A 57,413-nucleotide genomic window follows, 5' to 3' on the forward strand; every position below is an offset into this window, starting at 1 on the left:
ATCATACATTAAGCTTGGTTTACATAAACATGATTAAAATATTTCATTGAAAAGATCATGTACCTAAAAAAAAAAAAAGGGATTAACATACACTAGGGCCAAGCACAATTCTATCCTCAATACAATTCTTTACATTACATCACATTATAACATTTTACAATACATGTCCACATCTAACTATTACATAAAACATAACTTCTTTACTCTTGCTGACTTCCTGGTCTATCCCGTACCTGCAAACCTGGGGGTTAAGGGAATGGGATGAGCTACTAGAGCCCAGTGAGCAGAATAGTAAAACATTATATTTAAAATTCATGCTTTCATGAAATGCATCACATCACAAACAAATCACCTTAAGGATGAACTTGTCACCAATAGCCCTCTACATATCCAATAGTGCCAGAACGTAGAATGGGTCCTGGTCTTTCTCTTACATAACATATCATAATATTCCAATGTGCCAGGGACGTAGAATGGGTCTTCCTGGACTTCCGTACTATGTCATCATCATATCATATCATACCATACGAGGGCTAATGGATCACTTAATGTTCATCCACATCAACAACATAATATGCAATGCAACATATTCGTGAATTTTAATGCAAACAACCTAATATATCTCATGGAATTCATGATGCGTGAATCATGCTAAAACTTTCATTATTTGCTTTGAAACATAAAGAGTGATTCTACTCACCTCAGGCTAACTCTGAAAAGACACTGAAGCAGCTAACTCACTGCTGGGGTCCTCGGTTCTTTGGGTCTGAACCTACACAGGTGGACTCCAATGAGGGACCAAACATACATGAACATGACTCTAAACAACTCCCCAAAAACCCCCCTAAAGCACCTTAAAACAATCATAGAAAACATGCAAAGGAAGGCTGAACAGGGCACTTTCGGCGGCAGGTTCGGCGGCCGAAAGTACCTCCAGAGCCGAAACTCAGCCACTTTTGGCGGCACCTTCGACGGCCGAAAGTCCCTTCCAGAGACGAAACTCATGCATGTTCGGTGGCACCTTCGGCGGCCGAAACTCCTCTCCAGAGCCGAAAGTCCAACTTTCGGGGGCAGGGTTCGGCAGCCAAAGGCTTGCCTCCACAGGCAAGTTCGGCGGCCGAAAGTCCTTCGGTTGCCGAACCTGAGTTCTTCCAAAGTGGTAGAACTCAGCCTCCTCATGCACATTTTGCCTCCCAAACCATTCAAACATGCATTTAGCTATTCTATAACATGCATACACACATACATAAGCATATAGGGGTCTCAAACTAACCTAAACCCCAACACAAACACAAAGCATATACACATACAACATACATTATCCATAAACTCAACATTAACCCTAACAAAAATCAACTAACCTAAACATGCATTTCTACCCCATAACCTCTCATAAAACTTGCTCAAAACATGGAATAAGCTAAAGATCTACCCTTACCTCTTGAAGATCGAGAGGGGAGGCGACCTACACTTGGAGAAATGGAGAAAGAGAGCTTCGGGGCCTCCAAGCTTCAAATCTTGATCTTAGCTCCAAAAACTTCAAAAACCAAGTTAAAACTCGTTAAAACTTGAAAGATTTGAGAAAAATCATCAAAACCAACCATGGGAGGGCATGAACTCACCATTGACCGAAAATAGGGGAGAAAGCTCGCCCATTTTCGGCCGTGGGGCCTTTTATAGGTGGCTGGCCAGACCACCTTTGGAAGCCAAAGGTGACTCCAAAACTCTACCATGTTCGGCGGTCGAACCTGGATTTTCCTCAATGGTCATTTTCATTCAAAACTCAATTTCTTTCTTACTTAAAACTATAAAATACATGAAAACATTTTTGTAACGACCCGAAAATCGGACCGCTACCGGCGCTAGGATCCAGATCGGCATAAGGCTGCCGGGACCCGTAGCAAGCCAAACATTCATCCTGTGAACCTGTTTAATCCCATACATGATCAACAACATACATAAAAAATTTGAACTTTTCTTTCCATTCAATCACCAAACTCAACCTGTGCATGCACTATACATAGACATAACCATCAACCCACACTGGAGTCCTCAACAATGCTCCAATGGGGTAATATAACATACATTGAGTTTGGTTCAACATAAACATCTATTAAAAACATTACATTTAAAAGATCATGTAAACAAAGGGGATTAACATACAACTAGGGTCAAGCACATCTCTAATCCTTAATATCATCATTACATTACATAACTGTACTAAACATCATATATCAATATTTCTCATGTCCACACTAGCTATTACATGACCATAACTTCATTACTCTTGCTGACCTCCTGGTCTACCCTGTACCTGCAAATATGGGAGTTAAGGGAGAGGGGTGAGCTACTAGAGTCCAGTGAGCAGAATAATAAAACATTTATATTAAAGGTTCATGCTTTCATGGAATGCATCACATCACAACTAATCATATCAAGGATGAACTTGTCACCACTTAGCCCTCTACATATTCCAATCATGCCAGGGGCGTAGTGCAGGCCACACCTGGTCTTTCTCTTATACATAACATATCATACATGACCAACTGTGCCGGGGGCGTAGTGCAGGCCACACCTGGACTTCCATATCTTATCATCATGTCATAGCATATGAGGGCTAATAGATCATTCAACATTCATCCACATTAACAACATATTATGCAATGCAACATATTCGTGAATTCTAATGCAAACACCCTAATATATCTCATGGCATTCATGATGCGTGAATCATGCTAAACCTTCATTTAATTTCTCAATTTAAAACATTAAGTTTTAGTTCCACTCACCTCTAGCTGAAGCTCTACTGACTCTGAAGCAGCTATCTCACTGCTGAGGTCCTCGATTCCTCGGGTCCGAACCTACACAGGTGGACTCAAATGAGGGACCAAGCATCTATGATCATGACTCTAAAATACTCCCCAAAAGCCCCCTCAAACACCTTAAAACATCCATAGAAAACATGCAAAGGAGGGCTGGACAGGGCACTTTCGGCGGCAGGTTCGGCGGCCGAAAGGCCCTTCAGAGCCGAAAGTCATGCACCTTCGGCGGCACTTTCGGCGGCCGAAAGTTCCCTCCATAGACGAAACTCATGCATGTTCGGCGGCACCTTTGGCAGCCGAAAATCCCTTCCAGAGCCGAAAGTCATCTTTCGGGGTCAGGGTTCGGCAGCCGATTCATGCTACCACAGGCAGGTTCGGCGGCCGAAAGAACCTTCGGCTGCCGAACCTGGTTTCTCCCAGAAGGGCAGAAACTCAGCTCAACATGCATAAACGCCTCCCAACACATTCAATCATGCATTTTCCTATTCTACAACATGCATACTCAAGCATACAAGCTCCTAGGGGCTTCAAACTATCCTAAACCCCATCTACAACGCATCAAACAACCCACATTATTCATAAACATACATAAACCCAAAAACATCACAATAACCTATCATGCATTTCTACCCCATAGATCTTCATAAAACTAGTTTAAAACATGCAAGAAAGGTTGGATCTAAGCTTACCTCTTGAAAATCGAGAGGAAAGACGATCCTAGCTTGGAGGTAGGGAGAAACCCACTCTTTGGTCTCCAAGCTTCCAAACTTGCTCTTTTTGCTCAAATCTCTTCAAATCAACATAAAGCTTGTTAAAACATGAAAGATCGGAGGGAAAACATCAAAAACGAACCGTAGGAGAGCATGAACTCACCGTGGCCGAAAATGGGGAGAAAACTCGCCCATTTCGGTCATGGAGCTCTTATATAGGGCTGGCAGACCACCTTTCGGCAGCCGAACGTGCCTCCACATCTCATGCAAGTTCGGCGGCCGAACATGAGGTTCGGCGGCCGAACCTTTGAGACTTGCGAAAGCCTAACTTGCCCCCCTAAACCATCCAATGTTCGGCGGCCGAACTTGAGGTTCGGCGGCCGAACCTGGAAATGTCTCCTTGGTCTTTTTCATACAAAACTCAATTTCCTTTTTGCTTAAAATCATTAAATACGTTAAAACATTTTATAAAAACATGATTTTACCCTGCTAAAGGTTTCCGACATCCGAGATTCCACCGGACGGTAGGAATTCCGATACCGGAGTCTAGCCGGATATTACATTCTTCCCCCCTTAAGAACATTCGTCCCCGAATGTTCACCAAACAAATACATGGCATAGCATAAAACATAAATATTCATACAAAGAGCATAAAACTCACTTTAGAAGAGATGAGGATTGATAGGCGGTTGTCGAAGCCGTCAAAAATAAACCTATTAAACAATCAACAATAAACTTGTAGATAGTGGCAATAGGGTCGAACCACAGGGAATTGACACCAATGATTTTCCTAATAATGACTAGGTCAAGTAAATAACAAGTAATTAAAAGAGGGGGGTTTGATTTGATGAGTTAAAACTAAATAGCAAAAGAAAGCAATAATGTAAAGATGAGTAAATCAATAAGAGAGAAGCTTCTAGTTGAAGTATGGATCTATTTCAGATTGTTTAGAATTGATCATTGATTCTTTAACTCTCCTATTTATTCCAATAAATTAGTTTTGGATGTGGAAGACGCTTCTCACAATCCAAATTCCTCCTTAGTTCTAGTTTGATTAGGAAACGTTCGCTAATCAAACACTAATCAACAAGTTGCCAAGGAACGTCCTTGGGGCATTGTAGCATCGAACAACTGTTGACTGCATTAAGACTTAGAGAAACCCAATTCTATCCTTGCCAACCGCGTGGTCAAGTTTAGATTATGCAATTTGATTAAATGTGTATTTGAACAACCTAAGCAATTACGGACCTAAATCATTCAAACAATATTACTTAAGCAATTTAAAAGCAATGGGCCCTTATTGATTCTAAAAGCAAAGTAATATTTATGGAAAGCTCAAATTGCATAAATATTGAAATTAAATAGAAGTTTAACAATGGAGATTTAAATCTCCCAATTCATCACAAAATCTGAAATTTACCCACTTCAACTAGAAAAGAAGGAGTTTAGCCACTCATGGTGGACTAAATACACAAAAAGATGAAAAGAAAAGAAAAAGGAAAAATTGCAGAGCTTCTGGCGAAGGGGAGAGTATGCTGAATTGCTGTGCCGAAGGTGCCTTTGCTGGTTTTGAGGCTCTCCTTTTATAGCTGCAGAATTTCTCTCCATCTAGGGTTTTGAAATCCCTCTTTGATTTGGTGTTGGACTCCTCTTTTGATGTTGACTTTAATTGCAATTGGATTTCCTTGGATGAGAAGCTCTTTCGTGGCTCTTGGATAAGTGCTGGAAGTGATTGGATTGGATTTGGACTTCTGAAAATTCGGATTTCTGTTTGCTGTCCATTTTCCCGCTCTGCTGTAATTTTCTGCTGTCAAAGTGATTTGCCCGGCGATTTGACCAGTTTCTTGGGCAAATCACTGGGCAAATCGCTTCTCTGTGAGTCAGTCCTCTATGCCTCTGCGAGTGATTTGGCCAGTGATCCTCGATTGTCTTGGTCAAATCGCCTGCCCATGTCACTGCTGTCTGTTGCCTCTGGGTATCTGTTTTAGCTTGATCTGGGCAGCGATTGGAGCAGATTTTTGGGCAAATCACTGGGCAAATCATCCTTTTGCAAATTTTCTGCACTTTTTCTCCCATTTTCCAGATTCTTCCTTTTCTGTAAAAACAATATAAAAACTATAAATTAAGCTAGAAAATGTGTAAATAAGCAATAAAAGAGATAATAAAAATGTGGCTAAATTGTGCTTGATCAAGGATATTGTCAGAGCATAGACTCCCGTGTCTCCCAAGTACACTCTTCGATGTTGTGGTGATTCCAAAGGACTTTCACCATCGGGATTTCCTTGTTCCTTAGCTTTCTGATCTGGGTGTCTAGGATCCGTACCGGCTGCTCAACATAGGTGAGATTCTCTTGGATCTCCACATCATGCTCACTAAGAACCTTGCCCGGATCCGACACGAACTTCCTCAACATAGAAACATGGAAAACCGGATGGATTCTCTCCATCAAAGCAGGCAAGTCCAGCTTATACGATACATTCCCAATCTTTTGCAAGACTTCGAAGGGTCCGATGTACCGTGGAGCTAGCTTACATTTCTTCCCAAACCGACTCACCCCTTTCATTGGAGACACCTTGAGCAATACCAGATCCCCCTCCTGAAACTCTACTTGCCTTCTGCGGATGTCTGCATAACTCTTCTGTCTGCTTGCAGCAGTCTTGATCCTTTCTCTGATTATGGGCACCACCCTGCTGGTGATCTCTACTGGCTCAGGCCCTGCCAAGGCCTTTTCTCCCACTTCTTCCCAACAGACAGGCGACCTGCACTTCCTTCCATACAAAGCTTCATATGGAGCCATCCCTATGCTAGCATGATGGCTGTTATTGTAGGCAAACTCCACCAAGGGTAGATGCTGCCTCCAAGAACCGCCAAAATCTAGCACACACATTCTGAGCATATCCTCTATTGTTTGGATGGTCCTCTCTGACTGTCCATCCGTCTGTGGATGGAAAGCAGTGCTAAAATCCAACCTGGTACCCATAGCGTTCTGCAGACTCCCCCAAAACCTGGAGGTGAACTAGGGCCCTCTATCAGACACTATTGAAACAGGAACCCCATGCAACCTGACAACCTCATCAACATACACCTGCGCCAACTTGTCCACAGAATAGCCACTCCTGACAGGGATGAAGTGAGCAGATTTGGTGAGTCTGTCCACAATCACCCATATGGAGTCCAATCTGTTGGACGCTGCCGGTAACCCCACCACGAAGTCCATAGCTATATTCTCCCATTTCCACTCTAGAATAGGTAGTGGGTTAAGCATTCCAGCCGGCTTCTGATGTTCCAGCTTCACCCTCTGACACACTTCGCAGGCTGACACAAACTGTGCCACTTCTCTCTTCATAGCTGGCCACCAATAAACCTTCTTCAGATCTTGATACATCTTGGTGGCTCCAGGGTGAACACTGTATCTGGCATTATGAGCCTCTTTCATAATGTCTCCCTTTAGCCCTATGTCATCTGGTACACACAATCTGCTCCCATAGCGGAGGATCCCCTTGCTGTCGAATCTGAACTCACTATCCTTGCCTGACTGAACAGTCCTGGCAATCTTTACTAACTATGGGTCCTCATGCTGTTTCTGAGCCACCTGCTCCAGAAACACGGGTGTCACTCTCATCTGGGCAACTAAAGCACCTGTACCAGACAACTCCAACTGTAACCCTTCATTCATGAGTTCAAAGAACTCCCTTACTACTGGCCTCCTCTCTGCTGAAATATGGGACAAACTGCCAAGTGATTTCCGGCTTAAGGCGTCTGCCACGACATTCGCCTTACCCGGATGGTACTGAATCTTGCAATCATAGTCACTGAGCAGTTCTACCCATCTTCTCTGCCTCAAATTCAAATCTCTTTGACTCAGGATGTACTGCAGGCTTTTATGATCTGTGAAGATCTCACATTTAACCCCATAAAGGTAGTGCCTCCACATCTTGAGTGCAAAGATCACCGCTGCCATCTCTAGGTCATGTGTAGGGTAATTCAACTCGTGCTTCTTTAGCTGCCTAGAAGCATAAACAATCACCCTTTCATTCTGCATTAGCACACAACCCAGCCCCACACGGGACGCATCACAATAGACTGAGAAGTCTTCATTACTAGATGGCAGAGCTAACACTGGTGCTGAAGTCAACCTCTTCTTTAGCTCCTCAAAGCTCTCTTCACACTGGTCGGTCCACACAAACCTCTGGTTCTTCTTAGTCAGTCTGGTCATGGGAGCTGCAATCTTAGAGAAGTCCTGAACGAACCTCCTGTAGTAACCTGCTAAACCCAAAAAGCTCTTGATCTCTATCACTGTAGTGGGTCTAGGCCAGTTAGCTACAACTTCCACTTTCTTGGGGTCTACCTCGATTCCATTTTCTGACACCACATGCCCTAAGAATGAAATGCTCCTCAGCCAGAACTCACACTTGGAGAACTTGGCATACAAGCCATGTTCTCTCAAGGTCTGCAAAACCAACCTCAGATGATGGGCATGCTCCTCTGCATTTCTGGAATACACTAAGATATCATCTATGAAGACAATAACGAAGTGATCCAGGTATTGACTGAAAACTCTGTTCATGAGATCCATGAATGCTACAGGGGCATTGGTTAACCCGAACGGCATCACAAGGAACTCATAATGCCCATATCTGGTCCTGAATGCTATCTTCGGCACATCCTCTTCTCTTATCCTTAGCTGATGGTACCCCGATCTCAGATCTATTTTGGAGAAACAACCTGCTCCGGCTAGCTGGTCAAATAGATCGTCGATCCTTGGCAACGGGTACTTATTCTTGGTAGTGACTTTGTTCAACTGCCTGTAGTCGATACAAAGTCTGAGAGGTCCATCCTTCTTTTTCACAAATAGCACTGGAGCACCCCAAGGTGAGGTACTCGGTCGGATGAATCCTCTATCTACCAACTCTTGCAACTGATCCTTAAGCTCCTTCAATTCTGCTGGTGCCATCCTGTAGGGAGGGATAGAGATCGGTCTGGTTCCAGGCATCAACTCAATTTCGAACTCTATCTCCCTAGCAGGCGGTAAACCTGGCAGCTCATCTGGGAACACATCTAAGAACTCACTGACCACGGGCACTGAGGCGGGCTCTCTAACATGACTATCCAGCTCCCTCACATGAGCCAGAAAACCCTGACAACCCCTTCTGAGTAGCCTACGAGCCTGAAGGGATGAAATCAAACCTCTAGGTGTACTCCCCCTGTCTCCTCTGAAGACAACCTCTGACCCATCTTGACATCTGAACCTGACTACCTTGTCTCTGCAATCCAAGGTAGCACCATGGGTAGATAGCCAATCCATCCCTAGAATGACGTCAAAATCTGTCAAATCTAGAACCACAAGGTCGGCGGACAGGCATCTTCCCTCCACAAAAACTGGACTATACTGGCAGACTGACTCTGCCACTGATGGGTCACACTTGGGTCCACTGACCCATAGGGGACACTCTAACCCAGAGACCATCAATCCCAACCTCTCGACGGCCCTCGGAGCAATGAAAGAATGAGATGCACCAGGGTCCAATAATGCATACACATCAGAACAACCAATGATGAGATTACCTGACACCACGGTGTTGGATGTGTTTGCCTCCTGCTGAGTCATGGTGAAGATCCGTGCTGGAGCTGACGGACCCTCACCCCTGAATCCTGCTGAAGAAGAGGCTGCCCCTCTTCCTCTGCCTCTGCCACTAGCCTGAGTCGCGGCTAGAGCCACTGGCTGAGCCACACTGCCAGAAGCTGTCTCCTGAGACTGTGCCACAGAAGCTACTCTAGGACACTCCCGAGCCATGTGTCCCTCCTGCCCACATCTGAAGCAGGCTGTCGTCCCAATCAGACATACTCCCTTGTGCGGCCTCCCACATTTCCTGCATACTGCATTATCTGCACTTGAGCTCGAGCCACCTCCTAATCCCAGACCTGACTTGATCTTGCTCCAGAACTTGTTCTTCTTTGACTTCCGGGAGCCTCTGTCCCACTTCTTACTGCCTGAACTCAGAGAAGAAGGGTCTAACCTATCCCCTCCTAGGGTCTTGGAACCAGAAGGCTGTGCCACTGACTGCTTAACTTTCTCCTCGATGATAGCACTAGCCTCCATCCTCCGAGCCATATCCACTATGGCATGGAAACTCTCCCTCTCTACTGACTGAATCAAGGAGGAATACCTGGAATGGAGCCTCATGATATACCTCCTTGACTTCCTCTGATTTGTGTCCAGATTCTGCCCAGCAAACGGCAACAACTCCAAGAATCTGTCTGTATACTCATCCACGCTCATCTCATCTGTCTGCCTCAACTGCTCAAATTCAATCATTTTCAGCTCCCTGGAACTGTCAGGGAAAGCCTATTCTGCAAACTCATTGGCAAACTCCTCCCAGGATAGACTATCCAACCTCGGGTTCACATAGTTCTTAAACCACTCACGGGCCTTCTTGCATTTCAGTGTGAACCCAGCCATCTGAATGGCTCTACTGTCATCAGCTCCTATCTCATCTGTAATTGTCTTGACCCTCTCAAGGTACACAAACGGGTCATCACCGGTTTCAAACTGGGGAGCACCCAGCTTCATGTAATCGGTCATCTTGACCTTGCTCCCCCCAGATGAGCTAGGTTTGGGCATTTGGGTTTCTGGGACAGTAAGTGTTGCTGGTGGTGGAGGAGGTGCAGCATCCCCTGGGGTAGGGTTTGCTGTACCTGGATGGTAGGGTGGGGGTGGATACATAGGGTACTGTGGGTACGATGGGTAGAAAGGTGGGTATGGCATCTGAGAGTGATAAGGGTTGAAACTGGGGTAATCCGATGTACCTCCCATCGAATACCCGGGATTATGTGAAAAGGGTGGGTAATAAGGTGGCTGAACAAATCCCGAGGCCTAAGTGCCTCCTTGGGACTCTCCCATGCCCTCTTCCGACATACTCACTCCAAGACTGCCATCCCTCCTCTGGTCCACATCCATCTGATCCCCCACATCCTCTGACATATCCCCTTGCACTGTTCCCCTCACTGATCTGCTTCTACCCAGATCCAAAGACCTTCTAGGGTCTCTTACTGCTCTTTCTCTGCTGGACCTACTTGACATTGCTCTAGGCAATGCAGGAGGACGGGCATCAGTGCCCTCGTCCTGGGGTGGTACTCCAGTCAATTGTGCAGATCGACGAGTTCCTCTCATCCTGTTTACTGAAAAACAGTACACATCACATAAACATTAGCATCAAATGGTTCATGTGCAAACACATGAACCCGCATCACATACATCACATACATAGCATATCATTAATACACATGCATATAATCATGGCATTTCACATCATCATTCAAGACAGGACTCTACATCCTATCCTAGTGGACATGATCTTCCTATTGTGCTTGACCTTCTATAACCTCTATGAGCCCGACACTCTAGGTCCGACCATATGAACCTAGGGCTCTGATACCAATCTGTAACGACCCAAAAATCGGACCGCTACCGGCGCTAGGATCCAGATCGGCATAAGGCCGCCGGGACCCGTAGCAAACCAAACATTCATCCTGTGAACCTGTTTAATCCCATACATGATCAACAACATACATAAAAAATTTGAACTTTTCTTTCCATTCAATCACCAAACTCAACCTGTGCATGCACTATACATAGACATAACCATCAACCCACACTGGAGTCCTCAACAATGCTCCAATGGGGTAACATAACATACATTGAGTTTGGTTCAACATATACATCTATTAAAAACATTACATTTAAAAGATCATGTAAACAAAGGGGATTAACATACAACTAAGGTCAAGCACATCTCTAATCCTTAATATCATCATTACATTGTATAACTGTACTAAACATCATATATCAACATTTCTCATGTCCACACTAGCTATTACATGACCATAACTTCATTACTCTTGCTGACCTCCTGGTCTACCCTGTACCTGCAAACCTGGGGGTTAAGGGAGAGGGGTGAGCTACTAGAGCCCAGTGAGCAGAATAATAAAACATTTATATTAAAGGTTCATGCTTTCATGGAATGCATCACATCACAACTAATCATATCAAGGATGAACTTGTCACCACTTAGCCCTCTACATATTCCAATCATGCCAGGGGCGTAGTGCAGGCCACACCTGGTCTTTCTCTTATACATAACATATCATACATGACCAACTATGCCGGGGGCGTAGTGCAGGCCACACCCGGTCTTTCTCTTACATAGTGCCAGGGGCGTAGTGCAGGCCACACCTGGACTTCCATATCTTATCATCATGTCATAGCATATGAGGGCTAATGGATCATTCAACATTCATCCACATCAACAACATATTATGCAATGCAACATATTCATGAATTCTAATGCAAACACCCTAATATATCTCATGGCATTCATGATGCGTGAATCATGCTAAACTTTCATTTAATTTCTAAATTTAAAACATTAAGTTTTAGTTCCACTCACCTCTGGCTGAAGCTCTACTGACTCTGAAGCAGCTATCTCACTGCTGAGGTCCTCGATTCCTCGGGTCCGAACCTACACAGGTGGACTCAAATGAGGGACCAAGCATCTATGATCATGACTCTAAAATACTCCCCAAAAGCCCCCTCAAACACCTTAAAACATCCATAGAAAACATGCAAAGAAGGGCTGGACAGGGCACTTTCGGCGGCAGGTTCGGCGGCCGAAAGGCCCTTCAGAGCCGAAAGTCATGCACCTTCGGCGGCACTTTCGGCGGCCGAAGCTTCCCTCTAGAGACGAAACTCATGCATGTTCGGCGGCACCTTCGGCAGCTGAAAGTCCCTTCCAGAGCCGAAAGTCATCTTTCGGGGGCAGGGTTCGGCAGCCGATTCATGCTACCACAGGCAGGTTCGGCAGCCGAAAGAACCTTCGGCTGCCGAACCTGGTTTCTCCCAGAAGGGCAGAAACTCAGCTCAACATGCATAAACGCCTCCCAACACATTCAATCATGCATTTTCCTATTCTACAACATGCATACTCAAGCATACAAGCTCTTAGGGGCTTCAAACTATCCTAAACCCCATCTACAACACATCAAACAACCCACATTGTTCATAAACATACATAAACCCAAAAACATCACAATAACCTATCATGCATTTCTACCCCATAGATCTTCATAAAACTAGTTTAAAACATGCAAGAAAGGTTGGATCTAAGCTTACCTCTTGAAGATCGAGAGGAAAGACGATCCTAACTTGGAGGTAGGGAGAAATCCATTCTTTGGTCTTCAAGCTTCCAAACTTGCTCTTTTTGCTCAAATCTCTTCAAATCAACATAAAGCTTGTTAAAACATGAAAGATCGGAGGGAAAACATCAAAAACGAACCGTAGGAGAGCATGAACTCTTCGTGGCCGAAAATGGGGAGAAAACTCGCCCGTTTCGGCCATGGAGCTCTTATATAGGGCTGGCAGACCACCTTTCGGCAGCCGAACGTGCCCCCAAATCTCATGCAAGTTCGGCCAGCCGAACGTGCCCCCAAATCTCATGCAAGTTCGGCGGCCGAACATGAGGTTCGGCGGCCGAACCTTTGAGACTTGCGGAAGCCTAACTTGCCCTCCTAAACCATCCAATGTTCGGCGGCCGAACTTGAGGTTCGGCGGCCGAACCTGGAAATGTCTCATTGGTCTTTTTCATACAAAACTCAATTTTCTTTTTGCTTAAAATCATTAAATACATTAAAACATTTTATAAAAACATGATTTTACCCTGCTAGAGGTTTTCGACATCCGAGATTCCACCGGACGGTAGGAATTCTGATACCGGAGTCTAGCCGGGTATTACAATTTTATAAAAATATTATTCTACCCTTCTAAAGGTTTCCAACATCTGAGATTCCACCGGACGGTAGAAATTTCGATACCGGAGTCTAGCCGCGTATTACAAATTCGGCCTCCTCCAGCTTTTGTACTTCTTCCCTTGTGGCTTGTTGCTTTTTCTTTCCGAACACTCTTTTCTTTTGCCTTATTGGTTTAGCTCTGGGGAGGACATTCAACTTGTGCGTCATCACCTCAGGATCTATCCCCGGCATGTCTGAAGGCCTCTGGGCAAAGCTTGAGGCATGTCTTCTGATAAGAGCCATGGCTATCTCTTTTTGGTCTTTTTCAAGGCTCGCATTGATACTGAAGACTTTGTCCCTTTCTTCCTCAGATAGTGGGAATGTCTCTAGCTCATCAACTGGCTCCATCCTGGCTTCCTTCTTCTTATACCGGACCTCCACAACCTCCGTGTTTATTTCTTCTAGCATGGTGCTTGATTCTTCTATAGTGGCCAAATGTACAGCCCGAGCCTCCTCCTGCCTTCCTCGCACTATGCCCACCCCTGACTTCGTCAGGAACTTCATGGTCAAGTATCGGATGCTGGTCACTGCCTCGAAGTCGTACAGTATCGGCCTTTCCAAAATAGCATCATAATTCAGGGATAGCTTCATTACAAGGAATAATACATAGTGGGTGCAGGATAGGGGTGGTTCTCTCAACGTCAAGGCTACTTTTACCTTCCCTTCTACTACCACGGGGGTTCCGCCTATCCCCTTAACCAGGGTCTGATCCCTAACCAGTTACTCTTTGGGTATGTTCATCTATTGAAAGACCCGGTAAGGTAGTAGATTTACCTTGCTCCCATCATTTACCAGAACTTTGCCAATTCGAAAGTTGTGAATGATGGCCTCGATGACCAGGGCATCATCATGAGGCATTTGGACTCCATGGGTGTCTTCTAGAGAGAAAGAGATGGTCATAAGGAAGTGTTCTACTATCTGCATGATTTCGGTATTGCTCCCTTCTCCATTCCTGCTCTTCTTCTTCCCCCTCCTGCTCATTTGTCCCCCAGTTCCTCTTATGATCATATTGATCGTCCCGTTGGAGATGTCATTCATAGGTCCTCATGTCTGCCTGCGAGGTCTCTCTGCCACCACATTTTGCTGAGGTCTCTGCCCCTCCGATTTCTTCACAAAGTTTCTGAGATGCCCCCTTTTGATGAGCCTCTCTATCTCATTTATCAGTTAGTAGCAGTCATTAGTGTTGTGGCCATGCGTTCGGTGGTATCGACAGTCCTTGTCCGAATCTCTTTGGTTGGCCTCAGCTTTCATGGGTTTGGGCTATTGTATAAAGTCCTTATCTTGTACAGCCACAAGCACCTCGGCCCTAGACACATTCAGAGGAGTGATTACCTCAGGGACCCGGGGCTAGTACGGCCTCTGCTCTTTTCTCTCCCACGTGCCTATTCAGTGTCCCTGGCCCCCGATTTTGCCTCCTCTCCTGCCTTTCAGGTCGTCTGTCCTCCACTGCCTTCCCCCTATCTCCTATTTCCCTAGCGAACTTACTGGTGGTTAAGGCATCATCTTGCCTTATGTATTTTTCAGCCATTTTCATCAGTTCGGCCAGGGTGGTGGGTGCTTTCTACATAATGAGCTAAAAAATTCTGGGGATGTGGTCCCTTTCTATATGGCCTCTATCGCTCTGGCCTCATCGAGCTCAGGAATCTGCAGAGCCTTAGAGTTGAATCTGGCTATGTATTCCCTCAGAGACTCATTCCTCCTTTGTCGGACTGTCTCCGCAAAACCAAATCCAAAAAACAAGAGGCAAGAAGATTATATAATCCAATGAAAAAACTAACAACACAATGAATCTATAAACCATATAAACAGTAACGGAGTAACTAAAACCCAATAACAAGGGAACAAAAAAAAATAACACGAACTAACAACCTAACAATCAAATCAATCCTGCCAATAAAAAATAAACAGCTAGCCAAAAGTAGCACCACAAATTATAGCCACGCAATAGAGTCTTTTATTAAATTTGAAATAAACCTAACTCACTTTGAAAATTAGCTCAAGAGGAGGAGTGTTCAAAACTCTTAAAGATGTATATTACCTCTATTCCAAATTAATGTGTGATTCAACACACCCCTTCATGCTCCTGACTAAACTGGAGCTAGCGTGAAATATTTATGAGAGGCATAACATTGGATAGAGAAACTCTGATATCATATTAAATTTCAGTCAGTCCTAACTCACCCCAAAAGGTAGTTTAAGGGAAGGTTTAAGGGAGAGGAGTATCCAAAACCCTTATAAGAGGGACATTACCCTATCTCAAGCCAACGTGGGATTCAACATCACCCTAATTTATTATTTTCTACTATTGCTCCTAAAATCATCACTTCTTCTACCATCTTTGATCTATTGCTAATCTTGATTATGATGTATGATTTCCAAAATGCTAGATGTTCCTCTCATGGCTTCTTTCTCGTATTACTGAAGAAAATTTCCCTATATTATTGGACTATCTTACTCCTTCAAAGTCTAGCAAAGCCTTGGCTAATTCCATCACCGAAATTATGTGGCTCAGACCTCTTCTTCCAGAACTCTTAAAGGTGTATGATAACATATGTGTAACATATCTTCATGCACAAGTTGCTTGGGAGCTATTTGAAACTTGACTCAATAATAACTCATTTTGTCTTACCTTATTTGCTAAATATATTCAAGTTGAACTTATTAATATTTACCTCAAGTTCAAAATGAGAACTCAACGTTGAACTTGAAAAAATATTGATGAACAAATTAATCTCTTCAAATCTCAATTCAGCTCGGTTAGTTTGTAGCCAACAAAAAATGCATCAAACTTAACTATCACCATGTTAAAGAATAGGTGGCCAATCATTCCATTTATGTCTTGCAGATGTACTAACTAAACCCTTTGTCACTGACCCTGCCATCAACGGTGTTCTAAAACATTTGCTTTAAAAAAGATGGTATTTTTTTTCTTTTAATTGTAATTCTTTTGTATAAAATTGAAATTTGATAATGTATTTCCTTGTCTATCTTGTTACTCATTTCCGTTATTGTACAAGTCATATATCGTTAACATTCGAGGGGTTGATTCCCTCGTTGGTCGAGGAAGAGGTAATTATGTAATTTATCATAGTACAAAACTATTTGAGTTAATTATTTTAAATTTAATAAAAAATATTAAAAAATTATTTAAATAGTAAATTATTATAATTATAATAAAATTACTGTAAAATAAAAAATTATATTGAGTTAATGGATCTATAAAAAAATAATTATCTGTCTGTGATAAGATAAAATCGTTCTAAAAAATTAACAAACCACAATATTCATTGATGTGACTTGTTGGATACAACTATCGATAGATGCGCATCCAAATAAAGTAGATTTTAAAAAGCACCAACCAATAGCTAATAAACAAATTGATATAAAATCTATAAGTTACATTTGGATTAACTCTATCATTAGAATTTTTTTTTCTCATCAACTGGTATTTGTTTATTATGCAAATGATGAAAAATAATTATATTTTTAATTATACATGTATATTGAATGATAAATTAACATTATTATATTTATTTTATTAATATAATAAATTATATATATATATTTAATAATCACTTTACATACCAACTATAACAATTAAACAAAATTTATCAAATTCCTAAAATATTTCAAATGGAATTATTCTATAATTACAATCGATTATCAACATTTAATAACTAAACCAAATAAATACTAAAGAAATTATTGGATGCACTTATACTTCACTAAATTTTGATGGTCTTTGGGTGCTTTATTAAATTGCAAAAAGTGAGCCCCACATCTATATGAATGAAGGAAATTGTGCTTTTTAAGTATATTCTATTGCTTCATTCTCCGTTCTATAATTTTTATTTATTTATTTTTTATTATTTTAAAATCATTATTTATTTTTTTGATTATACATATAACTTGAATATTATAATTCTATTCAATTTTATCTTATTTAATAGAAAGACATGTTCAGATCTAATTGAATTTAAGAAAAAGTTCATAATTTTTCAAAAAGAAGTATAATGATTATATCAAACAATTTTATATAGTATGATAAATTAATAATTCTATAAATTAATAAATATATTCTAAAAATATAATACTTATAACTTAATCGGTTACAATTATCAGATTTTCGATATACTGAGTTTGCTAGAATTTTTAATAGTTTTATTTTCTTTCACCCAACAACGCGGTAGGTTTCGGTTTAAATTTGAAAGTGATAAATGACGAAACAGAGAATGAAATGAAACTGAGGAGAAAACCCTCATTTTCACATATTTACGCTGAGGATTCACACCAATGGTCTTTCATTGAGAGAAAGTTTGAACATGTCTTGAATTTTAATGAGTTATTCTGTTTTTAACGGCTCTTTTCTTTTTGTTTTTAGCTCCCCAAAATGACACCTAATGATTTCTCACCGTAAAACTCTTAAACACCGGAAGTGGAAGGGCATGCATGTTGTATCTTTAGTTACAGTTGTTGCTGCGCAGTAGGCCTGCACCCCTTAACTTTATTACAGCTTTAACAAATGCTTAAACTAGTAGTGGCCAGACAAAAAGATACACAATGTTAATGTTTAAGGGAAGTGGATGATGGCAGCTGCTTACATGAAGAGACAAATGCTAAAAGAAACCTTGTTTAAAGGTAATTAATGATAACAAAACCAGCAACTTTGATTTGTCTTTAATTAATGTTTTTGGTAACTAAAGCAGAAAACTTTTTGCATCTGGGGCTTCGGAATTGGAAGCATATCTTCAACAGAAATCATAGCAACCTAAGGAAGCAAGGACAAGCCATGGATTTTGTTACTATTGGATTCAAGCTTTAACCCCACTTTTTTTTCTCTCTTTTCTTGAGCTGTTTGCTTTGATCTGGCCGTCAAACAAATGTTGATTCATTCATCTCATTTGAAATTTGACTTTGTTGTGAGGACTACTCATTCAAGTCTGTGTCTCAGATTCTCAGTCTTATTTCCCTTTCAACTTGTTAAATGCGAATGGTTCGAAATTTGAATAGGGGGTTGGATGGATGGTCCGCAAAAGGCCAACAAACTTTGCAAACTTTCTACTGATTACAATATCACTATTTAATGTATTTGCATACGAGTTACACAGGACCCATTCTCATTGGTTAGCCAACGATAAACACACTAACCTTTACTTCACTTTTTGGGGAAGTGCAGCCCCACTGGCTTCAATGAGTATGGATGGTGATGCTTCCTTAAAGAAACAAAATGAAGAGAGAAAGAGAGAGATATAGAGACAAGTGACAACTATCTTTTCCTACCAAAGTTAGAGTATAGATTTGCGAAATTTGCAATGAAAACCCTAGAAGATGAAAACGGTGGTAAAAGATTCTAACCAAATCAGCAAAGGTAAACCCAAAAAGAAAAAAAAGAAAAAAAATTATAGGAAAGGACAAAGGTGGTAAGACAGGGAAGCGCAAGTCTCTGGCACTGTGATTGTTTTACTGACTTAAATACGTATGTATATAAGTGTAATAGTGTAAGACAAAAAAGAATGAGTCGTCAAATCAGCAAAAGTAATCACTCAATTATTCAAATAATTAATAAATTGTGATGATTATGGCATGATATGTGTAATCCAAGCTCGTCACGGGCTGAAGTTGTTTGGTGTATGATTGTGTTTGAATGAATACATATTATAATATTAGCCCTAACGAGGCGGAGAATGTGAGTGTCGTGAACCTTATTGTCCGGGAGATACAAGGAGGTTATTAGGGTTTGGGTTCGGAAATTGAGGCCAAGAAAAAAGAGCTTTTGGGTTTTGAACCACACCACAAAAAGACATCAAACAACACACCCTCTTAACTTCTGAAAACAACAGGTGAGCAAGTGAAAGCTATGTCACTCCATGCACACGTCCCTTTCTAGCTCCTCTCCCCCACATCTGCCGCCTCTCTCTCTCTCTCTCTCTCTCTCTCTCTCTCTCGCATTGGGAATGCCAACCACACATGTAATTGTCCTATGCTTAACATCTCACTGTTCTCTACCTTATGTTGTATTATCATGCCATGGACATGTCTCGATGACTATGTACATACATCCATACATCCATAGGCATGTGACCTATAAACAAGACCCAATAAACAGAGGCAAGAGAAGGGTTTCCTGTCTTCCATCTACTAGACTAATTGATCCCCCTTTCTTTCACAATTCTTCATACCCCAAAGAAAAGGCAGATCCAAGGTGGTGGTTAAGCTGTCAATCTTATCAATCAATCATCAATCAATCAACCAGTAAAGCAATCATCAATCAATTTTAAAAGAGTTGAAAAGGCAATCAATATAACACCATGTCCTCCTCTTCTACGTTGTCTTTGGACCACCTTCCTCCCTCCGAGCAGCTCTGTTATGTTCAATGCAACATTTGTAACACTGTTCTCGCGGTATTAATATAACTAATCCCATCTTCTCTTCATCTTTTATGGATTTCTTGCTTCCATGCTTGTCCTTACATCACACAGTTAGGTATCTTATTTTGTTTCACTTTCTTCGATTCGTGCTAGGTGAGCGTTCCTTGCACAAGTCTATTCAAGACTGTTACTGTTCGATGTGGTCACTGCACCAACCTCCTCCCAGTCAACATGCGTGGGTTGATTTTGCCATCTGCTAATCAGTTTCACTTGGGTCACAGTTTTTACTCTCCTTCACATAATCTTCTGGTATGCCATGAAAATTAAGCCAGATAATTTAATTTAAAAGAAAATTATCATTTTACTATGTTAAAATTCTTAACTCACTCAAAAGTTAGCTTAACTCAAGGGTACATAAAATCAGGACACAATATCCTGTCCCAAATTTACGTGTGATTCAACACACTACTTGTAAATGACCTTGATTTTGTATAATTTCATGTAATATTATGGTATATTGTGATATTGTGCAGGATGAGATCCCAAACCCATCTCCAAATTTCTTGATCAATCAAACCAATGCCAACGATTTCAGTGTTCCAGCTCGAGGAGTGACTAACGATGAGCTTCCAAGGCCACCAGTTATCAACAGACGTGAGATTCATCAACACATCTTATTGACTTATTTAGTTTCTCATTTCATTTTAGATTATTTTCTAATTGCTTTCACTTTGCTGTGCTCATATATTCTCCTGTAGAATAATCAAGTCCTCCAGTTACTATCAGATGACATATTCATTGCGTTTTCCTTTCTTTTTTCTCTCAAGAATCTCCCTCGTATTGCTTTAGATAGAAACAATTTCTACTGTTGGACTTTGGAGTTGTCACTATGCAGATTTCTTAACGATCCAAGGAAAAATAGTGGGAAAAGAATCAAACCATTTGCCTTTTTTTGTGCAGCGGAAAGAACCTTAGTCATCTTAATTTATTAGAAGCATACCCTCTTGTGGCTGCCATATTTCATCCTCCAGTTTTAAGAGCGAAGCCCAGATTTAGTAATCACTTTTCACATGTCTATTCACATTTAATAGGCAAATCTTTAACAGCAGCCCTAGTATCTAGAAATGAGTACTACAGCCAAGGATTTATAACTTGATAAAAACGGATCATTCTTTTTTGAACAAAAAAAATACAATAAACCCTTAATTACTAGGTAATAACACAAATAAATCATCTTCCTTTTTATCTTATTAAAGCTGATGATAACCCTAATAGTATAAAGCTTAATCTGCCCTTTTGTTTTTAGGCATATTAATATGTGTAGAGAGTATGCACTCCCCCGCAACTGTAGATGATAGAGAATGATTGTACATTTCCTTCTAAACGTAGTTAATGAAGAATCTTGAAGGATGGGTAGGGAGAGAGAGATAGAAATGATAAAGAGAAGTGACAGAAGAAAAAAGAAAAAGATTTCACAAATGCATTAAAAGCTACCTAAGGGATACTAATGTGTCTGTGTATGTTGTGTCTGTGTTTCTGTTCATGTCCAGCCCCGGAGAAGAGACAGAGAGTCCCCTCAGCGTACAATCGCTTCATCAAGTGAGTAATGATTATTTCAAAGCATTCATATTTTACTTTCTCTGTGAACCTCTGGATACTTAGATTTTTTACAGCATGTATCTTCATTATCCTGTACAAAAAACTTTGCTAAATTTGAAGCCCCAAAAAAAAAAAAATTAATGGAGGAACAACAATCTGCAGGGACGAGATCCAACGCATCAAGGCTGGAAATCCTGATATAAGCCACAGAGAAGCCTTTAGTGCAGCTGCTAAGAATGTGAGATCCAAGAAAATTATTTAGGGTGTCTTGTTACTTTACCAAATTAGGGTTTCTATATTTCATTTCTTCTTGCTTTTTGAATTTTGTTATTATTATATGCTTCATGTCTGTGTTGTGGGGTCTTTTCTCTTCTCTTATCCTATTTTGTTTTATTATGTCAGTGGGCCCACTTTCCCCACATTCACTTTGGTCTCATGCCAGATCAGACTGTGAAAAAGACTAACGTGCGCCAGCAGGTAAACTAATCCTTCTTATCTTCCTCTTCCCTTAAGTGGAAAGCCAAAGCAGACATTAGAGGTTGTGTTTTGGTGATGTACAGGAAGGAGAAGATGTTCTGATGAAGGATGGATTCTTTGCTTCAGCTAACGTTGGTGTCTCTCCATACTAATTAATAGTTAAGCAGTGGAGCTGTTAGTTTTCTTTAATTAATCAGTGATCTCTCTCAAACTCTAGTGTTGTACTTCAATTCTGCTGTTGGTAGGAGGCAGACAGAATGATTTGAAGCTGAATTAATTAACAACTCTAATCAACTTTCATAACCCATGTCTACCACTACTAATGTCTTTTAATGTGGAAATTTTATCTTATTATGTATTTCCATTTCTTCCTATCTACTTAGAAGACTTATATATTCTCTCTTCGGATACCCGATATAATTTTTAAACAGTGTACGTAGTTATTAGCTAATTAGCCATGCAACCAGTTTGTATCATATCACTGTTTATACTCCTGCATTCTTTTTTTTTTCTAAATCTAAATTCAAAACTTTTTAATTCTAAAATCTACTCTACTAATAAATATGAAAAAACAGAATTATATATAATAATCAGTACGAAATTACTAAATAATTTGATTTAACTAATTATTTAACTATTTTAAATTAAGTGTAAAATAAATTCAAAAATTATTTAAACCCGTTTATATCATGTTGTTGCAAAAATTCTTTTAATAATGAAATATTTATAATAACTAAAGTTAGATAATGAGTAATGTAATATTCACTATGAGCATTTTACTTTTTAATACATTCATTCGGTGCAAATAAAATAATAGTTGGTGTGATATAAAATAAAAATAAATAATATTATTGTATACTCTTTTATCATCAACTATAAAATTATATAGAAACATAAAAACAGAAGTATAATTATGCCAAAATTAATTAAGGTATAACATTTAAAACTAACGACGATATAAGGGAATTAAAAATTTAAGTGTAATTAGATTAGTATAGCTTATTTTTTTATATATTTCATTTACTAATTCGAATACAAAATTAAAAATATTCAATATGTTAAATAATAAATTAAATACATATTCTTATTAAAATTAATGATATTTCTTTTATCAATAACACTGTAGATTTAAGCAATGTATAGAATGACACACAAGCTTTAGTTGTTTGTTCTGCTTTAACCTATTACAAGTTCCTTTATGGCAGGAGTACTCTTGCTAGATGGATGGGACATTAACTGAAACATGCAAAAATATTTTGCTCAAATTTAAGCAAACCTGCTCAGCTTTTAGGATGAAATGTAGATATTGCTTTTGTGTGCTAGAAATGGTTAATATATAGAGATGCCCTTAAAGTTGGATCATAAAATCAATGTATTTATATAGCAAAAACAAGCTTGGAAACGGCACCATGAACTGGGTCCAACATTACCTTCTCAATCATGAAATCTCACAGAGACTTAATTTGCAGCTCAAAGTTCAGCTATCAGTCCATGCACACCTTTCAACGACTTTCATAAAAGGCGAAAATGGTGGAAATTACAGGGCTTTTTCCGTCCCTCTGTGTGCATAAATCCAAAGATTTTTGAAAAAATGAAAGTTTTTGTAGGAGATTTTAGAGTGACTTGTTAGAAAAATGAGACCTCGATGCATAAAATCTTTTGTCAATAGAAATTATTGGATAATTAATGAGTATTAAAATGATTGGTTCGACACTATTTTTACTTAAATTAAAATTAGATTGAAGAGTTCAATACTTGCAGTATATGAGATTTAATGATTTTGTATGAAGTCTAACATAATTTTATGGCTTAAATTCATAAAGAATAATTTTTTTTTTTTGGCATGAAAAGGTTATTTAAAGCACTCCAAGCACTGTAGTTATGGAGGAAAAAGAGTGGAATAGAAACCCCCACTTATTATAAACTGGTTGGATCTCTGTAAAAGGAATTTGTTTGTCCCTTCCATTTCACCACCAAAACCGAAAGTGTGCATTGTTGAAACCATATGCATTATGCAGCCTTTTACAAAGTTTACCTGTAACTTGTGAAAAGAAGTGTCGACCATGCTATATATTTTACTTTTTTCCCTCACTTTTTTTTTTTTAAAAAAAAAAAAACAGCCTCTATTATCTAAATGGGAATTTGATAAAAAAAAGATAATAAATGTTTGAAATTCATATTGTTTTTTTAGAAAGAAATTTACGAATACTGTTGATATTTATGATAGAAGAAAATATTATATACAAGTTATAAAAATAATTCCGTATGGTATTAAAATTTACCAACTCTGATCTTCCCTGTAAATGTTAAGCTAATATAATTAAGGAGAGGCATAAAGGGCTCATCCTCGTTCTTTATTTTCTAAAGGGTTAAATTTTAGGCTTCATTATATTTTTTTTTTTACAAATTAAAGGCTTATATTGAAACACTTAGACAAATAGTTATTTTTCGAACAAAAGAGATTTTATCTACATTTGAAGTACATGCCAAACACGCCCTTAAGAACTTACAAGACAAGCAAAATTGGAAGACAAAACACAACGCCTTAAAGCTAATTAAACAGAGCATGCTCTGGACAAGAGCTGCAAAGCAACTCTAGGGTTCCTGTTGCTGCATAACTAAAAACAAAATGCAGTGTTACTTTTGCTCTGCAATAAATGCAATAAATGAATGGATGTGAGCTGAGTTTTAAATAACTCAAATTTGATTTGTTAAATTTTTTTTAAATTTTAGTTAACCTCAAATTTTATTTATTTGAAATTTAAAATATTAATAAATTTAAATTTAATTTATTTAACAAATAAATTAATTTAAACTGAATTTTTATCGAGAAACTACCGCATGTATGTAAACTTGGTAAGTGAATATCACCCCTTACCTTTATATCTTTTTCTTTTATCTGCTAGTTACGTGTAACCGACTTCGTGTTATAGGTTATCTGTCTATCTGTCATCCAAACCGTACGTGTAGACGAATAAAAGCACCTCTTCACGTCAGGCGGAGATTTAATTCCTCCCAGCGTGCATGCTGACAAGACTGCGAGGTAACTGAACTTGCTTCCCTTATCTTCTGTCACGTCACTGGACTAAACTTTCCTTAAGTAGACCCGCATACATGGTCAGTCTGGTCCACTTCACATCACAAGGCTGGATCGTGCGATGTTGTGCCGACCTACTTGTGTACGTCCTGATAGATTTTGAGTTTGTGTCCTTCTCCAATAATTTAATTTATTTACAATTATAGCACATTTTAGTTCATAATTAATAAGTTTAAAACTAAATAATTTTAATTATATAAATATATATAATAATTAATTTGTAAATCAATAAAAAAATAAAATTTTAAATCTTAACAATTTGAATATTTACAAATTTTAAAAGTGTAATCAAACTATTCAGAGCTAATTTTTTGGAGAATTAAACTTTAGCTCATAAAAATCTATCCATGCTTTGAGTTCAGTTCACTCGTTACATTGAACTTAGCATGTGAGCATATTTACGATTTTGCTCATAAATTTGAAGACGAACCGAACACACGAGTCGAATACTATGTAGTTTAAACTTGACTCGTTTATTAAACGAGACCAAAATTAAAATCAAGTTTGACTCGTTTAGAAGTTAAATCAAACCCGATCAAATTTGTATCAAACTAAATCTCGAATAGCTCATAAGCACATTTATACCCTATGCAAGCCAAAGCCAAATTGATAAGCAGGCAATTAGAGAAATCATTTTTCTTTATCTACCCATCTTTATTAAACAAAAATCCAGCTGTTAATGATCTTCTAAAACCCATTAATCAACTTGCAAAATTAGTAATATAACACAAAGAACTATTTGATACAGCTCCATTAGGAAGAACATTAAAAATGATTATAACAAATTAATAAAATGGGAAAAAGAATATGAAAACATCTAATGAATTAAATGGGTAGACATGAATCCTAATGTCTTTTTAGACCATATCAGAATCATGTTCAGATGTGGTGGATGTTTGGATTTCCAAAGAGATTCATAATACGGTTAATGCAGCCATAAATGCAAACAAAAGTAATTAAGACAGCTTCCCCCTCCAAAAGTCCAAAGGGGCCAAATGGACATGATCCAGCTCAGCTGGAGGTAGATGCATCTTATCAGGTGTTTGAAGGGACCACATGCAATCTAAAAGAGCCATTGCTAAGTACCAAACACAGGTTGCTTGAACATTGTGGGCCTTCAGCATCTTGCATTTTCTCCAGGTTCATGTCACTTTCCATCCTGCTTATTCACCAGATATCCCATGGCTGTAGTTTTACAGCAAAAAAATCACCATGTTGTTGTATGAAAGATCCTAAGCAGTTGAAAGCAAATGAGCTCAACTAGTTTCAAATGAAAGACAAAAACTACATAGGCAAGAACATAATTGTATTGAAAATTTGATGAATCGTCATCAGGACATAAATTACAGGTATTAAAAGAATGATGATCCCAATAAATTAAACAAGGAACTCAGAGAGAAGATTTAAGAATACATGTCAAAATCACCAAGAACTCCTATCAACAGGACTAGAATTACACACCTAAGCACTCACAAGTCACAACCACAAACCGCATTAAGAATGAAGGCTTAAACCTTCAGGATGTCTCAAGAAATTATCAACCAGAAAAAACAATCAGCTGAAAATGCCCATCACAGCACAGACAATCATCAGCAACGTGAAAAACAGCTTTGAGCTATCACCCATGATTGATGCTGCAAAAGAAGAGATATCTTGTGGCCTGACAAAAGAAAACAGGAATCAGACATCACACCAACAAGAGAACTTGGAAAAGAAAAACAAATAGCAAAAGAGGATAAGAGTATACTTCTGCATGCGGCTTAGAGCACCACAAAAGAGGGCGTTGTCTGGCATGGGCAACTCAGTTTTGTTAGTAGCTTCAGGATTGACAACTCTGACATATGTTTCTTGGCCAAGGTACCATGAGTCAAGGTTTTCTGTTCGGAGGTTCCAGACTCCAACGTTGTCAAGTGACACCAGAATTGCTGTCCACGCTCCAGGATAAACCTAAAAACAAAATGAGAATAGAGATTATCCTCCTGACAATATTTGAGGACCAATACTTAGTATATGAGGTAAGCCATAGGGAATTTTACATCGCGCATGAGATGCAAAAGTACCATAGGGAATTTTACACTAGTTAATAACTTGCTTTAACTGTTGCTGTTCCTACATCACATTAATAGAGGCAAGAGACAGCATGCAGACAAAAATAAATAAATAAAATGTAATTGGATAGCAACAATTTGCAACTGGAAATATGATCATACAGCTAGCTATGAGGTAAGCCATTGAAATTTTCAGTTTACTAGTTTCTTAACTCCCCATCCCCAGAGATATAACAATCTACGAACAACTCAACTCCGGTACAGCTAAAAGGAAAACAGTGGAAATCTCACCAGCAAACAATGACTTTGCTAACAACATGCATGCCCAGACTGTTTTGTTTACATATCACTCAAATATCTTAGCCAATCCCTTCAGAACAGTGTGTACGAATATTTGCTAGAAAAGCCAGCATGATGGCAATGTTGACAAAAGCCAATAAATGGCCAAAGCTATTTAAGGGATTCAAATGATGGAGCATGGAAATCTGTTCATAACATACCTGTATCGTGGAGCGCGCAATGCCATCCCACTTATTATATGTGCCTCTGCTGTTTTCTGTCCATTCACCATAATCCATCCTGAAATATATTAATTGTGTTTCAGGTTATTAACAGTTTTAAACACAGATGAAGGACAAACCACAGAAATGAACTCCTACCCAACAACAAAAAATGCATATCCACTCATGTGATAGCTCTGCATCTTTGTATCATTATTCTGCAGAATGACTTCCATAAAACCTCTATATGTTCCATTAATTACAGAAGTTTCCATTTTAGGTGGTCCTTCAAGTGGATTAGTAGGGAAATCAAGCTTATATACTCCCTTCACTTTGAATCGATCTGCAAGCCTGATTGGAGTGGAAGGATTGACAAATGATATTCCACTCAGAGTCGTCCGCCTTTTCCCATTAATCATCACTGGTGGCTTATTCTTCAACACATAAATTTCAGTCACATTGATTGACCCATATCTAAATGAACCTTGAGGGTTAGGACGTGCACCACTCGCAGAAACATTCCATCTGCACAGTTTGACCACAAAACCAAAATAGTTAAGTCAAATTAAATCCAAAAAAGAAAAATCTCTAGTGCTTACAAAGTCCTCAATCCACTTTCATAATTGAAAATGAGGGAAACAAACCTGATAGATCTTGCCTGGTTCATTGAAAAGGTTTTGTCAAACTCATCATTTGGTGCATCTGGGAGGGGACCCTTTGCCTTTCCTTTGGAATTTGTATAGTGCAAGACAGCAACACCAGTAACCCTTTTCCATTGTGATTCATTCACAAACCTAGCGCTAGCTACAATATAATAATCAGAACTTGCATTCTGATCCATGGTTACCAAGAAAGAATATGATTGTCCTACATGAATATCTAAGCTAGTATAATTCTGTTGTACTGTATATGATCCTTCTGACTCTGCTAAAAGCAGATTATGGTTCTGGATCCTGAAATTCAAACTAGTTGATGTTCCAACATTGTGTACACGAAGGCGATAAGTTTTCCCTGTCAAATGTAGTGTAGCAACGTCATCATTCAAAATTTCAACTTGAGCAATAAGAAATACTTCATAAGAAAGATAATGACATAATAATAAAGGAAGCTTCAGGAAGACATGAAATTGGCCAGCAGAACACAAATTTCATAGGTCCATAGGCATTTAATACAGTTATTTTCCAATAAAAAGAGGAAGGCTGCGCACATTCATCACTTGAGATTAGCCTTTTCCATGAACAGGTAAAGCTTTGTTTTATGCTATAACTTTGAAGTAATTGACAAGCAACAAAAATGCATCTTCAATTTTCAAACCATATTGACAAACTAGGAAGAAGATGCAAAATAGATCCACAAGGGACACCCATGAGCCCCAGTATGCTCTCGTTCACTCAATTTGCACTCTTTACCACATGTTTTTTTCTTCTTCTTTTTAAGGGACACTTTCCCTCATCCTTTCTATTTTTGCTTTTTTTAAAGGACTCTTTCCCACATCTTTTTTTCGTTTTTCTTGAGGGACTCTTTTCCACAGTTATTTTAAGACTCTGACAATTAGTATATAAGAAAGCCAATACACAAAGATGCTTACAGATAACTGAAAATTATGCACATTCAAGGGAGATTTGTTTTAGGGGAAAAATTTTCCAACCGTATTAAAATTAATTTCAAGATACACTACAGTACAGAACAATCAAAATGATAGTGAGCTACTAGTAGGGCATGCATGGCCTGATTTGGAATGTCAAAAAGTGACCAGCATTGAAAGGTTCTGGAAGCATTCGAGCTATTTTTCATTCAAAACGTGATAAACAAATTCTATATTAGCAATCAAACAGAACAATTGACAAATACTTCATCACAAATGTCTTATGTACAGTAATCACCTGGATGGACTTCAATAGTTTCATAGTCAATGCCATCAGGAACAAGTGTGGTGTTATACTGATAGGGACCTTTGCCATTAATAAGCACTCCATCTGGCATTCCAAGATCTTTCCCTTCATCAAGGGCCTTTCTCAAAGCCTAAATTCCAAAAACAAACTAGCATCAAACACCTTACTATCCAACTACCCAGCAATCTAAGTACTGAACAAAGCCAACTTTATAACAGATACTAACCGTATGGTTCCTTTTGTACCAATCGCCAATCAAAATGACAATGTCGTCATACGGAGTATCAAAAGGAATTGGAATAATAGGCCTATTATTTATAATGAAGCTACCATATCCACCAGAGGCTCTCTGCATATGAAGAGAAGGGAAGTAAAAGAAACTCCCAATCTGATCCTTAACCTGAAACTGGTAGGTCCAGTTCCACTTTGGAGGAATTGGACAGTTAGTCCCCATAAGTCCGTCTTGCCATGAACTTCTTCTCTGTTGAACTCCAGACCTATCAGACCCATTAAGTTCAAATCTTGGAAATCAGTATATATTGACAGTAAATCTCTAATAATATTCACACTTGAAGTAAAAATTGGCAGCAAAATTGAAATGGAGAAAATAAAGTGCTAGTCCTACCAATGCATGAGAAGACTCTCGTCCAATTTGTTTCTAACGTTGACGACGACATTGTTGTTAGTGGTGACATTTATAGTAGGACCAGGAAACTTTCCATTTATGGCAATAACCTGCAAAGCAAATGTAGAAGCAATTACTCGAACCTTTGTAACATTTGAACATCAGCTACAATGTCATTATGCTTTACAGATGAAACTAAATCTACAACATTAACCTCGAAGTAGTCAAGGCATAGCAATAAGCAGATCTGAAGTTACTGTAAGTTTTGAGATAATCTAAAGCAAACCCATTTATCAAAAATCAAAATTAAGCATCCAAAAAAAGAGTGAACATCCATTAACTAAGTGGTGAGAAGCAAGAAGCGAGTGAAAAACAGAAAAACAGAGCAAAAGATAGAGAGATCTAGTGAACAGACCTGCTGGGGCACGCCAAGAGGAGAAGCAGTGATATAAGAGACCTCAAAATTATAAGTAACAAAAGGATCTTCAGCGAAAGACAAGGTGAGAAGCAAGCAAAGGTGGATAAGAAAGAAAGCAGAGAACTTGCTAGTACTACTACAGAAAGCCATTTCTTTTAAAAACTCCTTTCAGGTGTTTCAGCAGCAAAAAATAAATATTCAGAACCGAATTCTTCGCCGAGCTTTTTTCAGTAGTATCTTACATGATCAGAAAGAGAATAGGAAGAAGAACCAGAGAGGTGGTGTAGAGAGAGAGAAAGAATGAAAGCGGCTGTATTTGAATGCAGGAAGTCCAAGGTGTGAAAGAAAGTGTTCAAGTGAAAAAGAGAAGCAAATGAGTGACTGATCCACAAATCTTTTTTTGTCGGTCACCAGTCATCATTCATTAGAGTTTTGTGCGTCGGAGAGATAGGGTTACAGCCAGTTGCCAGTTCATAAATAAGAAAAATAAAAAATAAATAAAGAAAGAAAATGTTCTAACACGCGCATGGGCTGGAGCCATGGGAGGTGTAATTTTTTACTACTGTCGTCTCAACATGAACAGAAATCACCAACGGCAACGGTCGGATCCTCTGGAAGATGCCAAAAAAAAAATTAATTAAATAAGCAATATTTAAATTAAAATTAAAATTAATTTCCAGCCCATCAGTGGACCCCACTCCATAAATTGGGTTTTCCGGTTTTTGCTCTTTTTTGGGGTTCGTGGATGGGAGGCATCAGCTGGGTGAGTGGAGGCATCGGCAATGCTCTGTTTCCAGAAAAGGGGATCAGAAAGATCCACTTTACCTAATAACCGTTTGATTGGAATTCATTTTTTTCTTAATTATAATTTTTAAATTTATTTGTTTCACTATCCTCTCTTTAAAATTAAAAATTTTATAAAAATTTAATTTAATTCTCTTATTTAAAATGAAATTAATTAAATAATTAATTTAAGATTCTGTTGATTTAAAAAACTTGAGGACATAAGCTAGTGAAATGAATAATCCATCATATTTTAAATTACTTATGAATTATAATGTTAAATTTCTTTTTTTTGTTTTAAAAAAAAAAAGAAAAAACGAAAAGTTAGGAAATGGCCAAGTGACCGAAAGGTCTGGAATTTTGTTGTCCAGAAGCAGACAGCCTATGGCCCTATACGCGTCGAAACCATTTTACCTCGAGATGGCAACAGACGACAGTAATTTCGTTAATTAGTTTTTTTTATCCTTTTCTTAACGGTAATTTCGTTAATTTGTAACTGCCACAACCCACAACTATATTCATAAAACATGCTTATTTTTTCATTTAAATTTTTTATAAAATATATTAATTATTAAAATAAATAAAACGTTTGGATAATTATAATAATTAGTCTTTTTAATTTCAGATAATAGTATACTAATTGCACTTTTTTATTTTTATTATTAATTAATATATTTTTCATTAATAAAATAGAATGCGAAACAATCACTTAAAAAATCACCACATTCCTCTCGTCCCAAATTAGATTTGGACCAAATCCAGAAGGTATGATTGTGTTATATAGATGGGACCATTTGGTGATATTCCACATCATTCCCTGATTTTGGTGGGTTTTGGGAATACATCTAAATCCATTAATTGCATGCTTCTGTATGCATTTCTTGTGAAATTCAAGAATAATCCATTCATCAATTGTATTTTCAAAAATAAAAAAATAAAAAGGAAATAGGATCTGCTAGAGATTGGATCCTATGTTACTTTTACATAGTACATGTACATCATATTATAAATTTATTATAAACCAATTCTTTTAAAATTTGATTTTCTCATATCTTGTTTATTCAATAAAAACAATTTAAATACTATTTTTGTCCCATAATTATTATATTTAAAAACGTTATTTCATATTATATATCACTTTGAAAATTTTAAAATAATACTAATTTTTATTTTTTATATTTACATTTATTAGTTTTAAGGCATTTAATAGTAATATGTGAAAAATATGATTATTTAAAAAAATTTTCATACAAATTTTTATAAACTTTCTAAAATTAAAGATTATCCATTAACTTATTGTTTTGATTAATAAATTTTAAATGATAAATATTATGTTACAAGATAAGTATAAATTTAATTAGAGAATAAGGGTTTAGTAAATTTGACGTCGAAAAATCATGTCTTTCTCCTTTTATCTCTATGTATAACCGTCATTCAGCGTATTCATTTCTATCATGCGATCCTCTATTATTTATGTCATCTAGGGATGCATATTTATCATTTTATTACATTGCCATTCATTCCTGTCACACAGATCTCGTACGTCAAAACGTATCAGCGTATTTATTTCTATAAGGCGATTCCCCTTTATCTCTATTCTCTATTGATGCATAATCGCTATCCTACTACATGGTTACTTATTTCTATCACACAGATATTATATGTACGAACGTACCAGCATATTCATTTCTATCAGATGGCCTACCACCTGTTCTTGTCACACAGACCTCGTACGTATGAACGTACTAGCATATCCATTTCTATCAAGCGGTTATTTAATTTCCTTCCGGCATGCGTGCTGAGCCGCAGGTTAGACTACAAATAACTTTTAGACTCACTTTTCAATTAGAATAATATGGTTAATTTAAATTATTTAATAGTTTCGTAATAGTTATTATATATAATTTTAATTTTTTTATACTTTGCTGACGTGGAATTCTTCTCACGAGCAAGCAATTAAATCCCATAGCTTTCCTTTGATGGGTCAGTCCGGTCTGTTTTAGTTACGGATTGAATGACGTGTTGATGGATTGACTTATTTAATAGATTTTAAGCTTTCTTTTTCAATATTCGATTTCAGTCCGAATATAAAAAGTTAGAGCGTTGATTACTATTTATTTATTATTTATCAAGCATCGTTGAACTAAATCAATAAAGATTTATTATCATTTATAAATAAGTAAATTATGAAACAGGTGAGAATGATAATATTTTAATCAATTAATTTAAAAATATGGATGAAGGAGTGAATTTGCGAAAATCCAAGAATGTTTCTTCTGTTTTTCCATTTATTTTAAATTTGTAGAAGAGTATGGGAAGTTAAAATATAATCGGTAAGAAAAGAATGGCATCCCAACAAAAGAACAAACTCTCGAACTCGAACGAAGCAAATCAAACGACACAAGACAGCTAGGCAGATGCTTGGGGAGCAAGGGAGGGATGATATTTATAAAGGTCCCTTTATAGGCTTCATTTATTAGAGCATGTGAAAATTAATACCTTCAAAATCATTGCTACAATTTGTAGCCGTGGGATTCCTCATTTCACGCAATCATTGATGATTATAATAGTGGGAATTTAAATTATGGGTAACTTTTCTCTAAATTCAGTCTGTTTTAAATTTAAAATATAAAAATTATATAAAATTAATATAATTATCATTTGAGCTTTTAATAAATCAAGTTTAGATCAATTAAGAGAAAAAAAAAAGGGAGAAATCTAGATAGGGTTCATTAAATTAAATATTGAATTTCTGTTGGTTTAGGTTGTAATATTGTCGTTTTGTGGATTCCTTGGTCTTAATTAATGCCACCAACAACATAAGTGGTTATGAATTCATGGTGTCACTCCTAATCACAACACCATTAGCTCCAAAAATCCAGCAGCAATTCACTCCAATTTTCTCACCATTTTCATTTTCCATTTCCCCTTTTTGTTTTTTTTCTTTTATGTATATAAAAGAAAAAATTACTTCTTAATTCCTCAGATTTAACGTAATTAACACTTCTATCCCTCTATTTTGACGATCCAACACTTAAGTCTCTCACTTTTTCTTCCGTCCAAATTTATAGTCCTTCCGTCCATTTAAACTATTTGGTCAAAGAGTTAAAAGTGAGAGATGATAATTTTTTTCAAAAATACTATTCTCTCAATGTGAAATTCTTTTTTTTTTTTTCTTTCATGTTTTCTCCGGTTGCATAAGAAGAAAAAGAAGAAGTTGTAGAAAGGGTAGAAAGAAGAAGAAGAAAGAAGAAGAAGAAAAAGAAGAAGTTGCAAAAAGAGTAGGAAGAAGAAGAAGAAGCAGTTGCAGAAAGGGTAAGAAGAAGAAAAAGAAGAAGAAGAGGCATTTGGGTTTGGGTTTAGTGAAGGTTAATTTTGTCAATTCACGTGTCCCAAACGGCTATTTTGGATGGAAGGACTACGAATTTGGACAGAAAATAAAGTGAGGGACTTAAGTGTTGGGTCGCCAAAATAGAGGAACAAAAATGTTAATTACATTAAACCTCAGAGACTAAAAAGTAATTTTTCCTATATAAAAACAAATCTCTTACGTTAGCTCAACCACCTCAACCAATTCTCTAATTAGATCAGTGAATTGAATAGTTAAGTAGCAACAGATGGGGAATCAGAGGACCAGTAATCAGAGACCTCCCCCCAAATTCTCCCAAAAATATTGTAAAGAAATTATTATTTAATTTTTATAATATGAAAAACTAAATTTGGTACTGAGCTTAAATTTTTTATGTCAGTTTAATTTTATAATGCTATTTTTTTTTTAATTTTATACTATTATATCATATAATATATTTATTTTGGATTTATAACTATTTTTTCAACTTTTAAATATTTAAATTTTATATAAATTTAATTTTATAGAAAAGTATGCAAGAAATATTTATCACTTTATGCTTAATTTGGTATTGAGCCCAAATAAGTTATTTTCTGAGGAATGTAATCTTTTTTTTTTTTAATTTAAATTTAGAATTCTGAAGTATTAAATTATGAAATACTAGGACGACTTTTCATATGCTTTCTCAAAATTACATAAATATTACATGAAATCACCATAATAATGAATAAAATGTGCAAATTAAAATTGATGAAAAATCAAAATTTCAAAAAAATCCCTAAATTAGATTATTTTTTTCTTTTCGAAAAAAAAAAAAAAAACACTGTCCCACCTATCCTATACATCATTGATCACATGAACGTAGTGTGCCCATCAGCAGCAGCATCAAGAAGAGGAAAATTGGTGTGTTTATTTTTATAAATACTTTCTGTTATACGAAGAAGAATTTCTAATAAATTGTTAGAAAATTTATTTACCATTTGGAAAATTTAAAATATAGTTTTTAGAAATACATTAAAAAATTATATTTAATCATTTTTTTTTCTATTTGATTTCAAACTTAGAAAACAAAGTTCTCCAAATTTAACTGAGAGAAAATCTACAAAATTTTGTTTGCTTACTTTATTTTTTTAAAAAAGAATCTCACTAACACATGTACTTTTAGTAAATATACATTCTTATTTTTTTTTTCAGTGAAAAAAATTGAAATAAAAATAGAGATATTTATAAAAGAGAAAACTATATTTTTTCTAAAAAAAAAAGAGATTTTTTTTTCTAAAAAAAAAGAGATTTTTCTTTTCTAAAAAAAAAGAGATTTTTTTTTTCTAAAAAAAAAAGATATTTTTGTTTTTTAAAAAAAGAAAGGATGTTTGCTATAATCAGGCCATCCATATCAAATACCAGAAGTCGGATCTCATTAACATGAGCATTGAAACGCCGAAATGAATCATCATAGTTAACCTGAATCCACAAATACCAATCATAAGAAAGCATCAGAAAAATTCCATTTTTACAACTATATAAAATATGCATATATTATAAATCCATCCACAAAATCATGGCAGATTCTAATAAAAATTCCATCTACATCAAACTCTAAAAAATAAATACACGAATTTTTTAAAAAATAAGCTTCATTTAATTTTCATACGGATCTTATCATATATTTGTATTTAGAAATTAGAATGCACCATGTATTGGGTTTAATTAAATTTTTTCCCAATGCAGAATGAAGAAAAGAGAATCCACGATGAAAAGTCGAAAAATAAATACTAACACAATATTTCAAAGGATTTTTTAGAGATATGGTATGTTTTTTAAAAATAGGTATTTTATTTGGGAGGAAGATTATTTAAAGTGGGTATTATTTTTAGCGGATTTTTACTGTTTCAATCCACTAAATTGATGGATCGAGAAGGTTTTTAAAGCTCCAACTCCTTTTACTTTCCCTTATTTTTAAAAAACATTTCTTCATCCTTCCAAACACAAGAATGTTAATGGAGTCGGGTGCTTTGGAGTCTTTCTATTGATGGGCTGGACCTTGCAATCTCGGTGTAGATACTCTTTTTTTTAAGGCTGAAAGGATTTTGCAGATGCTTCATTTATGGTGAAATTAATGCTTAGCAACTCATAGCAATCCCAATTAATTGGCTGCTGTCCACTAAGATCAACCCCATTACAGATGCCCTTTGCAAAGCCAGATAATCAAAATCATGTTTCAGCTACTCTTGATGTATATGCTCTTTTCCTTTTTTTTTTTTTTTTTTCCTTTAACCCCATCAATGGTGGAAAGAGCCGGCAGAGAGGGCCACTGCTCTTCAATCTTTTAAAGCTTAAAATCCTGGCTCCACCCAGCAAAAGCTACTGTTGGTGGACGCTCCAAAGAGTCTTCATTTTTAGCATATGGTCACCTTTGGTTTTGGAGGAAACACAAAGTTAGTGGTGTAAATTTATACCATTTCCATTATCTTCAGACATCAACTCCAACTGTTTCATCATCATTGTTTTAGAATCGATCATTTGGCCCTTTCTAATCCAGTTCTGCAAGGTATAGATCCATTATCAACTTGTTTTAACTTATTAGGATATGAAATTCCACATCAATGAAGATCATCCAATATGAGATCTGATCCATTATTCTTTTTTCTGATCAAGAGTCCTTTGAGCCATTCTTGCCCAGTTGCATTACCAGCTTGCATGGTTAGCTGCACTTAAAATCCAACATTCACCAACCAGTCATCAATCACATGGTTGCTTCTTGTGGTTTTAAATTTGAAACACTCAAAGAGTGATATAATCTGACGACTCCATTTCAGGGGCTCAAAGCAAATCACAAGTTGGAATGGAGCAAGAAGAAGTTGAGTTCTTTGATCAATTCAAATCATAATCTCTATAACATGTAGCTGTCCTCGCTATTCTCAGTAAATGGTCATTCATTCTTTGTTAGTCGGCAAGAAATCCAAGAAAATTGCTGGATTAGAGATGATGGCACTGTTAGATTATTCCAGCCACCATTGAAGAACTCAATCAATACCCCCAAAAAAAGAAATATAGTTAGAGAGCTTGTCAGAAAGTTAAGTTAGAAGTTAGAGGACTTGATCAGAAAGTAAAGTTAGATGACTTGTTATGCAGTTAACCATTGAAAAGTGAAAGATAAGAAAATTTTCAGAATCAATCGCTATATAATCACACTATGCTCTGTTTGAGCATACACGCTTACATATTCTAGTCGACCTATCTCTTAAACTTTAACAGGAAAAAAAAATGAAGAAACAGGGGAAACAAATAATGGCAAAGGAGACAAAAATTATTGTACAAGTTGCAAGAAATGAGGTAGACTTGGAAAGGTAAGTTTCAAGGTCTACCGAGTATTTGGATAAGGACGAATGAATGCGGAATTCATTTGCCATATCTTCAGTGAAGCAGTCACATCGGCTTCAATGGCATTGTTGAACAAAAATAGCTTGGCACTCCCGTAGATTGCCCTTGTCGGATAAACCCGAGAGCTGATGGTTGTTCTTCCCCCTTGGGCAAAGCTTTCAATTATTGAATGATCCACCTGGTTTACACACACACAGAGAAAATTATGTTAAATCATTCACCACATGACAGGTTTCTGTTCATGTTTGAGGAATAATTGATTATGCTCAACTTACCAATACCCTTAGAGTGAACTTTTCACCCTCCAGGACTGGAACGAAGTTACCATAAATTTGTTTGTTAACATCATTTGCTGCAGAAGACCTGCAAATGGCAATTTTGAATGTTCATTACAGATTGTAAGGATCAGGAATTTTTCATTTTAATTAAGACAACAATTGTAGCGTTAACAGTTAGCTACCTTGATTGGTCTGTGCAGAAGAAAGTTTTGAGGGTGCCATTGCTTTTTTGAACGTAGAAGTATACAGGGGTCTGCTCAACAAGGCTGTCATCAGCAAGAACCAGAAGACCAAATGGTCCTAACGCATTGCGGTGACGAGCACCATGACTGGTAGTGCAGCTGAACTCCTCGTTGGATTCAGCTGTCTTCTCCAAAGCCTTCTTGTCTAACTCAAACTCCGCAACAATATCTAGCTGTATCAATTAATTGCCATGTTAGCTTTGTATACTAAATGTGTTTTTTTCTTGATATTAGGGGATAAACGTAAATAAACCTGTGTGGCTGCGTCAAGATCAAGGGGCACAACGGACCCTGGCTTGACCTCCACCTTGTTAAATTCATTGCTTCTCAGTCTCAAACTTTCCACCTCTTCCACTGGCCATTGAAGTAGATTGCTGCCAGTCTTTGTGTCCAAAGTAACTGTCCTTGGAATGCCCTAAACAGCGTTTGACAAATTCCATTTGTTAAGTTTTTGAAATTGTTAAACCTGTGAACGTTCAAATCCATATTTGAAAAGCAAATATACCTGAAGAGATGCCCATCCTTTCTTAACGTCAGCAACTTCACTATCAGACTCGCCAATCCAGCCCCACAACACCCTTCTCCCCTTATTCTGATCATAAAATGTCTTGGATGCGTAGAATATACCATAATCATATCTAAGACCAATACCAACATCAATCTCTGGATTATCAGGAGTCCATGTACTGGTGACTTCGTTGTAAGTTCCAAGCGCATAGTAATCATGCCTATCATCATCAAGGCTTGCCTTAACCACATGCTTCACTTCAGGCCCAGTGGCAGATGTATCCACTCCATTTTGACTCGTCCTTGAAACAGGGTAAAAGTCCACACACTCCCACATGCCAGTGCCGGGGACACCATGAAGTGCCTGAGGCTGCAACTTATAATTTATGAAGTCCTCAGTGTCATAAATCAAAGCAATGCCAGTTTTGCCAATTTTAGATCCTATGCTGATGCGCCATTTCCCCTCAGAAGTGTACCAAGCTGTGGTTGGGTCACGGAAGTCCTTGGTGCCAATGCCTGGTGGTGGGACTAAAACTGGATTGCCAGAGTATTTGACCCAGTCTAGGAGAAGAGGATCATTGGGGTCTGCTGGATAAGCAAGATTCTGCACCTGAACAGATTCATTGGTGGATCCAGTGTATAGCATGACAATTTTACCATCTGGGAGGATGGTGGCGGAGCCAGTCCATACACCATTTTGGTCGTACCATTGATCAGCAACCATTGCCAATGGGAGGTGAAGCCAGTGAATCAAGTCCCTTGATACAGCATGGCCCCAGACAATGTCACCCCATACTGCAGCATTTGGATTGTACTGGTAGAAGAAATGGTACCACCCCTTGTAAAACAATGGACCTACAAGTTTATGCAGGCTAAGGTCAACTAGTTTGATGGCCAAATCATCACGAAAGCTTTAAATTATTAATTTAATATTGATTTTGTTGTTGAACAAGGAAGCACAGAAGTTTCACAAGCAAGAAACAAGGTCTTACCATTCGGATCTGAAGCAGAACAAACCAGATTCCCCAATCAGAGCAGTCCACGTAATTAACCATTAGAAAAACAAAAGAAAAATAGCATTAGCAATATGGAAACTGCTTATTTCAACTTCAAAAGAAAAGTAAGACAATTCCCTTCAAAAAAAAAATATTAAAATTAAACTACAATTTACTCCCTTTAAAAATAATAATAATAAAAAATTAATTCCTATATTACTTTCACATTTAATCTCCATAGTTTCATTTAAATAAATACAATAAATTTGTCTTAAAAAAACAATATAAGATTACGTGTTTGACAATATTTTTCGCAATAAATAGTAATATATATATTGAAATTCATCTTTTGATGCATATTATTTCATTAAAATATTTTTTATTTCATAAAATCAAGCTCTAAGAAAATTGATAATCAACTTGGGAATTAAAAAGACGACGACTACAACTATCATAATTAAACAGTTTAAATAATTAAAAATACATAATACTAAAACCGGTTGACCAATAGACAACTGAAAAAACTATAAATGTTTGATTTTCCATAACATTAAAAAATAACAATTTAATAATAATTCTGATAAAAAAATTATCAAACTTTAATAATAATTTATTATAATAATAATAATAATTTCTCTAAAAAATAATATAATAATAAGTTGACACCGGGGTCCGGCAAATCTAGGAAAAACACAAGTTGTTCACGAGAAGGAATTTGTCTGCGACACGTCAGTAAATCAATAGTTTAAAGAGACATGTGGGTCCTACGTATCATGCTAACTGTTAATCATCAACGTTAAACGTGATTACTGTTGAGAATCCCCTTTTCACGCCATTCAAAGAGGGGTTTCCTTTTTTTTTTCTTTTAAAAAAAATTCTTAATTAAAATAAAAACAAAAATAGTAGGCAAACAGCTCCATTCAAACCCTTTTTGTCCACAAGGGCAATCGCTCGGAGATCGCCGCTAAAAATTAAAAATAATTAAAAAAAAAAGCATGCTAATGAACGTACCATTCATCCAGTTCTTCTCAGGCTGGAAGTGGAAAGCAGTTCTTTGCCATGATAACATGCTATTGTTCCATGGATACTGATCCGTCGACGATTCCGATACGCCAGAAATAAGGTTAGCCTTCTCAGACACACCGGCAGATTTACCGCGGGAGATAGGCCTCAAAGTCTCCGGTTTCGCCGTCTCTGTCGGCGAAGCCAATGACACCACATTTTCATCTTGTTGTGGATAAATGTTTAGCTGTGATCCATTCCGATTACCAATTAAAGCTACAAATAAGAAAACCATGACTAACCCAGAAAAGATCCCGAGGAGCAGTTTCTTGGAGGGGATGCAGTGGGTGGGTGGAGATCCGGAGGGGTGGGTGCCATCTGGGAGAGAAGTGTAGGTGGGTTGAAGAGGCTGAGAGACAGGAAGGAATGGATTAGGGTCAGCCATTGTTATGGGGAGAGAAAGAAGAGAAGAAGGACGGAAGAAGGGTGGCTACACAGATGGTATGTTTGTGTAAGAGGTTGTGGTTGCCATATATATAGGTGGTTTCCAAATGGACAGGGGAGAGGATGAGGTCAATGAGTGAAAGAGAGATTTAATTGCCTGAAAAAAATAAGGGTAAAATTCTTGGTGCGAGCTGATTTTAGAAAAGTTCTCTTTCTCTTGTTTTTTTTTTTTAAAAAACGGGCGGGGGAGTAGAATATTTGACTTGACAAGACTATAAGAATGCACTTTCCACCAGACTAAGTTTCGGAGTACAGTTTTCTTTCTCTTCTCTTCGCTTTTTTTTACACTTTATTTTTAAATATTTTAAGCTACTTATTATTAGCAAATATATAAATATTTATTATTAATACAACTATATAATAAGCATTAAAAAGTGGAATTTATTAATTCTAGAAATTATTTAGTATAATACATTATTTAATTTTAAATGAAACAATTTATATAAATATATTAGGAAAGGGAAAAAAATAAAATTAATTATATTTTTTTAATTCATTGTTAAAAAGAAAATATTAGTAAAATATATTAATTTGAAGGAAAAAAGTGTTAGGTGAAAAATAATTGGGCGGGGTTCCTTGGTAATGAGTGATAATAATGTTGCCAGGTCATTCATAAGCATCCAATGGGATTGCACAACTCATTCTTTGGAAACATGTGGACTCATTTGATCAATCCTTTGTTTCCAAGTGGATAACGCAGCCAACACTCTTTCAACAACGGGGGAGCTCCAACCCAAAGCATCCACATAATAATAATAATAATAATAAATATTTGTATAAAATTAAGTACAAAATATAGAAATACATGAATCAAGATCAAAATTTGATTGAATAATGTGAATTTTCAAACAATAATTCTTGAAATTTCAATGGTCAAGAAATGAAAATACATAACAATAAAAACCGCAGGCATGATTGGTAAAATTAAATACGTGTCAAATTAGGGAATATTAATATTTAAACACATGAATTAGGACATTCTCGACAAAACAAATGACACGCAAAAAGCGCAGTGCTGAGAAAGAAAGAAATAGAATAGAAAAGAAAAGAGCAGAATATTCAACCACATCGATTGGGCCCACAATCCTCATGAAAAATGTTCAATTATTTCCCTCAAATAATAGATAAGAATTTAAAGAAAGTTATGAATCAGCTTCAGAAAACGACTGATGCCTTCTCCTTCGCCACCAAATTTTATTTTTCTCAATTGAAACAAAACAATGTTTAACTTAATTTGTCCAAGTTATTGACCACAGAACATGACTCAGCTCGGTACAGTAGATGGTGATTTTTGAATCTCTCCAAGGGCCAAGGACCATTATTGAGGACAAAACAAAAACATCGAATAACAACTATTAATTTACATAAAAATCCCTACAGAATTGTTCTTGTTAATTTCAGAAACTAATTAAAATATTCTTAATTAAAATAAAATACCCTTGTTGGAAAAAAATGAATAAAAACATTAAAAAAATCTCAACATTTTAAGTAGTAAAAAAGTAATCTATTTGAAGTAAATGATGAAGTTATTAATAATGAGAATATTTAGGTATGTTTTTGTAAATTATTCCGCAGGAAATGAAATCTGAATCTTTATTGGTTTGGGCTTGTCGTTTTATGGGATCTCGTGCATCTTCCCACATGCTAAATTTTCTATATCCATATGGGTTCACAGTTTCGCACATGCTTTTGCCTCCGACAATATGGAAATTGAAATTGAAATTTGAGAGATTTTGTAAATTTATCATTTTACTTATTTATTACTAGTATTATAATAAAAATATGTGGATCCACGTAGACAGATCTTGGAGTTGTTTGTGATTGGACCGGCCGCATCAAATGAATTTAAATACTTTGGCATCAATGAGATGATTGGAATAAATTAATAATGTGGCTTGTCGAGGTGGACATAATTAGAAAATTGCCACGTAAGGAGTAGCCTTACGTGGCCATAAATAATTATACAAATTAGGTCAGCATACAATTAATTCTTGACTTTTATTTAAAGTGTATGATGACATATGTAATCTTTCATTTTGATTTCATCTCATATTTCAATTTCAATTTCTTATGGAGGCTAAATATATATTTGTATTTCTTAATTTTATAAAAATAAAATTAAAATAATGAAAATAATTTAATAATAATAAATATATATAAATATAAAAATTTTAAAATTAAAACTTATGTTTTCTATATTTAGAAGGATTTTTTTTCTTTAAATTTAAATTACTTTAAAAATATTGTAAAAAAATTTCCACTAACGTGCAGAAGTTGCCACATGGTGCCTGTTTGTTGGCTCTCACTTTCACTAACCAGAAGGTGCCACGTGCTCGGTCAACATGAGCACCGGTAACATTAGGCTTCAGTGCTTCTGCTTCAAATATTTTGATGCAATTTTTCTAATTCTTTCTATGCTGTTCCTTCCATTTTTTTAAAAATTGTTTTTTTTTGGTTAAAAAAAAAAGATTTTAAACGCCTTATATCATAAGAAAACTTATATTTATCTCCATGACATGCATTTATATAATTTTTCAAATTATTATTATAATTTAAATATTTAAATTTAATTTTTTACAAAGAAAAAAAATTGAATGATACGAATGAATTGTTTTTCTTTAGAAAGAGAATCTCTTTATTTGCTCTTTTTTCTTTTTGTGACTCGTTCGGTTTCTCCAACCACTTTTCGTGTGACCATCCCCAGCCGCATTTTGAGCAGAGACACCTATCGCTTTCTGTCCAAATTAGATTTTCCTCTCTACTATTTAGGTAGATTAGTGTGAATAAATAAAATTTTCCTTTGATTTTGGGTAGATCTGAGCTATAAAGAAGAATTTTTATTCTTGATCTACTTTATTTTTTGTTGTTATTATTCTTCTTAGTTCCTTTTTGTTGTTTGCGTGCAGGTGGATTTTAAAGTTTTCTTGAAGACATGTTTTCTGCATGCACTGGGAGAGGGTGGATGTTTCGGTTTGGATGTCCTCCCTTTCAACTGGCTTCACCCTTGACGCTGTTGGAGCTTGGTAACAACTTGGTGGAAAAGTCTAAACCTTTTTATTCTGTGGAGAATCTCCAGGTTCTATAGTTGTCTCCCTGTGATGAGCTGCTGAATCTCAAGGCACTTTGTTTTGCCAACAAGCTCTGCTCCACAGCTCTTCCTCTACTCGAGTGTTTCTTTTGGTGTTGCTATTGAATCTCTTAATTTATGAGATTGAAGACCATATGTCTAAATATGCATATTTTTAAAACAAAAAACAGACAAAGTAATTATATTTCCTTTTAAAAGTAAACTCCTATGATTAAAGAAGGAAAAAAGTTGAAAAATAAATTACAATTAATTAATATATTAACATGCTCCATTAGGTCAACTAGGGTTTCAAAATCTCTAATGCAGGTTGAAACCCTCATTACAAAATAATTATTACTATTATTTGACCTTATTCCATATTTAATTTTAATAAAATTATTTTTCTAAAGTAATAAATTTCATAGAATCGATTATTACTCATTAAAAACACGTAGAACTTGTTATTAAAAAAAAAAAAAAAGGAAAATGGCCATTTTAAATAGGAATGAAAATGTTCATCGGCTTTAATGGAATAGTAGCTAAAGCTTTTACTGATAATGTTTTGCCTTTGTTCTTGAGTGGCTCCCTTGTGCTTTTGATGCCCATGAGACTTGTTAGTTAATGCAATTAACAGAAAAAAGGGGTGCCAATGATGATGAAGGCTTTTGCTCCCTTAAAGTAAAAAGCCATGGCTTTATCATGATTTGATTTCCTTGTTCAATGTTCATATAATAGAACCGGGTTTGATTGAGTTTTAAATTAAGAACCTCATTATCTTTAGAATATTTGGGAATGACAGAGTGGAATTAGTATGATTTTGTAAAATGTTAGTTCATTTTTGTTTTAAGAATTTTTTTTTTCTCTTGGATAACAAATTATATGAGTGGATGAGAAAAACGCACCGTCTAATTAAAAAAAGCATTCAATTACTTTTTCTTTTGTCATAAACCTCGTGAACCAGAATGCCATACACTACATAACGATTTATGCATCCTTTTACAACGTAGAAGATTTGCCTTTTTAACTTTTTTTTGTTCTCTCTCTTTAGTTGACAATAGGTGTTTATAAAAAAAAGAAGTAAGGCAACACATGTACAACTTGAATTGAACAGCCAAAAAAAAAGCAAAGTATTTTAAAAAATATTTATGAAAGCTAGGTAAAATTCTTAAATTCGTGTATGCTGTTTGTAAATCGAAAGATTTAACCTTCGATGCTCGCCATTCTCATATAAATAATTTCACGTAGTTTAAAAAATTATAATTAACATAATCAATGTAATAATTCATATTTAATTTTTTAAACATTCTAGTAAAAAGTAAATTACATTATTCTTAAAATTAAGGAAAATTCAGTTCAGCTTAATAAAAAATTTTAAAAAATCTTATAGGTAACTAAATGTAATTAAATTAAAATGATAAATCAAATTGATTTAATTCGTTAACTCTAATATAAGATTTAATAGTAATAAGTAAAAAGAATAAATTATATAATTAATTTTATTCAATTAATTTTTTTAAAAAATAAAATTGAATGAAATAAATTAAAATAAAAGTTCGATCTAATTTATATATAAAAAAAAAACACTTAATTTCCAAATTGTATGGATTCAATCTTTGTTTTGTCCGTTTGAACCAACTATGGCGCACCCACAATTGAAAACTAATGGATTTTATTTTTTTTCTTCTATACATATAGATAAAAAGCATGTTAGAAAATTTATAAACAACCAAGATAGAGAAAAATTATATATTTTAGGATATATATAAAAAGGTCATATTTATAAAATTGAAAGAATATTTAGTTATATTAAAACTTTGTTTTGTTTGTTTATGAAAAATAATTAATATTTAGAAAATATTTTTTATTAAAAATATTATTTAATAAAATAATTTATTTTTTATTATTTAATTTTAATTTAAAAAATAAAAAATATTAATAAATTTATATATAAAAATTTTGATAAAAATTTCAAACGGTAGAAAATAACATTTTATTTTTTTTAAAACAATTTCTTTTAATCAAAAAATTATTCTCTGTTGATTAAATTTTTTGATACTTCAAACATTAAAAAAATACAAAAATATTTAATAAAAAATCAATAAATATTTTCTAATTATTTAATAATTTCATCTAAAATCAATTTAAGTTCAATCAAACTACAAAAAAAAAAAAAAAAAAAAAAAAAAAAAAAAGCCAGAAAAACCCAGTTGTTGCCAATTTTGACCGTCTACAACCACAATGCAAGGCACCATTTTGTGCAGATTTTAAAATACTACCATTGTATACAATAACATGCAGAATAAAAAATAAATTAACATGAAAACTAAACTAAAATAAAAACCTTCTCACTTTTTTCCACCGTATTATAAGATTTCTTGTTGAAATAGCTTGGAATAAAGGTTAATAGTTGTCTTAAAATGTGATGATCTCAAATATTCCGACAGTTAAAGATTTAATCCCAATATAAAGAATTTTCCACTGCCAAAAAAAAAAATCAAAATAATCCTTGGACCATGTACGAGAACATAAAAACACCGCAAGAAGCAAATACATGCATGATCATGAACTGTCGGCTCATGTTCGTATGATCTAACCAAAAACTTCGCACGAACACTGAGTTCAGGTAGAGATAGAACATTCATTATCGAAACGAAAGTTCTGCTAACCATAAACTTTAAACTACCATGTTAAAAAGGATGGGGATAGAATGAACACAGCTGAAAATATTCTTCCTTTTATTGTGGATACCCAGATCTCTCAGAAATCCCCTCAGAATGAACCATAAAGTTTTACACATTTGGTGGTGGCCAAATCTTTGTAAATAGTTCCTCAACTCGCCTTGCTTGATCGGCATAACCATCCAGACCAGCAGCCAGAAGTTCAACAGCAGCAGGGCCCATAGCTGATGCAAGGCTTAACTGGTCCCATTTTGCCACCTGAACATAAAAAGATCAATTAGAAAGCCACATAACTACTAAAAAGAATCAACTTCAGAAGGCTCGGCAAAAGGAAAGCACCCAAGAGAGCAAGTAGCTGTGCATTTGGCCGAATACGAAAACCAACGTAACAGTGATGGATCAGTTAGGAACTTGAGTAATAATAAGAAGAAATGAAAGAATAGAGTAATGAAGTTTAAATTTTCCTTATTTCTTTGAATCAGTCACAAGAATGTATCCATACATTCTCTTCAGTAACTGCTATTAACAACTTGCCAACAACCTTAATCTATTATAACTGCATTCAATTTTGTTATAACTACTAACTGCATTCCATTTCTAACAACCTTAACAATCTAACCAACACTTAACAACACTCCGCCCTCTCTCTACCTCAGTCTTGTCCTCAAGGCTAGAACAATGGAAATTGTTGGAATCATAGTGGCATGTCCTCTCACGTGGCATTCTCAGGAGCTAAATTTCCCCAGTGAAGAGACCTTGATGCACGTACTGACATTTCTTCTTAACTCAATGTTCACCCAGGACCAATGCTTAATTCAGTGAGCAATTCCTGGGCCATGGTCACCAAGATGGATACCCATGAGCTTGGCAATGTCCTGTTTGCTGAACATATTAAGCGGTGCTGCAGAAGATACTTGATACTTTCATGGTCCATTTTAATAACTAATGGACTTTGCTCAAAGTAGTGTTGCCATTTATCCACTGCAAAAGTAAAAGCATTGAGCTCAGGCTCATAGACAGGGAACTCTTGGTGCTGGAGGCTTAGGAATTTTGCTGAGATTGGAAGAGAGAGCACTGCACTGGAGCAGAGGACATGGATGCTTAAGATATTCAAAGGCTACCATTGCTTATCTAACCATTGGATTGGAATGCCTGACTCTGTAAGAGGCTTGGCAATAATGACAAAGATTTTCACAAATTTCCTACAATGGTCAACAAGCCCCAACCAACTGGGGGGTTTGACAGACTTAGGAATGGACCAAGCGAGGATAGCTTCCTCCTCAAACTGATATAGGGTGCAGTAAGCCCTAACCACCCCCCTCCCCCACCCAAAAAAAGGGGTTTTGCTAGACTTAGAATGGATGGAGCGAGCTTCCACCTCGGAATGATCTATGGGTATCTTGGCACGGGTAGTGACATGGCCTTAATAATCCACCTTGTCTTGGCCAAAATAGCAATTCATCTATCTTTGCGAACAATTTGTCTATCAGTAGCACATGGTTCATATGGACTTGGAATACAGAGCATTGTTAAGCCAAATGGCATCACTTGAAATCCATAATGGACATGATGAGTACAAAAAGACTTTTATGAATATCATTCATGCATAGCTGATGGTAACTGACATGGAGGTCTACTTTAGAAAAATAAGCAGATCGATGCAACTCGATTTAGAAGGATTCCACTAGGCACTAGTAGAATTGGAAATTTGTTTTTGACGGTAATACCATTCGATTGATGATATTCACTACAAAAATGCCAAGAACCGTCCTTTTCAATTAATAGCACCAGAGATACAAACAGTGGTTAACTTGGGCAAATAAATGAACTCTAAGGCATCTTTGAAACCTGCTTCTTCATTTCTTCTGTTTGGAAGTGATGGTGGCTGCAAGGCCAAATGTTTATTGGTTGTTCCCTTAGTTTTAATTGAATAGTGTGATTATGAGATCTTCTAGGGGGTGGCCTTTTAGGTTCATGGAATTTAAAATCATAGTGCCGAAAGTAATTGATCTAAATCCTCAGGATATGGCGAGCTAGATTTAGAAGACATGCTACTGGTTTCTAGAGTCTCAATATGGAAAAACTGAACTGAATACCTTGTATACTTTCTTTAACAGCTTCTGAAATTTCACACAAGACATCAGTTGTGCATTGCTCTCTCCTGAAGCACCTTCAATTCAATAGTAGATGTGCAATGAACGAGTGATCACTTGCAAGATTTATACTCAAAGGCCACTGGACTATGCTGTAACATCCAATCTACTCCAAGAACAATGTCAAATCCCCTAATCTTCAGCAACACCAGCTCAAAACGGCAAGTGTGACCTTACATCTTCCAAGCAGTGTTACTAGAATCACACTCGCGATATGAATCATACAGTTCACATCAAGTCACTAGCCTAACAATGTGAAACTGATGCGGGAATCAAAAGAAACCAAGAACCAGACAAGAATCAAATGTGAATCGTGAAAATAGATAGGAAATGATAGATTCATTGATGCACGCAGAGAAGAGAAGAAAAGATATAAAGCCCAAGAGAAGGACACCAGATTATAATGTGTGTATAAGAGTAAGAGCCCATACAAAAATCCATTCTTGATATAACTATCACTAGAAGATAAAGATGATGGTGAGGGGCTTGACTTGGAAATGATAGTGAATATGAATAAGAATATGAAAACAGATGGCTAGATAGTTTAGTTATTTTTGTTTTAAAATTTTAACTTGGCTAGTTTGATACTTTAAGCTTGGAAACAATAAAGTCATTGGATTGGTGAATTTGTTTAGCCATGCTCTAGGATTTGTGCCATCATAGAATGTAATTTCTAATTTAGGATATGGTACTCACCCAGAAGCAGCCATTTACAAACTGGATTCAGCAATTTCTATATATTTCTGGAGTAGGTAAAATTCCATTGCCAATTAAAACAGGCGCAGCAGAAAGGATTTGAACCTCAGAATCTTTTCCTTTGCTGTGCGTCTTAAATCCTTCCATCAGTTGCTATTGATACCTCAACGGTTGAACATAGGTAGTCGATTTTCCTTCAATATTTTCTAATTACAGCATCCTATTCTCATAAATCAGATTGAATGACTTTAATTTAATGCAGCAAATTCTGATAATGCGAGCCAGAGATCTTGTTGAGCTCTATCTGAATTTCTCTGATTTCTGTCCAATTCTTTGACGTGATCATCTAACATCCAAACTTTGGCGATCCTTCCATAGTTTGAGAATTGACAGGATGTGATCCAGCTACAGAAGCAAAGTTTCCAAGGATTGCAACCATCTCTGTTACCACCTTGTTTGGGAACTTGGATCATAAGAACCAGAAATGTGCTAGTAAGAAGAAGAGAAGTGTAGAGAGAGAACAAGGGGATAGAGAGAATAGAGATAGATTAATGAAATTTAATCCTTTCTGATGTCTTATGTTCAATTACAAGAATACATCTATACATACTCGAGTGACTGCCATTAACAATTTTCCCAACATTCCTAATCTAATTTTTTACTGCATTTCAATTCTATAATAGCTGCTAACTGCCATTGCTAACCATCTTAACAGTCTAACCAACTGACACCTAACAGGGTCCATCATCTGTTACTTAACTAGTAACAGTGACCACAAACTGGGATTCAGGTTGAGGTATTTTTCAACAGTAAACATAAACTGGATTCAGGTAGAGATATTTTACAAGTAAATTTCACTTATCATCACTTAATTTAAGTGGTCTTTAAATTCAATTAGTATCACACATATCTTCTAGAATTTACCACTGTTGTTAAAATCTTACAATTCTCCATTTGAATCTTATGATTGGAGTTTATTTTCCACTATATCTATGCGGTGACTCTTAAATGTACTTGAATCTTACGATTCTTGATTTGATTCCACATCCTAACGACTTGAATCTATAGAGCAAAATGCAAAGTACTAGAATTGCAACTAAGTCGAAAAAATCAATAGTGAATCAGATGAATCAATATGAATTGATTGAGTTTTTAATCGATTCAAGGGATTATTTCTCTAAAGGGTTGGTTTAAGATTTTATTCATTTTTGCTATGAAAAGTGCATATAATACCATTGCTTAGCTATTCCTTAACTATTTTTCTTCCATCACCCACTTTTCCCCCTGCCTCTTCTTTTTCTTTCTTTTTTAGTTCATTTACTTCTCTAACTATAGTTATCTAAGTTATGACATTTTATATTAATAAATTTCATATTTTAATGTAACATGCTATTCTTTTAATTATTTAACGATCTTATTAAATTTAAATGAGAGTTTTACGACATACATAATGATAATCATTGTGTATAATTCAAGAGTTCCTAATTTATAATGGAAAACTATATAACATAATAATAATATATTAGTCTATTAATAGGTAACAATAATTCTATATGAAAAAATATGTTATTTTGATATTTTTTATCCTTATATTTTAGAACATATATTTTTTTAATTAATTTTTAAAATTTTATCGAATCTTATAGTTTGATTCAATTCTCGATTCCCCATACACAGAATGAAGATTTCGACTCTCGATTTGACAACTATATAATTTACTATAATAAGGTTGCTAACCCAGATTAGCTTCTGGAAAGTATGAACTACCCTCTACATCATCAATTTTAATTAAAAGCTAACCCTAGACACTGTTTCCCAAGTTCCTATTTCTTTAACATGGAAATTCGTGATGTACATAGAGGAAAAAGATGTAGAATGTAAAAAAAGAAAAAAAAAACAGACCTCTTCTTTGCTGAAATTGTAGACAGCAGCAGATTGTGGTGATAACCTTCTCACAAAGGAGTACTTCTCATCAGGAGTCGTTAAAGACTCATTGAGCGACTGCAATACCTTCAATGGTGCAATGATATAGTCAACCCTGAAATATTAGAACAAAAACAAACGTCTGTATCAAATATTAATTTTTAAGTTCAGCTGTCAAAATTCCCAGCTCAATATGAGTAGAAGAAATTGTAAAAATGAGTCATGCTACCCCAAAAGACTGAATAAATCTTGTTTGTTCCGAACTGCTGCGGCCATCACCTTCGATTTATGTCCATATTTGTGGATGTAATTATAAGCTTTTGTCACCTATAATGAGATATATAGCAGTGCATCAAGATAAGGACATCTTGGCATTTTGAAGTGTTAGTTACAATAATTACCGAGAGCAAAGTGAGACAACAAAAAGTAACACATGTCTTGGATTATACTTTAACCATCAGAATAATTAAGTTATGATACAAAGATATAGCTATTGTGCTAAAGCTGCATAAAGTAAAGAACAAAGTTGTCACTTCATTAGAGAACAACACTGCAGGTTGGAGCACATCCAGTACACCTCTTGCTCCCTGATTAAACAAGATTAATACTGGCTAACAGAAAGATGTGAGACATGAAATCAGCATTAAAATTTTAATTCTGAACATCAGGAAATTTACTTTAAATTGCATGCTATTCCCCAATCACCAAACACTATCATAACATCACAGAAAGGCATCTATCATTCAACATCAAGGTGTCAAGCAAACAATAAGGAAAAAATTGGCACTCTAACATTTGGCTTTGACTTGACGGTAAAACCAATTCTAGATTTTACAAAATGAAAAATTGCTACCTGTTTAGAGTATTTCAACTGTGCATATGTAAATTAGTATAGAATGTATAAGTAGCTCTAAAGTGCTTTATCAAATAGAAAATTGAATGGATTTGAAAAACATTAAAATTAAATGGTTTCTAGACCTAGTGAAATTGAATTAGAATAGGTGATAGGTCCTATTTATAGTATGTACAAATAGCTTTGGAGTACTTTAACAAATAGAAAAATTAATGAATTTAAAACATGTTAATATTAAATGGTTTCTAGATCTAGTGAAATTGAATTTAGAAGAGGCGAAGGGTCCCGTTAGTTGACAGGGTTATCCCAACCCCAATTTTCATTTGGAAAGTGATGACAAAAAACAAGGTGAGAGGCGAAGAACTTCCTCTGCCTTGAATCTGTCCCTCTAGTCTCTATGCATAACTTGGCGATGGTGAGTATATTTGGCACACAGAAAATCATGTTATCAGTTGTCATTGAACTCATAAATTTAAATTAATTTAGGTCTCATACTACAATTGAAATAATGATGACCTCTTAACCTCAGCACAAATTTCATTTAACAACTGCACAACCAAGATTATCAACATCAAGAGGTCATTATTTCCTCTCGTCAATGTTTGAAACAAAAAGAAACTTAAATATATAATTTAAAAAAAAAAAAGAAAACCATTTTCCACATGAAAATGCACTGGCTAGTTATCACATTACCCATTCAACAACTGCATGAATGGTGAAGGTTCTTGGTGAACTTGACTACAAGTGGTGTTGAAGACTAAGAATGCAGCAAAAAATTAATGACAGAAAATACAGACACCACTGAATATGCCACAAGGAAATGAGTAAAAAAATTTTGTGCCAAAAACACATTCGCTTATAATCCCCAAGCAAGCAAATAGGTGAATCTTTAATGTTCCTTGAAACTAATTTCATAAAATATCCGCATATTAGCTCGAAAAACTCTAACAAACTCCACATAAAGGCAGTCAGCATATAGATAAGCAACAAGAAAGATAAAGCCATTTGACTAACCAAAGACAAACCGGGATCTTCCCCTCTCTTTAGAGCAGCATCAATCTCAGGGTCACCAGAATGGTTGCGCGCCCAATCCTGAAGGATAATAAATGCACATTAATAACAATAAGCTACTCAAGTTTTGTTAAACTATGTCATTAATTGGTAAAAGGGAATGATTACCCTGATGCGTCCAACAAATATCTGTATAACAGAAGCACCAGCTTGGGCTGCAGCTGCAGCTTGAGCAAAGCTGAGAAGCATGGCAACAATAAAAAATCAAGATACCAACAACAAAAATGCATCATTATCCTGTGGGAATATTGAAATATTGACATTAGCTATCTAACTAGATTTTTTCATCTTAATAAATTGCCTTTCCAATTGCAGACAGATGGATGTGTGGAAAAAGATGAAATTATTAACATTAGGAATAAACATGTAATTCGCAAATGTAATATATTCAGCCAAGCAGCTTAGCACATGAGAATGCTATACTGAGTATGCTATACTGAGTGATTTTGTTGAACATTCAAATTATACAAAAGGGAAAAATGTCCAATCTGTATATAATTTGCTAATATTTTTACATTTAAAATTGTAGCTTAAGCAAATCATTCAGAAGGTTGATAGGTGCATAAAATAAGTCTTGTCTGCAGTCACAAAATGTTTACTAGAAACCTGCAAATGTAATCATACTTGCTAGCAACCTCATGACTGTCTCCAATACACAGATTAACACTATTAATAAGTAGACACACTCTCGCTAACTTAACTTTAGCAACTTCAACATTTGTTCACCTCTCATTGTAGAGTTCTGATGGATTCAGTTAAGATCAAAATGTTCACCTGTAAACAAGTGTCATATGTGTTTGTATGCCCTCAGATTCCAACAATCTTGAGGCTTCAATTCCCTAAATAAAAGGCCAAGTGATTAGGCCACAAAGAAGTAAAAAAGTCATAAACTTTCCTGTTTGAATTGTGCAGGAAATTCTTAAGGTTGCTGGTATACACTCGTTCTGCACAGGGACTCACTTGCCAAGTTGCAGGAATTTTGAATAACAAACGCTCTGGAGGAACATTGATTTCACTGTACAATTTCAGCAAAGAATGCACCTGTACATCACATTATATTTCCAAACATCATATGGCATACTGAATAAATTCCTAAAACTTAATGGCAGCAGGCTGCTGAACTCCATGAATATAACAAATTTAAAAAGGAGAAACCCCAAAGACTCAAAGACATTGTAATGTTTGTACAATTGTACCAATAACATGGCAAACAAACATAATTAAGATAACCATAAAAAAAATATTGACTTGGGTTTTGATATGGGCCAATTCAATATAAAGTACAGTCACAAATATCCACCAATATCAGCATACTGTACAACTTTTTCTAACAAAATTAAAAAAAAAAAAAAAAAAAGAGAGATATCTCCACCATTTTCCAAATGAAAAGCTACAAAGTGAAACGCATACTCTCACTGTCAGACATGCATATTGTCATTAACCAAACCCCAAAAATTGTAAAGAGAGCAATTGAACAAACAGCACTACTAAAACATACAATCTCTGACAGAAAAGGGAGTTTTTGAAATACTACTAAAACTGACAAACACTGATTATTTCATCATTTCTTTGAAATGGTTACCTTCCTAATAATGCCGTGAGTGTCATAAGCCAACCGTGCATCCACTTCAGTTGAAACTCGGCCAGGTACTAATTTCACCAGATCACCTCCAACATTAACTAAAGCCTACATCAATGAGGGTCATGTCATAAATCCAAAAAACCAAAGTTCAAAAGCATTATTTAACAACAATTAAGGTTCAGTAGAGCCAACCTTGTTAGCGAAACAGGACAATCTCAATTCAACATTTTCAAGGGCAGCACACCCTGAATCCGCCAAAGCCATATCCACAGCATTCTACGAGGAAAAAATAAAGATGGATTTTAAAAACAAAGAAAGACATTCTATGGGCCAAAATGGTTGCTTCAGATATTCTTGCCCATCTCCCCCTCCTCAAAATAAGTCAATAAATATCGTGCTTACTCTGAATATAGTATCAGGGAGACTCAATATACCCAAAAGAAGCGAAGAGCTAACAGTAGCAGCTGTTGGAGGAAATCTGAATTATAAACAATCATTAAAAAAACCAAAAAATGAAACATGCAAATGATAATACAACACAATATGATGATTGAAGCATCAATTGGAAAGCAATTTAAAAGAGAAGAAAGGAAAAGATATATACTTCTCGAAATCATCGAAAATGACAGTATCAGGAACGATCTCACTGAAGCTAGATACAGCATCTAATTCAGTTCTCGCACCTAAAACAGATAAATTTCGTAAGAGAAGAAAAATAAAGAGGGTCCCAGCTTAAATATTAAAAAAAAAAAAAACTAAAATTGGATAGAAAAGAAAAGCAAGATAGAGAAAGACCAGTATCGAGAGAAGAATAGAAGGAAGAAGAAGCACGAATTTGAGGGAAAGGTGGCTGGAGCTTGAAGAAGACTGCATTAGAAGCTCCCGATCGACCAAGCAGCCTCAAGCGTTCTCCCTAGCGTTACGAATCAGAATACAGAAATGAGCTACAACACACAGATGTATAATAAATGAATGAAAGAAAAAGAGAGAACCTGAAGTGAAGATTTGGAAGAGAGAGCGGAAGAGGGCGGAGTCCGCAAGGAGATTGACATTTTGGTAACAGAGTGAACGTAGCATTGAGCTACACTGTGGATCCAAGATGGTTTATATACAGAGGATGGACTTATTATTATTAATTTTACTCTGCACCTTTTGGATATTTCTTTGTCTTATTCGTTGCTTTCTGGATATATTTGGTTTTTTATATAGACTTATGGCTAAAAATAAATAAATTTTATTTTTTATTTAAAACGTTCGGTCCAGATGACTGAGAGATTTCTGAAATATTTTCATAAATATTAAAAGTTATTTTAATTAAAAGATAAATTTTATTTATTAGTTTTGTTAATTATATCATCTTTAATATAAAACAAAGACACTAAATTTTATTGTAGGAGTAAAATCATTATTAAAAACATATAATTTGAGTTAAATAATAAGAGATTATTTAAATTTTATTTTTAAAAATAAATAATTTTTATTGTAACAGTATCCAAACTTACTATCACACACATATATATATACATATAACATAATAAGTTTTTTGAAAAAACAAATTAATAAGTTTATATTCACATAACACTGAGCATGAAAATGAAATGGGAAAACGTTTGATGATTTCAAGAAAACCTGTTTAAATACCTGTTGCAAACTCCGCCTAGAATTTGACAGATTTCCAAATAACTACAGCAAGGCCAATCCTTTTTTTTGCAAGAAAATATGTTCCTTTTTCTAATTTACTTTTTTATTATTGCTTCTCTTTCTCTGTTGTGTGACGTCCGACTTTCTCCTGCTTCAAAAGAGTAAGAGAGGGCTTTTCTCTGAATTGTAAATATTAGGAGTTGTTCGATGCCTCTTGATATTGACAGAGAATCAAGTTCAGTGTTTAGGAGCATCGGATTCTCATGCTTTTTATGGTGTGGTAAGTTTTCATCCTTTCTATGGTGTGGC

At 35.9% G+C, this 57,413-nt stretch overlaps 4 protein-coding genes across 4 annotated transcripts; 1 reads left to right on the forward strand and 3 right to left on the reverse strand.

The window, feature by feature from the left end:
- The first annotated feature begins 19,396 nt into the window (after nt 1-19,396).
- LOC110622651 (axial regulator YABBY 1) lies at nt 19,397-22,191 on the forward strand. Its single transcript, XM_021767246.2, has 7 exons — nt 19,397-19,776; nt 19,897-20,052; nt 20,277-20,397; nt 21,294-21,342; nt 21,505-21,580; nt 21,745-21,819; nt 21,903-22,191. Exons 1-7 carry the CDS (start codon nt 19,684-19,686, stop codon nt 21,969-21,971), a joined length of 639 nt encoding a protein of 212 aa, XP_021622938.1. The 5' UTR covers nt 19,397-19,683; the 3' UTR covers nt 21,972-22,191.
- Nucleotides 22,192-26,205: 4,014 nt separating this feature from the next.
- Nucleotides 26,206-30,790, reverse strand: LOC110628850 (monocopper oxidase-like protein SKU5). The gene is made up of 9 exons (XM_021775673.2): nt 30,397-30,790; nt 29,982-30,091; nt 29,583-29,853; nt 29,348-29,486; nt 28,109-28,475; nt 27,624-27,989; nt 27,465-27,543; nt 26,664-26,863; nt 26,206-26,576 (listed from the first exon to the last, which is right to left on the reverse strand). The coding sequence occupies exons 1-9, from the start codon at nt 30,547-30,549 to the stop codon at nt 26,471-26,473; spliced, it is 1,791 nt and encodes a 596-aa protein (XP_021631365.1). The 5' UTR covers nt 30,550-30,790; the 3' UTR covers nt 26,206-26,470.
- A 6,897-nt stretch (nt 30,791-37,687) lies between these two features.
- LOC110614912 (acid beta-fructofuranosidase) lies at nt 37,688-41,536 on the reverse strand. Its single transcript, XM_021756606.2, has 7 exons — nt 40,946-41,536; nt 39,932-39,940; nt 38,938-39,794; nt 38,686-38,847; nt 38,373-38,605; nt 38,188-38,275; nt 37,688-38,090 (listed from the first exon to the last, which is right to left on the reverse strand). The coding sequence occupies exons 1-7, from the start codon at nt 41,379-41,381 to the stop codon at nt 37,893-37,895; spliced, it is 1,983 nt and encodes a 660-aa protein (XP_021612298.1). The 5' UTR covers nt 41,382-41,536; the 3' UTR covers nt 37,688-37,892.
- Nucleotides 41,537-46,958: 5,422 nt separating this feature from the next.
- Nucleotides 46,959-56,616, reverse strand: LOC110628868 (transaldolase). The gene is made up of 13 exons (XM_021775694.2): nt 56,456-56,616; nt 56,259-56,376; nt 56,068-56,146; nt 55,866-55,941; nt 55,656-55,739; nt 55,464-55,568; nt 54,842-54,922; nt 54,656-54,720; nt 53,990-54,059; nt 53,825-53,902; nt 52,187-52,284; nt 51,937-52,072; nt 46,959-47,443 (listed from the first exon to the last, which is right to left on the reverse strand). The coding sequence occupies exons 1-13, from the start codon at nt 56,513-56,515 to the stop codon at nt 47,297-47,299; spliced, it is 1,197 nt and encodes a 398-aa protein (XP_021631386.1). The 5' UTR covers nt 56,516-56,616; the 3' UTR covers nt 46,959-47,296.
- Nucleotides 56,617-57,413: the final 797 nt, after the last annotated feature.

This window comes from Manihot esculenta, chromosome 1 (assembly GCF_001659605.2).
Source record: "Manihot esculenta cultivar AM560-2 chromosome 1, M.esculenta_v8, whole genome shotgun sequence".
Classification (NCBI taxonomy): domain Eukaryota; kingdom Viridiplantae; phylum Streptophyta; class Magnoliopsida; order Malpighiales; family Euphorbiaceae; genus Manihot; species Manihot esculenta.

Bases quoted from the DNA above. Each gene is read 5' to 3' on its own strand.
- LOC110622651 (XM_021767246.2), top strand. From the start codon at position 19,684: ATGTCCTCCTCTTCTACGTTGTCTTTGGACCACCTTCCTCCCTCCGAG. The intron at 21,343-21,504 runs GTGAGTAATGAT...AACAATCTGCAG, and splicing joins GCGTACAATCGCTTCATCAA to GGACGAGATCCAACGCATCA. The intron at 21,820-21,902 runs GTAAACTAATCC...GGTGATGTACAG, and splicing joins AGACTAACGTGCGCCAGCAG to GAAGGAGAAGATGTTCTGAT.
- LOC110628850 (XM_021775673.2), bottom strand. From the start codon at position 30,549: ATGGCTTTCTGTAGTAGTACTAGCAAGTTCTCTGCTTTCTTTCTTATC. The intron at 27,990-28,108 runs GTTTGTTTCCCT...CAAACTGTGCAG, and splicing joins AACCAGGCAAGATCTATCAG to ATGGAATGTTTCTGCGAGTG. The intron at 26,577-26,663 runs GTATACTCTTAT...TTCTTTTGTCAG, and splicing joins GCTCTAAGCCGCATGCAGAA to GCCACAAGATATCTCTTCTT.
- LOC110614912 (XM_021756606.2), bottom strand. From the start codon at position 41,381: ATGGCTGACCCTAATCCATTCCTTCCTGTCTCTCAGCCTCTTCAACCC. The intron at 38,848-38,937 runs GTATATTTGCTT...AACGCTGTTTAG, and splicing joins AAGGATGGGCATCTCTTCAG to GGCATTCCAAGGACAGTTAC. The intron at 38,091-38,187 runs GTAAGTTGAGCA...TGTGTAAACCAG, and splicing joins AGTTCACTCTAAGGGTATTG to GTGGATCATTCAATAATTGA.
- LOC110628868 (XM_021775694.2), bottom strand. From the start codon at position 56,515: ATGTCAATCTCCTTGCGGACTCCGCCCTCTTCCGCTCTCTCTTCCAAA. The intron at 56,147-56,258 runs GTCTTTCTCTAT...TATCTGTTTTAG, and splicing joins CTATTCTTCTCTCGATACTG to GTGCGAGAACTGAATTAGAT. The intron at 55,569-55,655 runs GTTGGCTCTACT...TCATTGATGTAG, and splicing joins TGTCCTGTTTCGCTAACAAG to GCTTTAGTTAATGTTGGAGG.